We start from the raw sequence: 72,089 nt of genomic DNA, 5'->3' as shown, positions 1-72,089 counted from the left end.
ACATTGGAATCCTCCTAAATTTTCTTTTCTAAAAGTAAACTGTGATGCCTCATATGATTTAAGCTCTGGCCTAACTGGTATTGCTCTTGTTTTGCGTGACCATGCAGGTACATGGAGAGGAGGGCTCGTCAAATGCTATGCAGGAAAAGCAAGCTCAGAAGCAGCAAAATGCCTAGCTTTCAGTCATTCTGTTAGATGGTGCGTGGAGTTGCAGCTGCCAAGAATTATGCTGGAAATGGATCTTAAAGGGATTGACAGTTATATAAACAAGGCGTCTCATACAATATCATGGGAGAATGAAGTCATTCTGCTAGATGCAATAGAAACTTTAACAAAATTTCAAGCCTGGGAAGTTAGTTTCGTCCCAAGGAAGTGTAATAAAATTGTTGATACACTTGCAAAGTACATCAATAGGTTTAGAATTTCTAAAATTTGGTTAGATGATCCTCCTAGTAATGTTGAGGCTCAATTACTGTCAGAAAAACTTCAGATTCATGATTAATAAAATCCCATTATTTTGCATCAAAAAAAAAATTAGGGTTTTGGTCTAGCGGTCTACAGCACGTTTTCATACACAATGAGAATGTGAGCAAGTCGTGCAAGCAGTTAGAGGAGTTAGCAAGGTAGTGGGTAGAAAATCAACCGAGTCTCCGCACGATGAGCAACTGGTTTTAACACGATTTCCACTTCCCCACTCTTTGACTCCAGCAATTGTCACACTTCATGGGATCAAGGTGTCTACAATTTTTGCAATATAAATAAGTATCTGAATCATGATTGAAACAACAGAGAATCTCTGGTCGAATAGACAACAAGAGATTAAGAACTCAACATCTGAGCAATTACTCTCAACAGAGCAAAATTCAATCAATCATAACTTATATTATTTCTCCATGCAAAATAGACAACACACCTACAATCTATGATCACCATTGATCTCACATTTCTCAGCTTCCCTCCTACAGATCGACCCATTCTCTCTTGTGACTGAATTGACACTGGAACGGCCATTGTCTTGGTTTAGTCCGGAGTCCTACAGATTGATTTCTCGAGCTTAAATCACTCCCTTCTTGCAGTGCATCTGTGTAAGGTTAGACAGTTTGCTCGGTTCAAGGAGCTTCCTCCGCACGGTTGTCTCCTCAATTCCTTAAAAACCAGCAAATCATTTTGCACCATCGACAGATTGGCGACCACAGTGGGAGATCATTCTCTCGGTTGCAATCTCAATTCTCACAAAGATGGTTCGGTCTTAGGTCTGGTTCAGTTACCAATCTGGATTCAACACCCAAGTCTAACATTGCAAGTTCTAGTGGTATTGCCATTGAAAGTACTACTCCTCTCAATGTTGCATGCTCTAGTGGTACCGCTAACACCACTCCTCCGGCCAGCAATGTCACGCCACATGTTACTACTACTCCTCCGTGTGCTGGTGCTCCAGTGATCACTCCTATCAATCCTGGCATATCTCCTGAAGAAACCAGAGGAAATTATCCTACCATAGTTGTTCTCATGAAGGTTCAGACTGACATGGATCCAACATAGAAAAAGTTGTTTTCTTATCTCAAAACTCTCACAGACAAGCTTGTGTCTGAACGAACTCAGCCTCAGCGCGAGAAAGGAAAAAAAAACTAAAGAAACATCTTCAACTGCTGATCCTGAAATATCTCCAATTCATGTTTTAGATGATGGAGAAATCCCCAAAGCTACAAATGACTCGCCAGCAAAGGAACCTGCAGGTTTCATCACTCGTGAAGACCTGGAGCGCTTTTTGGAGGATCTAGGAAAAGACAAGATATCATATGTCCATCGTCACCAACCTCCATACCCCGCTACTACGCAAAGGATTCCTCTTCCAAAATATTATACCTCTCCAATATTCACTATTTATGATGGAACAAGCAATGCTAGAGAAAATGTTTCTCGGTTTCTAGAATCATTGGGCGAACACGAGCACAACCATGTCGTCCATCTGAAGGAATTTTCAAAGTCTATGACAAGCATAACATATACCTGGCACAACAACATCGCACCAGGAAGTATCACCAGTTTGGGAGAGATGATTAATGCTTTCCACAAAAAATACTTCTTCGTGTCATAGCAAGTCACTCTCTATGATCTACGAAGGATGTTTCAAATGAGCAATGAACATCCCAATGATTATGTGAAAAGGTTCAGAGTTCAAGCCTTGGAATGTCACGACCCAAACGTCACAGAACATCAACTTATAGACTTGTGAATATCCCGATCTACAAATATTTAATAGAAAATCTCTGGTTCCAGACTTTTTCAGAATTTCATGAAATAGATAAGCGATCAGCAACTACCGCGTCTGCTTTACTAGAAAGAGCAAAGTCTACAAAGATTGAGGAACCTTGTGGAACTTGCGACATCCGACACTCAGTCAACGAACAATAAAATATCCAACCTTCCACAAATGTTGTTGTAGAAGGAAGAAAAAGGAAATCCGAGGCACCACAGCACAAGCGCGCTCCTCCAATCTCTCAGGTTCCTCCGAAAGTGCAAAGAAAGGATAACCAATCCTGAAATGCACAAACCTCGACCTAACATCAACAAACGGGTAAATTATTAGACAGACTCAAACCTCCCTCTTCACATTGAAGAAGTGATCCAGTTACTGGAAGTCTAGATTCAAGATGGTGCAATCAAGTTGCAATTCAACATGAGGTAGCCAACTGAAGAAGAAATGGATAATCCCAATAGAGATTCAACTGGGGACTGAAGGAGTACACATGAACCTCTCCCAATCAATACCTCCACTCTCTGAACAACCTTTCAAACAAGCGTTTCAATCCTTGGTCAAACATATATGTGAATTGCTCCATCTGTCGAAGGCACAAAGGAAATACATGCTCACAACACTGAATCACATCGTGTCACGAAGACGTCTGTCCATTTCCGGAAATACTTCTTGAGCCTCCAGCCACAGACAAATAGATGCACGACTAGGGACTTCTTACAGTCAATTTCAAAGGAACGAATTTGGGAGAACGTTGATCGATGCTGGCACAACTATCAACATTATTCCACTGAAAATCCTCAGAGCCGTAGGCAATACTAGACAAGAATCTATTCATGCTCCCACCTCAACCAGAGATCATGAAGGAGCGCTCAGATATGCTTACGGCTACATCACTTTCAAAGTGAAAATAGATTCAACTTGGACATAAACCAAGTTTTTCACATAATCAGGAAGATTTATGACATGATACTCAGATGAGCGTGGATCTAGGCTGAAAATATGGCTACTGAAAAAGCGCATTTGGTTTCACATCTCTCTAACAAACAAAATTCTGACCGGCGGACATTCCATCAACAGAACACTTGGAGGAATTTCGAACTCTGGCAAGGTTGAAACAAGAACCTGCAAAAGATACATAGACATTCATCAAAAGGTTCCACACTCAGGAAAGTCTCGCTCCTCCCATGTCTACGTCATTTATTTCCTCATATGCTATCCTAGCATGGGGACTCGATTCTGCTAGAAACTATACAAGACGTTATGAATGAATAGCTTCACCACCTATCTGAATGGAGCATCTCACCGAGACATTCAAAAATGAAATGATGTCCAAGCATAGAAAAGAACACTTTCGGAGTTTCTCCATAGCCTTGCAGGAGTGTTTGTGTGTGCCACATAATCAGAAAGCTTTGATGTATGCACGAGTGTGGAATCCCACCACAAAAGGAATGCTGAATCAACAGAAGATACTCGGAGCCGAGACGATCAATCCTAAGACATTCGATGCTTAAGAAATGTGATGCTTCAACACTCAAGCATCCTTCAAATTGTACTCCCAATCAAAGAGTACAACTTGCGCCTCTAGCTTCAGCACAAATGTCTCGACGATGACACGCTGATTCAATGCCAAAACAGTCAAAGTTTGAACACCTCTTGGACGAACTTGGGGACTTGATCTTGTTGAAAAGATCAATTCAGATCATTCAATAAATGTGATCCATATAACAAGTCATTGCAACATGATGTGATGCCATGAAACTTCGTCAAGGTATCTCTACATCGCAAACCTTGCACGAACTTATTCTCCCGATCACATCCACAGTGGAGAATGCCGGTGCTATCTGCCGCAACAACATCAATTCCCTGACAGATACACTTTACAGTAAAGTCATACTGTTCAAGATAATTTGGTTTGAAGTCTCATTACACCTTCATCCTAGGAATGCTCAATTCACCAATTAGTTCGTGAATTTAAAGGCTCATCAGATGGAGGATAATCATGGTTCTAACTTTTCGGTCTCTTGAGCAACTTCAACCATGGTATCAACATCAAAAATGATCTATATAGGAACTCCATCCATGGTCTCAGCATCAACAAGGATCTCTGGAGCGTAATCATTCTGATCTCAGCATTTACAACGGTCTTACGAGCAACATTCCGCTCCATCAACTGTGCGTTCTCTACAACCTAAGTACGGAAGTGTTACTCGATGGATCATACTTCTCAAAGCACTAATGACTCATATAAAGTACTGTAGACATGAAAACATGTTAACATCAAAGTCTTCCCAAAGCTTGCACGACGGACGGGCACAAGCCAAAGTCTTCTACAAGATGTTCTCATCACCTCTACAAATGAGATACAACACACTTCAGGCCATGGGTTTATAAAAACGTACCAATGAGTGAGGAATGGGACAATACTTTCTTGACAAAAATGTTTGTATATGTCTCTACTACAACATACCAAAAGGGTGCATCAATCAGACATACGAGCAGAAAGATATGGCTTCCACACTCAGGTTTATGAAATCAGAATATTTGCACGGGATTACAAGTTATGAATGTGCACGCGTCGTTGAATGCTCTAGACATCTCCAAACTGAAGGATTCTTTTTGCATATGATTCCTCAGTCTCCTAGCTTAGAAAGCTGGGGTCAATCATCAAATTCCGACATCATATGAAGTTTCAATGGCTTTCAGAGCGGATGACATGCAAGGAGAAATTTCTAGACGAGATTCATAACACTCATAGTCGAGCGACGCCCCCCTAGGTATTTCCACAAAGTCTTGAAACCTCGATATCTCTACTTTTCTGTAAATAGGAAAGAATAAAGAGAAGGAATGAAGAGAAGATCCCACCAATGTTGGGGACTGACATCCTGCCACTTTAATACTGCACGTCCCTCCATGATGGCTTCATCAGTTTCGAAGACGCAAGCAAATGGATGTTTTTTGCAACAAGCTCGTCTATTGAAATTTTACATTGTCTTGCGCAAAGCAGCAGATTGGAGCAATTGATGAAGAATCTAAAGGCAGGTCATTCTCTCCATACGGATGTCCATTATAACATATCCAAAATTCACAATAATTGGATGAACCAGCTTAAATATTCTGAAGAAGAATCGTGATTTTCCACGCATATGGACGTTCGTCCACTTCATTCAATCAGAGTCAAAGACAAGAAAGGTTTCTGATATCCATGAAGCAAAAATTCTGAAATAATCAAGGGAATATCTACACTTACAAAAATCAAAAGGATGTTCAACTGCTACAGTAATTGATCGTCAGATTCGTCATCATCCTCGTGATCAGAATCTTCTTCAAGATCATCATATTCATAGTTTTCCTCAGAAATCTATTCGAGATGAAATTCAGGATCATCATAGACTGCATCCAAATAGTCATTTGCCTTACATTCTGGAAATCGATCTTGACTAAACGTTCAACCTCCATACCGGGTGGATACGGCTCAACTCTACAACTAATGGGTTCCTAGGCAGGTTCAACTTCATCTGAATAGGAGATGCACCATCGAATAATGATCATGGCTCGTCCTCAGCCTCTAGTCTTGATCTCTGAATCAGACGTTGTTTCTGTCGATAAACATCCAACTTTTTCATCTTCGGCTCTCTTCTTCCTCAGCCGATCGAGAGGCGTACCACGAATCAACTCCCTCGTATCAGGACGATTCACCTCGGCATGAACATCTGCAAAAGCGTCATCTTTGGTTTGGGGTTTCTAGATTGTTTCCCAGAAGAAGCAGTGACACGGCTATAATCAGGGACTACGATTATCTGTTACGAAAAGTGTGGAGTCAAACACATGGTAACAATACGCGCAAAAATGGTAGTTCTTAACTCTTACCTATTTACGATTCCACTAACAGTAGTGATTGTGATACAAGAGTTAACACTTCAAAACTCGCTCGTTTCTTTAAACCTACAAAATGAGCAAAACTTTAGTTTTCGAAAATCGAAACCTGATTTTTCATGAAATCATGAACATAATTTCCACTGTATAAACATTCACCATTGATTTATGAAAACTCACACCAAGACACTATTTTATCACAAATAATTGTCTACTTTTAAAGATTACTGAAAATCAATTTTTGATTTTAACAAAATAATAAAACGTGAATTACTCACATAAAATTTTCAAAAAAAAAATTAACGTGAGCAAACTCACGTAAATAAAAAATATATATATGATATATTTTTCGTGAATATTCACGTATAAAAAAAAATTCCCTCGTACGATCGTACGTCTTTGAAACGAGGGTTTATTTCAATTTTGTGAAAACTCACACTTTTAAGATAAAATTTTGGTTTTCAACAAAGCTCATAAAAAAAATTATCATTAGACACGGGTCTATAACAAGAAAAATCTCTCTCCTAAGTTGGGGATTATTGCTCGTCTCTTAAACTAACGAATGAACGAACGTCCAAAACCTAATTCCACAAGGATTCCATTTCTTGAGCCCGGACCCGTGTATCCTAAATCGACCAAGGTTCCATTACCAAATCAGCGGTGCTACACCAATTTATTCTCTTTAGACGATGCTCTATCGTGCCACTGGGATCTTCGTTCAAGCCATGGCTCGCTCGTGCAATCGAAAATCCGGTAACATTCTTTTTACGACTAAGTTTCATTACTTATTTTGTCTGTAACTAGAAAAATCACCAGTTAGTGCTGACTGAGGAACATGACTGTCCCTCACTAAGCAGGGGACTTAATGTTGATGGTGGATTTTCGACAAGGGCTAAAATCGTAAAACCATAATCTTACATATTCCTGATCCAACAATCAGATGAGTATTGAGGCTCATGTCTCTAATTGAAGCATGAAAACTCATGTTACAAGAGTCTCTGACTAGTATATTGTCTCTCAGAGCATACGAGAATATGCAGTCTCTCGACTGAGGCAACAACGTATCTCATGAATACTGAGCAATTTCAGTAATCACTTCTATATATAATCGAACGATTGGACGGCTCCTAGACAACTTGCTTGCTAGTATAGAGCGATAACGTCTTCAGGACGTAACAATGTTTTACCTGACTATATAAAAGAAGTGTGACGCTTCAACAAACTCATATCACTCAATTCTCAAATAATTAATGCTCCTAAACGATCGTGCTAGTATAGAGCCATTAATTAATTATTTCTAAATCATTAGATTCATTAACTGAATCCCTAGAGAACATTTTACGTTCTTCATAATATTTCATCACTTCAATTCATGGTTCTTCTCAGCAGAATTCCATGGGTTAGTGATAAATATTCAACGTATGGGCATCTGATCCACTATCGAATAAGCCCCGACCAAAATGGTACAAGTGTACTCAACAATAATACACTAACGAGCACTTGAATGCACGAATGTGCAGTCGAAAATACGAAGGAATGATGAACCTATGAAAAATAGAAAGAAAAATAAAATAAAATATTGGCTAAGGCGCTAGGGGACCGGGCCCACCGGCCGTCCGGTCATGTCGTGGCCGGTCCCGCCTCTTTCTTTACTTTATCATATTTTATTATTTTTTCTTGATCTCATGAAAATCCCTTCATTTGAACAAAATTCCTTCATCTCATGAAATTCCTTGATTTCATGATATTTCCTTCACACTAAGGAAATAATATAAAATTAGGAAAGGTGCCATGGGACCGGGTTTACTAGCCGACCGGTTATTCCTAGTTGTGGCCGGTCCCACACCTCACGATTCCTTACAATTTTGTTATTATTATTTCCTTCATCTCATGAAATTCCTTGATGTCATGATATTTCCCTCAAATCATGAAAATAATATGAAATTAGGGAAAAGCTCACGGGACCGGGCCCTAGACGGCCGACCATGCCCTATCCGTGGTCGGTACCACATGCCTCTTATTTCATTATTATTATTGTTTCCTTCATCTCATGGAAACTCTTTCAATTCAAGGAAACTCCTTCGTTTCAACAAACTCCTTGATTTCATGATATTTCCTTCAAATCATGGAAATAATATGAAATTAGGAAAAGCGTCGTGGGACCGGGCTCATTGGCCGGACACCATGCACTAGGCATAACCGCTCCCACACTTTATGATTCTTTATTTTATTATTATTTCCTTCATCTTATGAAGTTCCTCAGTCTCAGCAAAACCCCGATTTCTTCATATTTTCTCAAATGTTGCTCAAACGCGCATCAGAAAATATCAAAATCCTCAGGACTGAGACACGATCACTTTGGCGACATGGGCATATTACCTTGACCGACCAGGGTTGGCCTTTTGGCTTGCAAGAAGCTGGTCCCACATATTTTCATAATTTGACCTAATTTGTTCATACTAGGTTCAAACTCTTCCAAACAACTTGGAATTTCATAAAATAATCGCCAGTTGATCCCATGACCAACCAAGGACGGTTCCATAACCCCTTGGTCAGATCCTCACTCCGTCATAATTAGGTTTTATCACCTAGGGCTCAGACGATTATTATTTTAATAAATGATTAAACCGGCATTTAATCATCCTTTCACCAACTGGTCTTCAAGAGACTTTGGTATTTGCTCACTCGAGCATCTGGGAGCTACATGGCCGGTCCATCATCCCATGTAGCAGGTCCCTCATTCACTCCATGGTTGATTTTCAATAAATCATCAATCAGCAATTGATCAAAATTAGGGTTTTGAATCCAAGGCTCATAATTCTGAGCAGGTTCAAACACTGATAATTTGACGTTGATCCCGTGATCAGCATTTTTATCATTATACTCGCCCATTCGTCAGTATCTTAAATTAATATTTCGTTTGGTCCCGCTGCCAATAATTCATGAAACGAGCAACATTTGCTCAGACTAAGGAATATTGATTTAACTATCAATATTCAATAATTCAGCCAATCCTCAGATGAGCAATATTTTCTCAGACTAAGGAATATTGATTCAACTATTAATATTCAACAATTCATCAAATGAACAATATTTGTTCACCATAACTATCAACATTTATTCGATAATGATACCCCTGTCTCAACAGACACGTTCAATTCATGAGTCCCAGAACATTTGTTCGACTCAGCAATACAAACTCATCGTCTCATCAAGTTAGCAACTGACTAACTAAAATCACGAAACATCAATCGTGTCACATGGGGATATCAATTAGGGTTTTGGTCTAGCTGTCTACAACACGTTTTCATACACGATAAGAATTTGAGCAAGTCATGCAAGCAGTTAGAGGAGTTAGCAAGGTAGTGGGTAGAAAATCAACCGAGTCTCCGCATGATGAGTAACTGGTTTTAACACGATTTCTACTTCCCCACTCTTTGACTCCAGCAAATTTCACACTTCATGAGATCAAGGTGTCTACAATTATTGCAATATAAATAAGTCTCTGAATCATGATTGAAACAACAGACAATCTCTGGTCGAATAGACAATAAGAGATTAAGAATTCAACATCTGAGGAATTACTCTCAACAGAGCAAAATTCAATCAATCAGAACTTATCTTATTTCTCCGTGCAGAATACATAACACACCTACTATCTTTGATCACCATTGATCTCACACATTTCTCAGTTTCCATCCTACAGATCGACTCATCCTCTCTTGTGACCGAATTGACTCTGGAACGGCCATTGTCTTGGTTTAGGCTGGAGTCCTACAGATTGATCTCTCGAACTTAAATCACTCCCTTCTTGCAGTGCATCTTTGTGAGGTTAAACAGTTTGCTCGGTTCAAAGAGATTTCTTCGTACGGTCGTCTCCTCAATTCCTTAAAAACCATCAAATCGTTTTATCCCATTTACAGAAATTGAGAAGATAAACATCGGAAAATAACTAGACTCCTTAGGAATGATCAACAACACAACATATTCGGCCTTTAGAACATCTACAGTCCTTCAAAAATTGTTCGACCCTCTAAAAACCCACCAGAACGGACCGCAACACGCTTCTAAATATGCAGAAATTTGAGAAACTGTTAGAGCACTGCTCGGTCAAACTTGCAAGCGTTTGATATCTCAAGATTGTTTGTCAATGTTAGTGATAAAAACTATAATTATATATTTCTAGTCTACTTATAGCGATGTCTCGGACTAGGATAGATTGTGTAGTTGAGCATTAGACTTCACGACGTTCATCAATTGAAGACGAAAAACTATTAAGGAAAGCTTGTGTAACTTCATCAACAAAAGGTATGTAGATGTTGAAACTCATTTATCACTTGGAAAGTCTATTTATACTCTATCTCCTACATTGAGACAAAATTCGCATTGCTATATAGTTTTCGATTATGCACATTTGAGATTTCGAGCTGAGTTTAACTCACTTACATATTTCTCGAAATATGTGTTAATAATCTTTCGATTAAACCAAGTTCATCTTATATTCTTGGCGAAAGTCAACAGATGATCATGTGAAAATCACCGAGTAACATCTTACATGGTCCGTGTGATATAATCATTTGGTGTAGACTTGGAATGTTTCGTAATGATTATTTGAATAACTTGAAAATTTCTTTGATGCTAATAGTTCGTGAAAACAACTATTGTCATCCTCTAAGAATGTTTCAATTATTGAAATAGAGTTTAGAATACTTAACCATTATTGGATTATGAACATAGTATGCATTCTTGCATATATGTGATCCATGTACGGGAATCAACGTATGCATACCTGTTGGTTAGTGAAATTTTGGGAGCCTAAGTGCACATACGGTACGCGTACTGGCGTAAGGTTTGGGTCCGAGAATCTGCTAGATTTTGTGGTATGCGTACCCGTTCGCATACTGGCGAACCAAAACTCAGTCCGGATACTTAAGTATGCATACCCGTTTGCGTCTTGAGTGGTTAAAGTTCTAAAATTGGTTTGTTCATGAACTAATACATTTATATAATAAGGAATGCATTCTACGCAAACTGTGGCTATAATGTTCATGAATTGATGCGAGTGAATCAAACCGATTTTGGTTCAATTGTGTTCTTGTATACTTATATGAGAATATAGCAATTGAACAACTCTATAACTAGTTTCATTTGATTCATTTGAACTAGTTGTGGTTAAGATGAATAAGTTGATATGTGAGTGTTCATATATCTAACTTCGGTTAACTACTCTTGAGCCAACCTAGTTTACACGTTTAGGTACGATTACTCAAACCTAAATGAAGGTACATTTCATTTGTGTATAACAATCTAAGTTTTATCTAACGGTTGAAATACATTAGCTTGAATCTAATCAGGTTTTCATATAACGGTGAATATTGAATGCTTTATTACCAAGGTAACTTAGATTGAAAACCCTGATTTGAACAATATATAAGGGAGAACTCTAGCAATTGGGAAACCTAATTTCCACACCTTTTATGTGATATTAGTTGCGACTAGAGTCGATTCTCCTTTAACCTTAGGTTTTTCACGAAACCCTGTAGGTTAATGACTTGAAGACTTCATTGAGATTGTCAGGCCATACCCAACTATTTTATCTGTAGTTGTGTGTTCTGATCTTACTTCTACTATCGTGATTGAGTATTATCTTTGTTAAGATTTGCTTCTGATTTATCTCCGATAGGTAAGATTAAAAGTAGTCACAGACATCTTCGTCTCATCTTTTTTGATTCCACAATATCCTTTTTTACTTCCATACGATTAAGATTATTTTGAGGTGATTGATAATACTTGGTTGTTCTTCGGGAATATAAGTCCGGTTTATCAATTAGTTCCCGTGAACCTTGATTATCATAAGACGGAACAAAACTCATAGGTATTTCTATGGGAGACAGATTTATCTATTCCAATCGACTTTTTTGTGTGAGACAAATTTGTTTATCAAGTCTTCGACTTTGGGTCATAGCAACTCTTAGTTGTGGGTGAGATCAGCTAAGAGAATCAAGTGCGTAGAATCTTGCTGGGGTTCAGAGACGTAAGGAGCGCAACTGCATCTTGATCAGTGTGTAATTATTAGGGATCAACTATATTCCAGTCCGAAGTTCATTGGTAGTAGGCTAGTGTCTGTAGCGGCTTAATACAGTGTGGTATTCAAAGCTGGACTAGGTCCCAGGGTTTTTTTGCATTTGCCTCGTTAACAAAATTTCTTGTGTCTATGTTATTTCTTTTCCGCATTATATTTTGTTATATAATAGAAATATCACAGGTTGTGCATTAAGTTCAATCAGTTCTTGAATCCGACCTTTTGCTTGTTAATTAAATTGATTGACACTTGGATATTGGTTTTTGATACCGTCAAAGTTATTTCTCTTATTAAATCGGGATCGCAAATTCCTATTTGTTTGATTGAGGATTAAATTGAGATATAACTCTTTGATATACTTTTCTATAGATTGAGTCTGACTGTCTAGTTGATTCTATTAAAAGCATATTGGAGTTTGTCTATTCAGATTTTCGAACGAAATATTGGGTGTGGTTTTTAGACCCACGCTTTTTCAATTGGTATCAGAGCAGGAAAACACGTTTAGGACCTTATAAATCTGTCTTTGTAGCGATCTGAATATGGACAGAAGTGATATCTCTATAGACGTACCACCAGTCTTCGATGGATAAATTACTTATAGTAGAAAATTTCTATGCGTGCCTTTCTTCAAGCGTGTGATTTTCAATCATGCGCTTATGTGGTTAATGGCTATGATCCTCCGGAAGTTACAGAAGGCGGTGTAACAGTTCCAAGGGATATTGGTAAATATGGTGCTACCGAGATTCTTGCTTCGAAGTAAAATTCTGATGGATTAAATGTTATCATTCATGCCATTACCCAGAGCTCCAGCATCATGTGACTACTTGCAGAAAGTCTAAAGATGCTTGAGATATCTTAGAAACCGTATTTGAAGGGAATACCTGTGAAAATGAGGCTAGGCGTCAAAACCTGAATTCTGATTGGGAAAACTTTCGTATGGCAGATAAAGATTCATTTGGTGAGTTTAATCAGAAAGTGTCTGAAATTCATAATGCATCTTTTGCGTTGGGTAAGACTATTCCTGAAATAGACATTGTGATGAAAATTCTCAGATCGTTGCCATCCAAATACGATTCTGAGAAGCACATCGCTGAGGGAAATAACCTTGCAAATCTTTCCAAAAACACTCTGTTTGGGAAGTTAAAGATCTTTGATCATGAGCATACATCCAAATCTGGAAAAGATGTTGCTTTCAAAACACAAAAGAACACTAAATTACTTGACAAAAGTAAAAGTATTTGCGTCTCTGATGATGATCTATCTGAGTCTGATTCATCAGATGAAGATCTTGACAAGTTAGTTTTTTTGATCACAAGACAGTTTAGAGATCTTCTTTTAAAGAGAAGTAAACGGTTCACCAGAGATAAACCTAGGTCATCAGTTAAACCTCATAATCGTGTTCCTCCTAAAAACAGGGATACTGACGATATTGATGACGAAGATATGTCACAGTGCTTTAAGTGTAAAGGATTTGGTGAGTTTGCAAATGAGTGTCCAAATCACAGAAAATACACTGGGAAAAAAGGTCTTGCTACAACTCTTGATGAAATGTCTGATCACTATGATTCTAATGAAGAAGAAAAGTCAAATGTTACACTTCTTTGTAAAAAATATTGATTTTGATCATTGTAGCAATACATACATCAATCTTGATATTCTTTCAGAAGAAACCTCAACCATTCTGGAAGAAAAAATTGATTTATCTGTTTCTGCTGGAAACTCTCTGTCTGATTTTTTAGGTTCCACGGTGTGTCTAGCAGCTTACACATCTATGGCGTCTGAATCGTCCTCCATGTTGGCGTGTTCTTATTGTTCGCTCAAAGGTCATGAACTCTCAAATTGTTTCAAGTACAAACACAAAGTAAGATAGTCGACAAACTTCAACGAAGAGAAAATCGATGAGCAAACAAGCTCAAACTTGTTCAAAAATCCCCTGAGGTATGTAGACTCATCTCATCTTCGAAGAAGTTAGTTTCCGAAAAAAATACTAGACCTCTAGAGAGAAGGGTATGGTCTAAAGAGTCTGAGAAACAGGGTTCGATGAATTCCTTTCAAAAAGGTTATAATGGACAGATTATTGTTCACCGCAGCACAACTTGATTATGTTGTTTGGTGCATCTTGTCTCATGTGCCTGATTAAAAGAGACAAGATTGTGCACACCTCAGGATTTGGGAAAAGAAAAATGTTTTACTTTTTTTTTTCTTTCTTTTTTTAGTTTTGCTGTGTTTTGCAAGATTGGAATTCTTTCATCTTTCCATATCTAATTGACATTGGAAGGGACTTACTTGATTAATCAATAAAAGAGGGTTATTCTCGACAATTATATCCTCTTTAGGGTTGTGAGTTGTGCGTGCACGAACCTGTATGTTTAAAGGTTCTGTAACCCTACATTCCTTTTTCCTTCTCTTGAAACTCTTTTTATCATAAGACTGCTTGTTGAGATTAACTTGTGATTTTCTCTCACAATCCTGTATGTATATAGATACTCCAAGCATTATGTCTTCTGATGAAAAAGATGTTAATATGATTGTTAAGCCATCAATCATGAAGGAAAAAGATAAATCTCTGTTTCCTCCAACTTTGAAAAGAAAAAGAAGGAATGTGAGGAATCCAAGAGTTGTTCCTTCAAATTCACAGAAGTTTTCTGGTGTTCTTGAAGAGCTGAAGAAAACAAGGAAGGAGATTCAGAAAATAAAGGCTATTGTTTTGAGAACTCTTGAAATTCAGAAGGCCTTGGTTCGGCATCAGTCTAGAAGGTTTGTTGGAATTGACTCGTTTCTTCATGAACCTTATGTTCCCATGGTTGTTGACGATAAGGAGTTCGAGGACGATAAAAAAAATTTCAGAGGTCTCAATGTCTAGGAAACTTCTTATGAGAATTTATTCTTGTGTTTTTATGAAAGATAATTAGGGTTTGGAATAGCAATTATTGTGAGTACACATAGCTTTTGCAAACTTTTTCATCTTGCAATGTTTTTAGATTTATTTATTTAAATTCTAAAGTTGATTTGGAAGATGATTTTAGCAGTATTAATCTTTATGGTTTTATATATTGCAAATTGTTAAGGGATATGTTGTTTGCGTCCGTAAACCTTGATTGTCCCATATTTGTTCAAAAGTTATCTCTATTATATGTCGGTATGCAAATATTGATAAAAGATAGTGAACTTTTGACAACAAAAGTTAAGCATATCATGTCATTATACAAATATTGATGGAAGATAGGATGAACTTTTGTTTACAAATATTAAGTCTATTATATGTCATTGTGCAAATACTGCTGAAAAATAGAATAAATCTTTGTTTATTCTGCAGTATTGGCCTTCCCTGAACCACATCTGTGTGTATGTACTGTGTTGCTCTGTAAGTTTTCTTATGTTGAGCATGGCCAATTGAATTGATCATTTTCTTTGTGCTTAATCCAATTAAGATTTTTGGATACAAATTCATGTTTCATGTGATTTGTTAATGTTCAAAGAAATCCTTCTTTTCTTGTAAAAGTAAGGTTGCTCTTGTTGTTCTCTCGGAAATGACATTTTATGGAGGGGAGTTCTTATTTGAACTTGTGCTTAATTGCCAAATTTTTGTGGGGAGTGCGGCTGCGGAATATTGTAGGAGTTTTCTTGTATCTTTATAAACTCCTTGATGAATGCATTTAGTTTCGTCTATATGATTGCATAAGTTGATATGTTATTCTCATTTGGTCATGAAGTATCTCTATGAAAATTCCATTAGGGTCCCACTAGTTTTCGTACCTTTGCCAATTTATATTGAAAAAATGGGGGATAATTAATGTGTAGTTCACACTAAAAATGCATATGGTTTACGGATCATTATGTAAGGGGGATTGGTTCTCATTGTGAGATGAAGTATTGACTAAGGGAGTGTGATACATATCACCATAGTATTGTTGTAAAAGTTGTGGTACAATTGAACTTTTATGTTGTGTAATAATACTATACACTGTATAACAATGATTTAGAGCAACTGTTTTCTCATTGTTATTGCTACGGATCTTCAACAACTATGATGCTGAGTTTTACACGTTCAGAATCACTAGAGTACTTGGAAATGACAAAGATTTCGAGTAATATTGAAGAACCAAGGAGATCAAGCATTTGAATGAGAAGCTACAAAGTTTATTCATTTTGTAATCCATATATATTGATAGTTTTGTCACTAAAATTGACAAAGGGGGAGATTGTTAGACCAACGCTCGGTTAAACTCGCAAGCATTGCTATCTCAAGCTTGTTTGTCAATGTTAGTGATCAAAATTATAAGTCTTGATTTCTAGTCTACTTATAGCGATTTCTCGGACTATGATAGATTGTGTAGTTGAGCAGTAGACTTCACGGCATTCATCAATTGAAGATGAAGAACTACTAAGGAGAGCTTGTGGAACTTCACCAACAAAAGGTATGTGGAGACTGAAACTCATCTATCACTTGGAAAGTCTATTTCTACTTTAGCTCCTATATTGAGACAAAATTCGTATTGCTATATAGTTTTCGGTTATGCACATTTGAGATTTCGAGGTGAGTTTAACTCGCTTACATATTTCTCGAAATATATGTTAGTAGGATTTCGCTTCAAGCAAGTTCATATTATATTCTTGACGAAAGTCAAAAGATGATCATGTGAAAATCGCCGAGTAACATTTTACATGGTTTGTGTGATACAATCATTTGGTGTAGACTTGGAATGTTTCGTAATGATTATTTCAATAACTTGAAAATTTCTTTGATGTTAATAGTTTGTGAAAAAAACTATTGTCATCCTCTAAGAATGTTTCAATGATTGAAATGGAGTTTAAAACACTTCACCATTATTGGATTATGAACATAGTATGCGTTCTTGCATATATGTGATCCATGTCCGGGAACCGTAGTATGCATACCCGTATGCGTACATGTTGGGTAGTGAAATTCCGGGAGCCAAAGTACACATACGGTACGCGTACTGGCGTAAGGTTTGGGTCCGGGAATTTCTGTTGGGTTTTGTGGTATGCGTACCCGTTCATATACTGGCGAACCAAAAACTTAGTCCGGCTACTTAAGTATGCATACCCATTTGCGTACTTGAGTGGTTAAAGTTCTAAAATTTGTTTTTTCATGAACTAATACATTTATATAATAATGAATGCATTCTATGCAAACCGTGGCTATAATGTTCATGAACTGATTCGAGTGAATCAAACCGATTTTTCTTCAATTGTGTTCTTGTATACTTCTATGAGAATATAGCAATTGAACAACTCTATACCTAGTTTCATTTGAGTCATTTGAACTAGTTGGGGTTAAGATGAATAAGATTGATATGAGAGTGTTCATAGAGCTAACTTGATTTAACTACTGTTGAGACAACCTAGTGTACATGTTTAAATACAGTTACTCAAACCTAAATGAAGGTACATTTCATTTGTGTATAACAAGCTAAGTTTGATGTAACGGTTGAAAGATATTAGCTTGAGTCTAATCAGGTTTTCATCAAACGGTGAATATTGAATGCTTTGTTACCAAGGTAACTTAGATTGCAAACCCTGATTTGAAAACTATATAAGGGAGAACTCTAACAACTGGAAAACCTGATCCACACACCTTCTGTGTGATACCAGTTACAACTAGAGTCGATTCTCCTTTAACCTTAGGTTTTTCACGAAACCCTGTAGGTAGACCCATTGGGATTGTGAATATAGACCCAACTATTTTCTCTGTAGTTGCGTGTTCTAATCTTACTTCTACTATCGTGATTGAGTATTATATTTGCTAAGATTTGCTTGAGATTTATCTCCGATAGGTAAGATTAAAAGTAGTCACAAACATCTTCGTCTCATCGTTTGTGATTCCACAATATCTTTTTTTGCTTCCATATGATTAAGATTATTGTGAGGTGATTGATAATACTTGGCTGTTCTTCTGGAATATAAGTCTGGTTTATCAATTGGTTCCTATGCACTTTGATTTATCATAAGACGGAACAAAACTAATAGGTATTTTTGTGGGAGACAGATTTATCTATTCCAATAGACTTTTTTGTGTGAGACAGATTTTTTTATCAAGTCCTCGACTTTTGGTCGTAGCAACTCTTAGTTGTGGGTGAGATCAGTTAAGGGAATCAAGTGCGTAGAATCCTGCTGGGGTTCAGAGACGTAAGGAGCGCAATTGTACCTTGATCAGTGTGAGATTGATTAGGGCTCAACTACATTCCATTCCGAAGTTCATTGGTAGTATAGGCTAGTGTATGTAGCGGCTTAATACAGTGTGGTATTCAAAGCTGGACTAGGCCCCAGGGTTTTTCTGCATTTGCGGTTTCCTCGTTAACAAAATTTCTGGTGTCTATGTTATTTCTTTTCCGCATTATATTTTGTTATATAATAGAAATATCACAGGTTGTGCGTTAAGTTTAATCAGTTCTTGAATCCGACTACCGTTGAAGTTATTTCTCTTATTAAATCAGGCTCGCAAATTCCTATTTGTTTGATTGCGGATTGAATTGATAAATTGAGATATAACTCTTTGATATACTTTTCTATAGATTGAGTCTGACCGTCTAGTTGATTCTCTTGAAATATATTGAAGTTTGTTTATTCAAATTGCCGAACAAAATATTGGGTGTGGTTGTTAGACCCACGCTTTTTCAGAAACAATCCAAGGGGTATATTTAATTACCTTAGTACCTCTTTGTCGAACATGAGCTTGAGTAGTTTTATTGAAGTCATTTGAATTACTTGGACAGCTCCAGCTTTTAAATTGGAATTGCCATAATATGGTTTCAGGCCATTCTCCTCTATCAAACAACAAATGACCACAACTCAGAGAGACATGTGTTCCAGGTAGCTCGATGACAATCCATACAACACAATTTTCCATAAACTTGTTGAGCCTAATCTGAATTTCCACTTCAAATAGTTTCCCAAAAATACATCTTCATTGCTTGAACTACCATGAGTAAAGCCTTAGTTCTCACTGTTCTTGCCAGAAATTCTATCCATGAATAAGCCACATTCCCCTTTATATAACAAATTAAATATAGCCAGGAAGTAATGTCGATCCCCAAGAAAACTGTATATACTCGCCACCTGGTTGCAACCAATGTAGTCAATATCGGATACCGGTTTGTCTCGGCTGAGGACCGGTACACTGGTACAACATTGTATCGGGGAGATCTCGGTTTCAAATATCGGGGAGATATCGGTTCTAAATTTATATCTATAATTTATATTGTTTCACACAAAATTATACAACATTAAAATGCATCAATTTTAGAAAAACAAACAAGTTCATTCAAAACATAAGAGTCATCGTATGAAGTTCAAATTGGAAAAATGGGAGAATTCACAACTTTAAAGTTCACAATCTGGAAACATAATTAAACATGGACATTACAATTTTAATCAAAATCATTCGATTCATCATAGATATCATAATCTTCCGTAGCTCCATCATCTCCACCAAGTAGTCCATAATTAGAGTCCAACATCAAGTCATCAGTATCATATCCACTATATTCAGAGTCAGTTGGATAAGTAGATTTGCGTCGGGAGATACAAGCACTTTTACCAACAACTGGCATACCTTTTTCACCAACAATATCTTGCAAATCATCCAAAATAACATTATCTCCTTGTACAACCAAGTCATCCAAATTCTCTAAAGCCAACCATTCATCATTGTCATCACGCTCATCCAGAAAAATGGGATCATGAGCTTTCGGATCATCATTATATTGACTGATTTCTTTGTATCGACGTTCCAATTTCTTGTTGTATTGAATAAAGACGCTATCATTCAATTTTTGTTGCTTTATGCGATTTCGCTTCTTTGAATGCAACTGAAAGACGAAAGGATAATAAGTAAATGAAATGAAACACATCAAACAGATTGAATCTTGATGTTCATCATTATAAATTGAACCAAATAGAAAAGCCAAATATAAATCAAGTGTGTTGGAACATAACTTAGTATTGCCCTACTCTTGCTCATATAGTGGTATACAATGGTAACACATTACACATTCACTACAACTTGGTGTGTCGCGGCACCTCAGGAAACTGAATTACAGGCATACATATGGTCTAAATACCCTTACAGGAAAATGGTAATACATGAAAAATAATCAGTGCAAGTAAGACTCAACAAGATTAGAATACTTACATTCTGAAATGTGCTCCAGTTTCGCTCACACGGGGAACAAGTAAGACTCAATACCCTTATTGCAAATTTTTGTAGGTTTGGGGTATCGATTCCTCCATATGTAATCCACCAATCATCTGTCATAAACACGGACAAAATAATTATACAAATGCATAGGTAACACAGATGTAATCAAACCTTCAACTTACATAACAAAAAAACTTACGAGGTTGATCTTTATATCTTCTTTTTTTGCAAACCGGAGTTCCCAAGATCCCGTTAGCATCACTGTAGTCTCTCAATTCAGTTGTAGCTTTCTCAAGATCTTCTTCATTGGGAATAAGCCTTTGCATTGCTGTATGAAGTCCCCTTTTGATTTATATGTACTTAAGATCATTATCCATTAGATGAGCAGGGACTTTGTAGAATATGGAAGGATTTAAATAATATGCAGCACAATGTAGAGCATGATTGAAGTTATTCTTCCATCTTTTATCAAAGATAGCCTTAATTACAGCCCAAGTACTATCATCTTGACTGAAATTCTCCTCGAGTTTCTCCCTTGCTATCCTCATTGCTTCATAAAAACAAGGCATTGTAGGTTTGCGCTCGATATCCACTACCCTTACAACCTTAACCAAAGGCTTTAGCACTCTACAAGAATAATCAACATCTTCCCAAAATGTACCGCTTGTGACAATTTTAAGTACATTAATTCCCATAGTTTCTTTTGCAAACCTCATTTTCAACCACTTATCATTCACAAACATTATTTGCAAATGGGTTTTATACTTTGCAAGACTTTCTAGTGTGTAGTACTGAGTTGCAAATCTAGTCTTTGTAGACCTATGTAATTCACCACCGATCATTTCCCTCATTAAGCTTAATACTTGAAAATGAGCATAAATATATGTAACGAGTCTTTTACCTAGAATGACGGCTGTCTTGATTCGTGGAAGCTTGTAACCAAGTTCTTCTAGCATCAACTGAACACAATGAGCACCACAAGGAGTCCAAAACATATTTGGGTATTCAAGCATTAAATCTTTCCCTGCCTTTTTAAAATTTGAACCATTATCGGTAATGAACTGAACTATATTTTCTTCCCCAACATCGTTAATTACCTCCTTTACAAGCCCACGTATAAAATCAGCATCATTGGTTCTGTTTGACGCATCCACAGACTTCAAAAAAACTGTCCCTTTCGGACAATTCACCAAAAAGTCAATAAGATGTCGCTTTTTCCCATCTGTCCAGCCATCAGACATGATAGAACATCCAAACCTCTTCCAATGTTCCCTAAATGTATCAACAAATTTCTTCATTTCTACTAACCGGTCCTTGAAAAGATTCGTACGAATCTGGTGGTAAGATGGTGGGGGCATAGCTAACAAAAAAACAACATAAAAAGCAAAAGTAAACCAAATGAATATACGATAAGAAGAACAGATTAAAGCACGTATTATAGCTAAAATCAACTGAGCATATCACAACTGCTTACCTTTCCCATAGTCGCCTATTGCATATATCATTTCTTTGAAACTTGGGCAACGAACAGTGTTAAATGATACTGAATTCTCAGTCATCCAAGCTGAAATGCATTTCCATGCAGTCTTCATTAACTTCTCTTTCACAGCTGAGTCTCTTTCAAGAGTGGACTGTTGAGTTTTTTGGTGGTCTGTCTTCATATATAAATCAATTGGACCTCTACTATTACTTTGGCTTATCCTCTTTCTCTTTGTCTGATTCTGAGAAACAAGTTGACTAGCACCCACACCAGCACTAGCACCACGACTGCCCATATTGCCATCAATTTCAACTTCTTGTTCTTCAACATCGGTATCAGCATCAGAGCCTTCATTTGAGTTGTTTGCACGCCGATACGCCAAATCAATGTTATCCCTATGAGATTTTTTGGTCCTCTTTACAGAATACACCAGACTAACTTTGTTCATAATGTCAATGGACACATTTGGACATGAAGAAACATTCCCTTTAATATGTAAAAGATGCTCCTTAAGCCTAGTAATTCCACCACCACGAATTAATTTCTTACATAACAAACAAGTAATAATACTTTGATTTGCTAGGTCTTGGCGTTCACCCCATTCCCATGCTGGATCTTTAGTTTGAGTAGCCGAAGAAGAGGGCAATGAATCACAGGTAGTGTTTGTGGCATTTGAATTTGATGCATTAGAAGAATCCATAATCACAACCTACAACAGAAATAAAATATATAGGAGAGTGGTTTGAGCAAATCAAGGAACACAATTGTGTTCTGTTGCTGTTAAATAACAACAAAAGTAGTGGTTGAAATGAAATGGATTGTACGAATTAAATCCAACAATGAATTTACGAATTAAATCAATGGATTGTACTACAAAGTATGAGTTGAAATGAAACAGTAGCCTAGATTTAGACAAAATATTAAGAATATTTCATGAAACAGTTGCAGCAGTAGCCGTACCTTGATTTATTCTGCTCTTACGTTAATCATTGGAGAAGCTATACGCTGAATCTGTACAGTTGGTTTGATAGTTTCATACAGAAAGAACACACATAAATTGATTAGATCTAACAAGAATGGAACTATCAATTAAGATGGAGAAACTAATTTGTTAATGATGAAAACCATTTTATCAAGATGTATCAAGATTTAACAAATAATTCATCAAAGAATAATTAGATACAAATCACAGCAAAAGAAGAAATTAACTATCAAAACCCTAACCTCTTGTTAACAGATCGACCATGAATTGAATCTCGCCATTGACATTAAGAAGAAGAAAAAAACGGCTGCCAAGAAGGGTTTCTGAAGATTTTTCTGCCAAAAATTTCGATGAGATTTAGGGATTTTATCCTTCCCTTCACTTAAAATTCCTAAATTGACCTGACGTTCACAAAACAATTCCGAAACTGTCCCATATCGGGAAAACCGGACTGTATCGTTTCGTATATATCGGCCGATATTATCGGCTAAATATCGTATCGCGATATTTGTGTTTTCGTTTCGCTCTAACACCGGTACACGAAATTCCGCCGATATTTCGGCCGGTACAAGCGAAATTGACTACATTGGTTGCAACTTGAAGTAAGGTACTGAGTACAGCAAGGAAGGTGCCAATAACTCCAATAATGCACAACTCTCGTAATAACTTCTCGAACCATAAGACTACCACTGACCTTAGATATAAGCGATGGAAAATGCAAGACGAAACATATAATGAGAGATATAAATGACTGCTCCAGACTGTGGGAACTGGAAGAAAAAACACCGAGAGAAATTCATATTTTTTTCGTAAAAATCAGTAACACATGTTTATTTCTCATTGACGCTGCATACAACTTACTACTATCACCATTATATACACCTAACAATATTGACCCAAAGAGAACAGTCACCAAAGAAGTAATAGTATGAACACGAAATTCAGAAGCATCAGCAAAATAAAAATGACCCCTCACGATTTCATTGACAACTTTACATCTCCAACTCCAAATGGTATCACCATCCATTTCGACAGTTAACATTTGCGTTTTACTAACCTCGTGTATCCTTGCGAGATAAGTTAACAATTCAACCCAAGAACTATTTACTTGCAGCTGTCCTGTATCAAACACTTCTGCTGCCTTCTCCATTTCAACCACTTTACTACTTCCCTTGGGCCTCAAGAGCTTATTAAAATCACTTCCACCAATTAAAAGAAACAAAAAACCTTCATTGACATGAAAATTAAGTCTACCAGGATCAAACAATTTGCAAGTGTAACAGTCTTCACCCTCATTGGTCAGTAAATCCCAATCGAGTTTGCAAGCAACAAATCCAACTGGTACTCATCTTTAAGAAAAAACTCAAACAAATTTATCTCTCTTGCAGACGTTTTACCAAACCGGTTATCTATATCAGCAGTATCACCATTTCTAACTAATACAGATGCAATAGAATCCAGAAAAATCGAACTGAATCGATACCCATGCTTTAAAAATAACTCATATACAATTCTCTCGATGTAGTTAGGCATTACCGGTGATCCATCAAATGCCTTTCCACAATCAAATAGAGAATAAGCAGAATTGGTAATAATGGAAAAACACTTACTCAATCCGATTTGATTCTTCCGATCGAACTCATTCACATCCCTGGTTGGAATTGTGTTGGCTACAACACTAGTCGAATCGTCATTTTCTTCATAGAAGACAAAACCAAGGAATGAAATATTCTGCGACATTAGTGATTGGGTCCTCTTTTGCATCAAAGAAGAACGGAGGAATCAATTCTAGATCTAGAGAATCATCTTGTTCTTCATAGAAATAAGAAGGTATAATCAACTCGAAGTCAGTTTCTTTTTCCTTTCCAGCAACACCTTTAACTTCATCAACTAATTGTTCTTCTGATGGTTGCGGCTGAGTTTATGCAACAACTGTGATGAATGGTCCCAAGACTCCCAACTTTTTCTTTTAGACTGAAAGGAGATTTTCTAACTTGGTCTTTATGATTGAAATGAGATTTTCCGTTTTGAAAAGATTAAGCTCTCGATCTGGTGAGCTTTCAGTATACAACAACCCTAATTGCTTTCATTCAAGAGCACTTAATCTGTTCGTTACCTCTTGGTATAAACCGCCAGTTGAGTTGAGAACTCTTCAAGTGCAGAGGACAGACAAGAATACTTGGATGATACCATTTGTGATGGGCTTCCTTGTAATTCCACAACAAGATCCGGTAATAACTAAGAATTGATTGCTAAATATTCAAGTAACCAACTGCAGCCACACTAGACCCTAGTAACCAATTCGGAGAATAATTCCGAACCGATACGTTTCGCGAATCATACGCGTACAAACCTAACTCCGAACCTAATACGCGTGTAATATGAGCTAGCCGTATAATGCGTATCCGAATAGTTCGCCCGTTGGGGATCGAACTTGAGTCCCAATGCTCCTAGAGGAGCATGCCAGACCACCGTTCCAGCTGTTAGTTTTTGTTATATTTGTCATATATATTTCTTATAATATCATTAGTCCATATATATTTCATTCATCAACATTTTTTATATCTTTAAATCCCTAGACTTATATAAAAAGTAGTCTTTTATGATATAAATACTTATTAATATGTTACTTATGTGTGCCGAATTTTGTGTAGCGAATCAACAACTCTAAAACGAATTATACACGTGCGTATGCCGTTCCAATTTATTCCCGACTCACGAACCGTTGACCGGATTTTTGACCGAACTTGATTTTTACAAATCCGAATAATACACGTACGTATGCCGTTCTGTACGTATACCGAATTACGAATTGCTAACTAGGCACTAGACTGAGTTCCTCTTTTATTTTTTTATTCATAAGCTTTTTAATGCAAGAATTTCAGCTTATAAAGCTGCTTCTTCTAACCTAACATTTATGGCTAACAAGAGCCCAGATGGTCACATCCTAACCCCTCATTACAGATAATATAAACACCCATTGTCTAGTTAAAAGCTACCAACTATATTATGCTAAATACTGACATCCAAGTGATATGTGCACCCTCTCCCAGGCTTGGGACATGACCGATGATGATGAGAAACATGTCTGTGTCCATGGCTGCTTGCGTAGCTACGGAATTACAACCTTGCTTAAGCGCGATTACATCACCAGCTCCTCCAACTGCACTATGTTATACCAAGCTGAAGCAACAACAATCTTGCCTTTGACAGTATGTCAAGGGCCCTAACCTTGTCAAATATATTAACAGTCCAACGCTAATAAGATGGCACTGAAATGTGGTGTTGCAATTCCAAAATGTTAGTCTTTGTTACACCTACAAGAGTCGTGATGGTTATTAGGGTTCTGTACTGTACTAGTAAAACCTAATGTCGCTCAAATAAAATGTTATTAATGATGTTCATTAATTGACAAAGATTTGGAGAAAATAAAATTTAATCTTCTTTTGTCGCGATGATCTGTTCGTCTAGTCACTCCGTTGATCTGATTATTGCATTATCTGATTTACCGCAAGATACAAGAAATGGTCCATCCTTCTGCTTTTACCCTGTTCTCCATAACCATATGCTAATGTTAGCTTATGGCTTATCATATCTACTCATGAATATTAAAAAACAACAAAATTTTCAATCTGATCAGAGGCACACAGAAAGAAAAGAGATACCATGCAGACCGCAAATAGAAAAACAGTTTTGACACGTAACAAATATACCCTTATACAACACTAAATATATTCCTACCATTTAAAAACCTTATTCATTAAAAAATAGATTACTTAATACCCTTACTTATAAGATAATTTTTTTTATTTAAAAACCTTATCTCTCAACAAATTTCTTTCTCTATCACTTCACGACTACCACCACCAGCACCGCCGCCGCCGCCAACACCACCACCACTTACTAACTACAACCACCACTAATATTCCACCACCGCCACTAGTATTCTGTCACCACCACCATCATTGTCGATGTTGTCACCGGTGCCGTCGCCGCCTCCACCACCACCACCGTCGTTCAAATTTGGTGTCAACAACCGAAGTTGATCCAAAAGTTAAAAGTTCAAAAATAACTTTACTAATACATATTCCAATTCTTTTATTGTGTCAACTATCTAAGATAATCCCAGTGAATGGAGTCAACAACCAAAGTTGATTCAAATAAATAGAAAATAGTCCAGTTCATTTGTGTCAACAATGGAAGTTGATCCCAATAAATGGGGTCAACAATCAAAGTTGGTTCAATAACTGAAAAAATACTCCATTTTTTTGTTTCAACAATGGAAGTGGGATCAACAATGGAAATTGACCCAAAAAAGTGGAACCCAAGAACAATGTTTCCAGATTATAGTGTCAACAACCAAAATTGATTCATTTAAGTGGGATCAACAATTGAAGTTGATCCCATTAAGTGGGATCAACTATTGGAGTCGCCATTTATATAAGTATGTTTCATGTAAAAACCAATAAACCTGAAACCTACAAACTGACAAATTCTTAAAAAACACAAAAATAACATTCATAAAAATATATCAGAATGTATGTCATTACAAACATAACAACTCCAAATCGTCATTTATAAATCAGTATAACCAAACAGTATGAGATCTTCGGGAACATAAGGCTAATTTTGTTTGACCATACTTATCATCTCGCTGATAGTAGTTGATTTCGAAATAGGATGCGAGACGCTCAGATTGCAAAATCTAAACTCTACAACAACCATCTTTGGCCTGCAACAATCGAAGTTTGATAATAAGAAAATGACACATACGAATGAGTGAACTTGGCGTGAGTCGAACACGCATCATCTGATGTGGATTCAGTCATGCTACCATTTCACCATTAATTCATACTAACAAATCACCAAATAAATTGGATGCAAACTAAATTATTAAAGTGACAAGCAAGATGAGAAAAGGTTAAGATCCAGGAATCCGTCATAGGCTAGGTTTTATTTATGATCTTTCACAAGAGTCTCTATTTTTCTTATGTAAAGTTGCAACACTTGGCTACTTAAACATGGAACATACGTCGCTACGAATTCTTGATAATCGACTAAGGATTGTTTGATCTCGACCTAAAAGTAGAACCCTTAATCACCATTTATACATGTCATACAAAGTAGAAGAGTATTCATAAATCTAATATCAATCAGGTCACAATGGGATTGTCTATAACTTACCTATGTAGCATACTTGGCATAAAACATGAAAAGATTAATAAGAACAATCAACCAAAATGAGATGCTCAAACACAAATAATCTAGTATACAAGTTCATCCAAGAGTGGTTTAGAAAATCATAGCAAAATGAAAACAATAACAACAAACTCTTGTTTTCTCCTCTGTAGACGGCGTGCCCTTCTCTTCTCCTAATTGTTGGCTTATAAAGCAGTCAGTTCCTCCTCTTGCAACGGACTCCGATAAACAACAAAGCCCAGTCCAGGCCAGTCCAACACCATCTCTAATTTTCAAATCCAGCTGCTTCATAAATCCAACCAACACACCCATTTTCAAGTTCGGGCCATTATCAAACTCCGACCACGGTACCCAAATACATATTCAATCTAGACACCACAGTCCATACATCTCAGTCGATTTTCTCTGTAACTTGCATTTGCAATTGAACCCATTCACGGTCCACACTAACCCCAAAATTTGTTGTTCCGGGAATCACTAGAATCATCACCACTTTGCCAACATCAGACCACCTTAGGACCCAAATTTATATTTCATGGCAGACTTCACAAATCAGGCCTCATTACTTCCTTGAATCTCACAATTAACCACTGCCAACAAAACCCATTGTAGGTGATAGATGAATACACCATTGTAGTCACTTTGATAGCTGACCATCGACGAATGCACCAGTTCATATACTTCACTGAATCGAACCATACAAAACCCATTATTCATACAGCTCTTGTTGTTCATATCGTGTTGATCTTGAGCACATACCCTGTCTTTCATAATCGCAATATTTATTGCAGCAACCTTCTATTCACCCTGAGTTTCAATTCAAACTCAACCAAATGCCGACCTATCTCAACATACATTTCTTACCCATTTCGTACCTGATGCTGCAGATGTTGTTTCAACCGAGAAACGTCAATCGACACCAAATTCCCCAAATTCAATTTTTTTTGTTACTGTCATCCACTAATTGATACAAGTCTCACCATCTCAGTAATCACCATTCCTACTCACTGCACCTATCGAACCCAAAACAGATTCATATGGTTCATCTTGTTCCATGTAATCTCCTCAACCATCGACTGCAACAGATCAACCACGACCAACGACTGAACCCAAATCGATACTGAAAAAGCAGGGGTACAATAATGACACCCAATATTTCTTTTAGGAAACCTGTATGGACTAACTCCAATACAATTCCAAGAGAATCAACTAGACAGTCAGACTCAATCAAGGAAAATATATCCAAGAGCTATAGCCAATTTCTCAAATCAATCTGCAATCGAACAGATAGGAATCTGTGAGCCAGATTAATATGAGAAGTAACTTGGATGGTACCAAAGACCAGTATCCAAGCGCCAATCAATTTCAATCAACAACCAAAGGTTGTATTTACCAATCGATTGAAATACGCACCACCTGTGATATTTCAATTATATAGAAAATATAATGCGGAAAAGAAAACACGGACACCAGAAGTTTTGTTAACGAGGAAACCGCAAATGCAGAAAACCCCCGGGACCTAGTCCAGATTTGAACACCACACTGTATTAAGCCGCTACAGACTCTAGCCTACTACAAGTTAACTTCGGACTGGAATGTAGTTGAGCCCTAACCAATCTCACACTAATTAAGGTACAATCGCGTTCCTTACGCCTCTGAATCCCAGCAGGACTCTACGCACTTGATTCCTTAGCTGATCTCACCCACAACTAAGAGTTTCTACGACTCAAAGTCGAAGACTTGATAAACAAATCTGTCTCACACAGAAAAGTCTATTAGAATAGATAAATCTGTCCCCATAGAAATACCTATGAAGTTTTTGTTCTGTGTTTTGATAAAACAAGGTGAAGAAGAACCAATTGATATACCAGAATTATATTCCTGAAGAACATCCTAGAAATATCAATCACCTCACAATAACTCAACTATATGGTAGTAAAACAAGTTATTGTGGAATCACAAAGAATGAAACGAAGAGCTTTGTGATTACTTTTTATATCTTAACTATCAGAGATAAATCTCGATAAAATATTACAGAAGATAGTACTCAATACGATAGAACAAAGTAAGATCAGAACACGCAACTACATAGAAAATAATTGGGTCTGGCTTCAGAATCCCATAGCAGTCTTTAAGTCGTTAACCTATAATGGTTTTAGGAAAAACCTAGGTTAAAGCAGAATCGACTCTAGTCGCAACTAATATCACACATGAGGTGTGGTATTAGGTTTCCCAGTTGCTAGAGTTCTCCCTTATATAGCCTTCAAATCAGGGTTTGCAATCAATGTTACCTTGGTAACAAAGCATTCAATATTCACCGTTAGATGAAACCTGATTTAAGATTCAAGCTAATATTTTCCACCATTAGATGGTCTTTAGCTTGTTACACACAAATGAAATATACCTTCATTAAGATATGAAATATACCTAAACGTGTATATTGAGTTTGAGTTTCGAAGTTAGCCATATGAACACTTTTCTCTTAACCTTGTTCATCTTAACACTTGTAGATCAATTGAAAATCAAATGAATCTAATTGTGTTAGTCATAGAGTTGTTCAATTATTTATATTCTCATAGAAGTATACAAGACACAATTGAAGCAAAATCGAATTGATTCAAAAGAATCAGTTCATTAAATTTTACCCACGGTTTGCAAAGATTGCATTCCTTAATTTATAAATGTATTTGTTCATGAGTATTAAATCATATATAACTGATTTAAGAACTTGAACCGCTTAAGTTTGCAAACGGGTACGCGAAATTAAGTTCCAGACATTGGTCACAAGCCGACAGTTTGCAAACGGGTACGCAAAATTTAGCTCCTGACCGAATTCAGTTAAAACTGTTTACGAACGGGTACACAAACTTGGTTCCCGGACTTCAACAGTTAAATCAGTTTGCGAACGGGTATACAAACTTAAGTACCCTAACTTAAACAGATAATTAAGTTTGCGAACAGGTATGCAAACTTCCGGTCCTGAATTCCGTCAAAACAGTTCGTACACAAAGTACACAAACCCGTAATGTATCCAGACATGGGTTTTAGCTCTTAATTACCATTTCAATCATTGAAACATTCTTAGAAGACGACAATAGCAGTCTCATACAAACTATTAGCTTATAAGCTATTTTCAAGTGATTGAATGATCAATATAAAATATTCTGAGCCTAAATCAAATGACTGTCTCACACAAATCATGTAAGATGTTACCAGGTGATTTTCACATGATTATATTTTGACTTTCGTCAAGAATAATGATGAACGTGGTTAAAGAAAAAATCTTAACAACACATATTTCAAGAAAGATATAAGCGAGTTAAACTCAGACCGAACTATCAAATGTGTATAATGTGAAGTCTATATAGCTATACGGCTTTTGTCTCAATAGAAGATAGAATAAAATAGACTTCTAAGTGATAGATGAGTTCAAGTCTCCATATAACTTTTGTTGATGAAGTTCCACAAGCTCCCCTTAGTAGTTCTTCGTCTTCAATTGATGAACGTCGTGAAGTCTAAAGCTCAACTACACATTTTATCCTAATCCGAGACATAACTATAAGTAGAATAGAAATCAAGACTTATAGTTTTGACAACTAAACTTGATAAACAAGCTTGAGATAGTAACGCTTGCGAGTTCGACCGAGAAGTGCTCTAAAAAATACCAAGAATAGATCCAATTTCGTTTAACTTCAAAATCCCCAAATGTGCTTCTGTATCAAACCTTGAATCCAGCTCATACACTTCGACAAATCGAACTCCCGAATCCGTTGCTGCTGCGTGTATTTCTCAGTTATGAACCTACGATCTCATACCACAACAAGCCCCCAAAATCGATCCATTAAAATACCACCATGGCAATCAATCGATTGCTGAACTGCGAGCTGCTAATTAACTCAGTTTCATAACACATCCATAAATCCCCAAGCTCAGTTATGTTGACAAACCCAAATATGTTATTGGGTCACTTATCCATAAGAATAAATAGACATTTATTTTGTGTTGAGTAAAGAAATAAGATGCTAATGATGCTCTAGGTTACACCACGAAGAACTGGAGGAAAAATTGACACGTCTCCTTTTCTCTTCAGCCACTCGTTGGACGGGCTTGTTTGAATAAGCACAGATAATTCTTGTCCTCCATAGTATGCGTGAGTGGTGCTGATATATAGCAATACCAGGCCATCCACATTCAAGGTTCTCTTGATCTCAGAAAAGATGAGTATTTTTGTCGCATACACTGTTTAATCTCCTACTTTAACCATTTATCTTCAGGGTGAACGGATTCACTTAGATTTCCTGTAAAAGGATTAAAACAATATTATTATCAACTAACGAGACCTATCCAATGTAAATATGAGTATAAAAATGTAGCACTTACATGCTTATTACAATCTTTTAATTTCAACCTATAAATCTGATACCAAGTGTGATCGTCTATGGACAATAGTCGAGACATTGCGACAACTTGATATTCACTTGACAATAGTTACGGTACAAAACCGATTTACTATAGGATAAAAGTCAAGTGATTAGGATTAACGTACAAGTATAATTTAGTAAAGTAAATGACATGACAAGATTTTGTTAACGAGGAAACCGCAAATGCAGAAAAACCTCAGGACCTGGTCCAGCTTTGAATACTCTCATAATTAATCCGCTATAGAAAGAACAAAATCCAACTTCATATAGTTGAGACCAAGTAAAATATCCCTAGTTACCTAGTTCCCTCAGTATCCATGCGTCTTCGACCTTTTGGTCACGCACGTGAATCTCATGACAGGAATCACTATCTCGAGTTGCCTTACTTCTTTTGATCGTATTCCAAGTAGCAAAGAAATGAACCTGTTTGGTAACCACTCTTTTCAATCTTTAAGAAAATATGTTTTGAGTTGTTTACAAAGGCTCTTATGTTCAATCTAATAAACTCCTTTGTCGGGTAAGATTAATCGAAATTGGTAACTTAGATTCAGATTCACTACTATCATATTGAAGAATACCACCAAATGATAGTTGTCAATCTATACGAGTTTCTGATCAGATAAATATAATCTAAGTTGGATCCCAAACGATTAAGATGTGTGCACAAAATTCAAAAGATACGAAAACTAATTAGATAAATCTTCTTCGTTTTAAATCTTCGATTATCTTTAAAGTACCTGCACACAAAAACTTGAATCCTCTTGTAATCAATCACGCACAGAATATAGTTTATTAACAATGGATTATCATAAGTTGTCTTTAGATCTAACAACAGAGATCTCGTCGATACTTTGATCTAGTTTGAATGACCCTTATGTCAGGAGAGAAGGTTCTCAAGAAAATATCAAACTAGGTGCAATCAAAGTTTCAATAATCGTTAGAAAATCAAATCAATAATCGAAAAATAAAATAACAATGCAATTATCTAGTTTCCCACCAACGGGTACTCGTTAAGCTTCTTGATCTAACAGAAGTCTTTAAACGAGCGGTCGTAAGAGATTTCTCCTAATTAGGTTACTTTCCTCTCCAGATTGACGGATTCGCCAGAAACAACATGAATGAAGTTTGAGAAGAAATAGAGATACAAACTTCGTATACATATAGTCAAGGATCATTAAGTTGGTTTGCTTGAAACTGTATTGAGTTTTGTCCATACAGATTGATGAATGAAAAAGTTGGTGGTGTACTTTGTACCCTCTCCTTTTCAGTGACAAAGTAGACCATATACCCATTCAAACTTAAAGGGTATATACTAGTCCAGATTCATGGTCAAACCCCGACTATCTTAAAAAGTATAAGGAACCTGACTGTTTATCAGTTCAGATTCACGATTAAACCATAATTATCATAAAAGGTGGATAAACACGGTCATCATTCAGTCCATGTACATTGATACATTCTTGGTAACTAATATTAATTAGATTATCCCTAAGATAAGGATAAATCCGGAGAGTATTTGGTCCAGGTCCGTAATCAAGATAAATTTAGACAATTACTTGACTGGGTACGTGCATATCCTCTATAACCTATAAATAAAAGCGAAATTCCAAATGGAAAGGTAAAAATTTTCTAATACTTACCCCTCCAGAAAACCTACAGTGAAATCTTACTCACTTAAGCATCGGAGTGTCCTTGCAGCTATCCCTCCCCACCCACTTTCATTTCTCAACAACTCTTGAGGAGCTAAAGCTAGTGGAGAGCAAATTCATCAAGTACTTGAAAATCTCCCCATCCATCGTGAACGTATCTGGGGGAATACTATTAAATCATCTAACTGTTCAAATTTCATCTTCAGGTAGAAATCTCGAGGAATATTATTGAGCAATCTAATGGTTCAAATTTCATCATCAGGTACAAGGGATATTGTTGAATCATCCAAAGGCAAGAATTCCACCATCAAGTACAAATTTCGAGGAGTGTTGTAGGAATGTATATTTTACAGCAAAAATCTTATTGGCATCTTACATGTATGAATGGAAAAGAAAGTGACTTATAATCGATATCAATTAACTTGGCGCTTCAGGATAATTACCTAATTTGACCTTCAATTCTTCACTGCAAATTATAACTTGATGACAACAATTTTAGAAGACGAATCTTTCATCACATAAGACTATTTATCATACTTGATAAATTGTTGGCATCCAACTCAAAACCTATTGCAAATGAATGAAGTATCCCTTATAAGTATAAAGTGTGCATATGATAGAGGTTTGAGCAGTTTGAGACTATTATCTTCAACATGCCCCCTCTACTTGTAGGGCGGGAGTTTGGGGCTTTAGAACGTGGACCCTTTGTACAGGTAGCTCTTGCTATGGTTGAGAGAATGTTGGAGCTTCTACTTCCTATACGGGTAGCTCCCGACGCGAAGTTAGGGCCTCTTACATCGTGGATAAGCAGGTCAAGATTTTAAGACCTCTACATCAGTGGTGAATGTGTATGGGTAGTCGTTGGGCTTACACTCATACTCGCCTAGCTTTAATACCATGATAATGATAGAATGTGTGATCCAAATCAATATCAACCGGCAATGAGTAGAGTCGCTTTCTGGTTATATTGTGTGTATCGGCTAAGGTTTTGGTATATATATGTGGGACTATTATCCTCAACAATGGTGAGTAACATGAAGATACAGATCCAAAGTAATGAATGACTTTCCGTTTGGTCCGATAATAATTTGAGACCAACAAATCACTTGTGGTTGCATCGTCTAATTGTTCAATTAAAAAGTCATTGGAGATTTTACTATTTTGACATAAAAGGCAAGTGATTCAGAATATTTACATACTAGTGAAGCACATTAAAAGTTATTTTCATCTTAATTAAGTTGAAAAAATATAAAATAAATTGGGAATCAAATTTTAAAGAAAGTTAATTTGCTATGAAGGATTTTTAATTCTTTTTGTTTCTGGCTTCCGAGATGGATTTATGATTTTGATATCCAAACATCATTAGAAAAATTTGGATGTTTGGATACACCTTAAGAAATAATTTTTTGATTCAATTAACTTAAATAGTTCGAGTTAGGTCAGGAACAAAATTTTAGAAGCAAAAACAGAATACTAGAAAAGAAAAAACAAAAAAGTTATGTTTTTTTTTTAATCTCCCGTCTTCTGGTTATGGCTGCCAAATAGGCATTTGACGCTCCATTCTTCACTCCAAAATCCAAATTACTAAGGGCTGATACCATCTCTTAAGATCTTGACCGTTGGATCGGTTAAATGATATCAGCCCTCAATAATACTGGTATCAGTCTTTTATAAATCATGCAAATCCTATACGAGATTGTGCGTGCCTTCCATGGATATACATGGGTACCTAAATAAATTTCCGGACCCCTTGAACACTTATTATCAGGTAAGATACAGGACAGAGACTTTTCCCGTCTCGATTTTTCCTTCACGACGAAGAAAAAAAACACCCAAATTCCATATCAAATCATCAAAAAAAAAATTCAGCTGAGTTGATTCAAAATCGAGCAAAAACATGGCAGCATCATCTGCAATAAATGTGATGTTAACAATCCACGAGAAGAAAACAGTCTCAGTAGAATTATACAGACCATTACGGAATTACATCTGCACTCATTATTCAGAACGCGAAGCTCAAAACCTAGAAGATGATTTACAGATAGTGAAACAATATAGATCAGATATTGAGAAATCATCAACAGATACGCCTGAAATTCGTCGTGATCTATACCAATCATATTTCAAAACCCTAGTTGTATTAGAATCAAGATTTCCAATATCACCAGATAAAGATCATGTGAATTCAATCAGTTTTATATGGTATGATGCTTTTAAGACTAAATTAAAAGCATCACAACAGAATATACATCTTGAGAAAGCTGCTGTGTTGTTTAATTTAGGTGCTGTTTATAGTCAAATTGCTCTGAATGCTGATAGATCATCAGCTAATGGTTTGAAAGTTGCTTGTAATATGTTTATGGCATCTGCTGGTGTTTTTTCCTATCTTAGAGATAATGAATCAATGAAAGCTACGACTGGGTCGTCTTCAATTACATTGGATGTTTCTGTTGATTGTGCTGGTATGTTAGAGAGACTTATGCTTGCTCAAGCACAGGAATGCTTCTTTGAGAAAGTTACTTCTGAAGGTAGAGGTCCTGGTCTTTGTTCTAAGGTCTCAAGGCAGGTCAGTTCTTACATTACATTTCTCTCTAAATTAGTATAATTTATTGCATCGCAGTTGGCCATAAAACAACTATAACTGTCTAAAATTGTATGAGGCACTTAAGCTTTACTATCTGGGTTTGCAGTCTTGGAATAGTCACATCTTTTTGGTATTTAGATAGATTCTGGATCATATGAATCTCGTGGTAGTGGTTGTTGAGTTGTACTCATTAAGACTTCAGGGGTTTGAGTATGCACCATAGTTAGTCGAGGAAAACAAATTATATACTCTTTATTATGATCATATGTGAACTTAGCCTAGTGATATAGTCTACAATTCATTTATATACTCTTTGTGTGAGTTTAAGCTAAATGCACTGGATATATGTGGATTTGGTACAGGTTGCTATTTTCTACGAAGAAGCTTTTTCAGCGTTGAATCTTGCTCCTCTCAACCAGCATTTCGACCGGTCATGGGTATATCATGTACAGCTAAAGGCAGCTGTGTTTCATGCGGAGGCTTGCTACAGGTCAGGTTTGGAACTGCATGCTAAAGAGGAGATTGCGGAAGAAATCGCACGATTGAAGAGTGGAATTAGTACCTTGACGGAGGCAAAAAAATACACAAAAGGGGTTGCCCAACAGGTTGTTGATTCAATTAATAGATTAGAAGTTATGATGAATCGCAATCTAGAGACAGCTGTTAAAGAGAATAACAGAGTTTATCTCATGAGGGTTCCTGCACCTGATTCGTTACCCCCTCTCCCAGCACATTCGCTGGTCAAGCCGACGCCTATGGGTGAAGTTTTGGATGCAAGCAAAGAGAAGATGTTTGCAAGTCTTGTCCCTGACAGTTCCTTTAAGGCCCTTTCTAGGTACACTGAAATGGTTGATGATATCATCAGGACACAAGCCGAGAAGCTGCAGCAAGGGAGCGAGTTAACCCGAGTGAGGCTTAAAGAAATGGAACTCCCTGAATCAATTCTTGCTTTAGAAGGGAATAGTTGTCTTCCAGTGGACATTAAAGAAGATGTGGAGGCAGTTCAGATTAGTGGTGGTCCATCTGGTTTTGAAGCTGAATTACAACAACTTAAGGATTTGAGCAGGGTGAACCACGAATTGTTGGTTCAGACCGAGGAGCTTTTGCAGAAAGAAGCGAGAGAAGATGCTCAATTTCGTACCCAATTTGGGACACGATGGACTAGACCTCAGTCCAGCACTCTTACGAAGAACTTGCAAGAGAGATTGGGTAGATTCGCCGGGAACCTTAAACAAGCTGCAGACAGTGACGGACGAATTGAGCGTTCTATAAGAGATCATGCTGCTCTCATGGAGATCCTTGACAGACAGCCGGTACGTTCTTTTGTTTTGTGTTCATTGTGATGCTTGGTACAAAATTAGCTTTAAACTGTAACTTTATGATCTACTGGACCATAATAAGAGAAGAAAGCTGATGCACTATTAGATGCAACTTTGATAAGTAATGATTTGGGGTTTCCATTATTATTCCAAACGCTGGCTTAACGATCTATTGGCCTTATAAGTTCAGCTTACGGTGTTGGCATCGTGCTAGTTTTATCGATTCCTATAGTATCTTCTGGATTTGCCAACAGTTCCATGAATAAGTTTCAGCTTCAGCCATCAGATATGCATGTGATCTTGAATTTTGAATTGTTTTATATATGTTAGTACCATTAGTTTTTCAGTTCAGAGTACGGTAAATGATAAAATCCTAACCCATCTTATATGACTTTGATCTGGATCAGATAGAATCTGCACTTCCTACTCTTGCAAGGCCAATAATGTCACTGGACGCCGGTGAAGATGCAGTTGTGGGAGCTTTGAAACATAGCTTGGTAATATTACTTCTCTTTATGGTAGTCTTTATAGGCAGTGCCATGTTCTATGAATTAGTTATTTGATCTAGTCAGTTGGCTATTCTTCTTTAGTCGTGTTCGCAAAACCTACCAACTGATGCTTTCATCTGTTGCAGAGACATTTGGAGACTCTTGGTGCTCAACGTGCGGGTCTCGAGGACATGCTCAAAGAGATGAAAAGGAAGGTAAAATTTCAAATCCTGAAGTTTCTTTGTTCATTCTTGGTAGAGGGAACTTCTTTGTAATGCACTCAAAAATGGTCTTAAATGATATTGCTGCTTATCATTTGCTCTTTGTTGCAGGATGATATATTACCCAAGTTGATGACGTCTCCTGGATCATATGATGATCTCTTCAGGAAGGAGGTTGCCAAATATGACCATGTCTGTGAAGAAATTGCACAAAATATCGATGCACAAGAACACTTATTAGTAAAGATTCAGGTTATCTCTTTGCACTCTTGTAGATACATTTCTGTAAATTGGTTTCAACTCTCTTGCACTCTTCTTTGAACTAGAAGTATCCACTCAATCCTTATTCATCTTCTAAGGATTCAGTGAAAGTTTACCAAACCCATCTCTTGTAGATACATATTCAATTGTACTTTTTTCTTCCTACAGGCTCAGAATGATGAATTTGCTGCTTTATTTAATCTTGAAGACTACAAAGGTGAGCGAACTATTTTTTTTTTCCTGGTAATTCTTTAAGAAACAGGAGAGACTCTGTTGAGCTCATTGACTATTGAACAAGCAATTTATTGTTGTTTTTTGGAACCTTTCCAGCATCTCGTGAGAAGAGCTATAAACAAATTCAAGCCGCCATAGCTAAGTTCCGAGAAATCAAGGAGAATACTAATGAAGGATTGAAATTTTATGTTACTCTTCAGGTAAAAAAGATTTTTTTCATCTATTTTCTTCTTCTTTTTTTTACCACTTAAGAGTTCTCTTTTTGTGTTAGGTATCTGATAAACGTACATAGTAATATGCTTAAGTATAACTTGCTTTCATTGATAAAAGCCTCTAATTTGATTAAAAGTTGAGGTTATATATAACAAGTTTAGATCATGCAAGATTGGAAATCTATAATCTTACAGTTCTCATCTCAAGACCCTCTACTTCATGTATGATGGCTGTGCAAATCCGAAGCTTAGCAAAGGTTCTAATAAGATTTAAGCTATCTCTTTAAACTGCATAATATATATATATATATATATCACAAAAACTCGCATGGTTGATGTTTTGTACTGGACCAGGCCCAGTTTTAGTTGATTTGATACACCTAAGGAGAAAGATACTGTAGCCATTTTTACATTATAAGTTTTTTTTTTCGTTCTTCTTTTGTATACAGCAGATATATAGTTTTTTGTTAGGCATTTTGTTTGTTTTTTTTCCGTTGAATCAGTTTATGTTTTTCAACTTTCTAGTGTTAAGAAATTTGAATAATTGTTTTGGGGTGGTATTGAGCAGGATGCAATAACCAATGTAAAGCAGCAGTGCAGCGATTTTGTCATGACAAGAAACATCCAATGTAGGGAAATGATGGAAGAGGTACAAAGACAAGTAGCAGGTCTTAGCTTTCAGGATGGTAAGAACCACTCCTACCCTCCTGTTGGGAACCAGCAGCCGCAGGCTCCCAGAACATCATCTATGCCACCAGGTCCTCAAATTCCACCGAATTCTCACCCCCAAGCACCTTATTATCATCAGTCCATGGAGCAACCAGGGGCGCATGGATATGCTCGTCCTCCACCCTCATATGGCAACCCACAGCAACCCCCGTACGGTAACACACAGCAACCACCACCTCCCTACCATTTACAGGCCACTGGTAGCCCGTATCCACCACCTTCTCAACCCCAACAACAACAACCTGAATATGGGCAACCAGCTTATCCTGGTTGGCGGGGTCCCTACTATAATGCCCATACACAGCAACCTGCATCGCATCCTTCACCACCATATGGTGTTCCTCCTGGTCCTTGCCCTCCTCATCAGCAAGGACCTGGTGGCTACTACAAACAATAGTTTGGACCATTCCTCATTTGTCTGTATAACATTCTGTTTGTTTGGTTGGTGAATTTATACTAGGTGACAGATGATTCAGAACTTGATCTTCCTTTTGTATTGATCTGAATGAGGAAATGAAAACTTTTATACTTCGTACTATTAGTGTGGTAATGTTTAATAAAACGGTCATATAATGAATGCCAGTTTGTTGCTGGTAAAGGAGTTGTTTTCTTTAGTAAGATTTCAACATTTTCATTCACTCTTTTGTAATCTCTTGAAAGGCCGAAAGAACCCCAAGTACAATGCAAAGAGATTCTTACATAGAATTATCACTGAGATTCTCAGTAATAGCAGACGGCCAGGGGGGTTGCGGAAGAGAAATTGCTCCGGTCCCCATCATGACGGAGTTGAGCAAATAATCTGGCGAGATTATGAGCTGCTGAGCTGGTTCAACTTCTTAGAACTCGCCAGTGGATGCAATCAGTTTTACCTTCTTTAAGATAAGGGAAACCACCTCTAATAATGCTAGAGGCTGCACCTGAGCTTCACAGCTAATTGACAACAAGCTTAAAGAATGCCATTTTACCTCAGCCACCAGTTTCATCTCAAAAACCATTTGATTTTGATGGCTCATTAAATGTATGTCTAACAACAAACTAGCTTTGTAATCATGTGAAATGGACCAATAAGCAAGGGCAGGAGACTTGTAATGTGACATATGCGTGTTTTGTCTATGTACGACACTCTATCCAATTTGAGTGTCTCCGTGTTTATGAAGGAAAATAGTTAAACGTGTGCTTGTTAGGATACAGGAAATGCAAAACCACTATGTCTTTATTATCTCTACGTCATGCCTGTCTTCGACCGTTCTCCACTTGTTTAATACCCTTGTAGCAGTAACGATGCAAATGGTACTGGTGCACAATTTGACCTGACGTCAAGATTAAGGGTGTCATCCCATCTGATTCTGCTGCGTAAGTTCAAAGTAGCCAGGCGCAAAGCTTGCTTGATAATGCGGTAAATTCGCTCTCGAACGCGACAACAGCTTCCTTCGAAGAGATATAGATGTGACAAGAGTTGTTTCTCAAACTCTGCTTAACAATTTAGACTCGATCTCAGAAAAAGACTTATCCGAGACTAGTTCTCGGATCCCGAAAGTCAAATCGATAGCTTTGGTTTTTCACTCTATGTAAAGAGGCTGTCGCCGTGTCGGTGTTTATGAAGCGTAAGCTTGAAAGCTAAAGGTGTAAACTTAGAGAAAAAAAACCCGGAAGAATGTTCGTCGGGATCAGTTATCTGATTGCTTTTACGCCACAAATGTCAAGCATATGGACATATCTTATGTTGCTTTTACGGTACAAATGTCAAGCCTAGTGCGAAACTCATCCTCTCCACCCCTTCCTTGAATGTGGACTCAATTGTGTTAGGAAAAGTCTGATTTCTGTTTTTTTATTCCTTCTTTGTAGAGTTCTAAATTTTATTTTGCAGAGTAAAATATGTGGGGTCTTTTTGAGAAAAATCAAAAAACCCTTTGGCTTTGCGATGGTGATAAGGGGCAATGAGCTGCACCCCACCACCGTGGCTGGATCATTAACGGCCGACCTTATCGCTGTATGATTACGCGATTAATAAATAATAAAATTTCAAACATTTTCTTGGTCTTGGACTCTAATCAAGTTGTTTACGCGAGCTGATTAAATTGTTTAGTGCAGTATTATTCTCCTAATTATTCATTATTATCCTTAATTTTTTTTTTGGTATATATTCTTAGTTCTCTGAAATGCAAATGAAATTCAGTTTGGTTGAGGGGTATAAACCCTCTAACATGTGAGTGAATAATGTTGTGATCTTATGTTATAATCCTTGGAAGTGGGATATATCATTCTCTTGATTGCTTATGAGTTGTTGCTGGTTTCCTAGAAATAGGAGTACATGCGTTTGTTCATTCTTTGATTAGATTAGATAATTTGCAAACGATGATGATGCAAGCTATGAATTAGTAAAAGTGAAAAATTAGATTTTGAGATGACCAAATCAAGCTTAATAAATTATTATTATGGTTAACAAAGTTTGTGGTTCACGCATTTAGAAGCATTCCATGGATTGGACAGAGTTGGAGTCAATGGTGTCAAATGTGTATTCATTCTGGCAGTATAATCTCGTGTACTATCATCCTTTATTATTTGCAGGAAAATCTATTAATCAGTCTTAGTTTATAGAAACAAAACCAAATTATTCCATCTCCCACAAGGTACATACAACCAATGATATAAACTACTTGCCATGTGGCCTATAGTACACTACTAGGTCGTATAATGAACAATTCCAATATTTGATTTAATAAATTATTTTGAAGAAAGAAAATTTTCAAGAATTTAAATGCAAATAACTCTAAATTTTAAGAAAAAAATCCAGAAATGTATAGTGAAGAAAAAACATTTTTCTAATTTTAGATAACTAAAGTCGGAACGAGCGATTGAGGGTTATCAAAACTAATTGGGGATATCAACTACTTCCCCCAACTAAAGATGTCTGCTAAGGGGTGTTTTTGGCGTAATAATAATAAAATACCCTTCCCTCAAAATAAAAATTAAAAAACTTAAAATCAAAAAACAAAAACATATCCCCCATTTCCATCTTCACCTCTTATTAATCTTTTTTAGGGTTAGGGCTTTAAAACCTAAATATTCTCCGCTCCCTTTCAAATTCTAGATTTTCCCCACTCCCTTTCAAATTCTCTTCTCCTTCTCTGCCGGCTCCTCACTTTGAAAACGATTTTTTTTTAACATTCGGAAGTGATGAAGACCATGCCGGAAGTGATGAAGACCATGCCGGTATAGATGAAGACCATGCCAGTACTGATGAAGACCATGCCGGAAGTGATGAAGACCATGCCGGTAGTGATGAATACCATGTCTGAAATAAATTATTTTTACATCGCCGGAAGTGATGAATAGCATGTCGGAATTGATGAAGACCATGCCGGAATAAGGTGCCGGCATGCTTGGTAACTAACATTCAATGACGTTACTAAGTGCCGGCGTACTCGATAGAAATTTATCTGTGCCGGCAGTCAAGTGGAAAAAAAAATCAAGTTTCTGGTTACTTTACATCATGTGCCGGCAAAGAAATTCAAGCAACATACCATGCCGGTAGCAGTACCGGCATGCTCGATAATTATGAAACTGTGCCGGCAGTGGACTCAAAACCAGGAAAAAAAATAATTCAAAAAGGAATAGGTTTTGTATTTCAAAACCAGAAAAATATTCTGCTAGGGGGCGTTGCCCCCTAGACCCCCGCGACCTGACCGGTCAGGTCGATCACCGAAAACTCTGCGTACTGGTAAACATTTATGAAAATTTCCAACAAATTCCGACATGGTTTTTTGGTTGAATACTATGCCGGCACCGAGCTTTTTCAGCTGCAAAAATGGTGGATTCAAAGAAAAAAAATCAATTTTTCAACCTCTTAGCAACAATTCTCTCTTCGCAATCATCCTTCATTTTCACCAAAAAAAAGTTCCCTTTCAAATATTTTTTTCCCTCCTTCTACTCTCACCTCACTCACCCAAATTCAAATAAAAATACACACTAATCATTTAAATACTTGAGATTTTTATTAATTTTAATTAATCACTAAACCTGATTAGTGAGGAGTAGATTAGGATTTGAAAAAATATTTGGATAAGGGATGATCCTGATTGGATATTTGGATCCAATTTTTGTCCTTTTCCTCTATCCCCCAATTAGTTTTGATGTCCCCAATATATCCATCTAAAGTTGTTGATTTGATTATTCTTGTGCTATCTTTTAATTTTAACATTAACATTTTCAATTAAACACGAATGAAAATAAAATTGAAATTGTTATTTTAGTAATACGTTTTTACAGTGTTTTTAGATTTACGCCATAAATTACTGAATTCCAATTTGCCAAACCTCGTTTATATATCCATTTTAATTTCTATCGTTGTACTATTATTCTTAACAAAACTTAATATGATTAAGGCATCTAAAAGCATTCAGCGGAGAGTCAGAGTCAATAAAGAAAAAAGGGTATTCAATCTGACAATATTATCCAGTCTACTATCCTTATTATCTTCTGCAAAAAAATAAATAAAGAGTTGATTTGATCAATCTAATTTAAAGAAACAAAACCTCATAATTCTATCATCCACAAGGCACAACTAATCACATAAATAATTTTCCATGTGACCTATATAGTACACTAAGTAGGTCATGTAATATTGATGTTTTTTAATAAATGATACCTAGATTATTATTTTCATTTTTATTTGATGAAGCCAAATATCATAATATGAAAATTCGCTTGCAATAACAATCACTACAAAATTCTATTTAATTTGAAAAAAAAGAATAATGAAAAAAGTATTTTTATACTTATAAACTGATAAGGATGTTGATGTCCTTTAAATGGTTTCAAATTGTCGTAGCTATTAGATCATTGTTTGGTTCAATCGACAGATGTTGGTATGTCAAGTCTGTTGGTCATGGTTATATGCCATAACTTAAGCTTGAATTATTTTCTAAAGTCAAGGTTAGATTTAGGTTGTAGAGATGTGGGATGAAATGCTTCAAGTTACCCCGAAATAATTGAAGACGCATAATGAAGTTTACACGAAGACATCATTTGTCATGATGATAAGTATTTGAATATTTGATTTCCTTTCCCTGGTTATCAAATCCTCCATCTATCTATCTGCAAAAGAAAGGAAGCATCAAAGTAAATTTATGACTTTAGTATGATAGATTTGATCATTGAATTTGATCAAAGTGTCGAAGGAATTGAATGAAAGATTAGTATTCTACTAAATCACTCTATATTTTTCGAACATAGGTTTGTGTAACTTTCGATTAACCCATGGCCGAACGACATGGAGTGTTTTAGTCCTCACTTCTAAAGTTTCGGAAATTAAAAAATGTAACTTTTGGAAATGACATAGCTTTCAAAAGATGATTCCGAAATCTAAGGAACTTGCTCGCTGCCATATTTTTTGAAATTAAACTATTTATCTTTCGGAAGTTAGCCATCGACCATGTTTTATTCTCAGCCAAGGTTCAGGAAACTGTATTACATAGATTTTGAATTTTGACTACTCTGGAATAACTTTTAAATTTATAAGGAAAACAATTTCCATATCTCCAAAGCCGTAAATCGTGACTTAGTCTTTAAGTTCACATTTCAACGAGGTTATGTTAGTAATATTAGAACCAAATCTCATTTCTACCTAAGAGATGATCATCTTGATTGTGTCAAGATGTGTAGTGACAATTAATGAGGACAAAATATTAGTCAAGTATAAGTTGTCGATAAAATTATATGGGAAAATATTGTTCAAGGATTGTTGTTGCTATTTATAGCATAAATATTTATGAGCTTGCATGCTATAACTCAGGGTTTGTCATAATTTCTAGTGTCCTTAGTTAGTGAAATGCATTATATGCACGTAACTGTAAATAAGAATAAATTTATAAAATACCTTAATCATTATGAAGTCTTCGATTTTCTGGTATACCATATTGGAAACAATATTCTCGCATTTATTGCATTGATTTATTTATTGTTTATATCCTAAAAAATCAAGCTAAATGTATTAATACAAAAGTAAACATAAAAATAGTATGGTTATCTTCGAACTTTACTTAGTTTAAACACAAAACAATCTTTTCTTGAATTATAAGCTAATTAATACCTTATGTTGATAACTACAAATATGGACTCCCTGCAAGCATCACAACTCATAACATCACTCGATTATGTGTTGATTAAATTGAGGAATTGCGGAGCATATTACCCTTCGAACCTTTAGGTTTATGGTATAAATTCAAAATCCTATTCGGGATCAAGAAACCTAGAAGTTCTACCTCAGTAGATAAGAAGCTGATTTTTATGTTTTTCAGTTACTTTTACTTTCTTATAGTTGTAACTTTTTTGACATATGTAGTTATTGTTTATTGTAAGACCCTTCTATCTTGATATAAAACCACTCAATAACTGTGAATAAAAGTTACCAGATTCTGTAAACACCTGTCGGAATCTGAGAATATAACTCGCATTGTCTTATTAGCATATTTAGATTTGCGAAACCATTATATGGTAACGACAAGATGTTTGGATGGTTTATCACCTATGATTATAGTGAGGGAATCAAGGGGTTACTACTTAAACGGAAAACTTTGTATTAGAAGTTTCACCTATCTTGTGATCCACACTGAATTTTATGATCATACAGTTTTCCCTGAATATACTGATTTGATAACCTACAGAAAATCTAGTCGTCCATTTAGATGCTAGGTAATGGCCTTATCGATAGATTTATGAATAACTCCTAAAGAGAACGAATGTTCCGCTAAGAAATCTATAAGAACATCTTCTAAAGAGAATGAACGTTCTACTAGAAAATCCACAGGCATAAGAATATTATTGATTGGTCTCAGCTACAATAGACCGAAGTCTAATAATAGGAAAGAGCATAACAATTGAATTATGCTAGTATTCGATCGAGACTATGTCTTAGAAATATTCTGGTATTTTTTCTTTGCTTTGCTTTTTTTATTTATATGTTTTAAGTTTCAAGATTTATATTTAATGTATAAGATAGAGTGCATTAATCCCCATTGTCGATGTTGAGGTCTTCCCTATCTCCGCAAGACCATTCAAAAAGTGCCTGATCATCGATCGTTTCACTAAGAGAGTTATAAGAGCATTTTTTAAAGAGAATGAACGTTCTACTATAAAATCCACATGCATAAGAATACTACCAAAATGGGACAACTATTTTTAGTCTCAGCTAAGCTAGACCAAAGTCTGATAGTAGGCAAGAGCATTAGCAATTTAATTATATTAGTATTCGATCTGGATCGCGTCCTAGAAATTTTCTTGTATTTTTTTTTTAATTTTCTTTCTATGTTATAAGTTTCAAGATTTATATTTAAAGTATAATCAAAAGTGTGTTAATCCTCCTTGTCTAGTTTGAGGTCTTCCCTTTCTCGGTAAGACCATATAAAAAGTGTCTGATATAGGTTAAACCGAAAGATTTGGCAGGCCTCGTACTCTTGTCTTTTCAGTAGCCGATGATCATCGTACAAACTAAACACTCAAACATTATGATGAAATAATGTGCATGAGTTATTTTTTAATTATTAATTTTTAGTTTTGTCCTTCCCGCGAATTATTTTGGATATGCTTCCAAATAAAATATCGTAATATGCGAAGGATTTCGTTTGAATGTGATTAGATTCATGTAATTTTATGTATAACCAATAAGTTCATGATTTCTTGGAAAATTCATGTACATTGGGAAGTTTGTATATCTTTTATGAAAGCAGTACAATTCAAATTCCTCACATTTATCAGGAAGGTAATGTTGTAGCTGACAAGTTAGCAAAACGGGAAGCTAATAGTGATACTACACACTGTGGGCCGATCCTTCAGATTCTATCAGAGAGATAGGAATTGATAGTTCGCGTCTTCCTACCTTTTGATTTCATTGATTTGTAAAAAAATTTACATTTCACTTTTCTCTTCCTTGCTGAAGGTAAGGTCTTTCGCCCCTTTTCTTTTCTGTTTTGATTTTATTTTTCAATATTCCTTCGGATATTTGCCAAAAAAATAGGAAAAAAATAAGAAAAAGGAAGTTGTTTCGTAAGATTTCAATTTGTCTATAAATCATGGAAGGTATAAACCTTTTGTTATTTTGAGCGAACCTGCGTGATATATCCATGATCAGGATGAAGCTTGGGTAAAACTAAGTGGAAGTTTGAACCGACTCACATTGAAGAATCAGCGAAGAGTCGTGGTAGGGGTGAAATTCCACTCGAACCCAGATCTAGCTAATTCTCTCCATAATGCATTCGACTAGACATATAGGGATAAAACACTATTTCAATGTAGGTCGTGAGAGCGATACCAAATTGAGGCTAAAAAGTGGGTGTATATTTTGTCCGCCCTTCCCTTTCTTGGCTCGAGGGGCATGGTCGAAAGCTCGATGATGATGGTGTGTTAGGAAAATATAATGGTTTTGATAACGTGCCCGGTAATGGTTTAACACTACCAAAATAAGTTATTAAGCTTATTATAAATGGGTGGAAAAGTGTATAGGTATTTAGAACAATGCTAGCTTGTCATTCAGTATTAATTTATTAAAGCATTTAAGAAACCTAAACTACCATTTCGGGATCATAAAAAAAATTATGAACGAGAAAAAAATTATTATTTTTATAAGGGTTTACCAAATCGCATAGGGACTATTGCTACCTAGCAAAAATAATGTAATCATATGGAATTCGGTAATTCCTGTTGAATTTTGGTAACCTTTCGAGAGTACAAAATTAAATTGTAATAAGAATACATATATTAATATTTGAAGTAATGAAAAAAGAAAGATAGAATATAAGATTAATGCAACCATGATATATGTTTAGTATGTTTTTCTGGTACACACATGCATGTAATAAGAAGTAGATTTCCTACTATCCTAATCTCCAATGCAATTGGAATCTCTTTATAGAACTCTTATACATGTTGAGGAGATGGGTCTTATCAATGGAATCTAGATTTGCAAATCTGCACCCTCCATCAATCACCTCCTATTTACTGATGACTGTATGATCTTCTGCAAAGACAATATGACTGAAGCTCAAAACATTATGGATACTTTAAAGATATTTGGAAGTACTTCTGGTCAGCTTATCAACTTCAACAAATCCAGAGTTCTTTTCAGTAAAAACACAAACCTAAGCCTTATCCCCACCATCAACAAAACTATGGGTGTTCAAGTTCTCCAGTTGGAAGATAAATATTTAGGTTCACCTCTTTTCACTCACAGAAGCAAAATCAACTCCTTCAAACCTGGTGTTTAAAAATTAAAATTGAGATTATCCAGCTGGAAAAATGTGCCTCTGAACCCTGCTGGGAGGGAAGTGCTCATCAAATCTGTCACTTCATCTGCTTGTATTTACCAGATGAAATGATTCAAGATCCCAAAGCAAACCTGTAAAGACATCAACAAACTTCAAAGGGACTCTTCTGGGGAAAAAACTTGGAAAATCCCACTGGTTATTACTGTTGGGTACAATAATCAAAAACAAGGAAAAATCAAATAAGCAAAAGTTATTGATACTTAGCTCCTTTATAATGGAAGTGATCGATTTGATGAAACGGACGAGCTCCCCATATATCCGCAACAGCAACAAGGCAAAACTTTGGAAAAACAGAGTGAGTCACGTGTTCAACACGTTGCCCTTAAGACATTAGCGCCCGGCTACACTCAAGAGTGATGTTATAGCCCTCACAGGACGGATATCTCCAGGATAAAACACCCTACTACACCTACTAATAGCATATGTAGTAGATGCTCAACTTGAGATTGGCAACTCCGGAAAAACCATAAAGGAAAATCTCGAACACTTGAGAAAAAAATATAAAATGTTTTTTCCCTTAGGGGTCCCTCTAAATATAGAGCAACCCTTTTCCCATAGATTTTACAAAAGTAGTGAATTTGTTTATATAATTGACAAATACAACTTAAGAAGAAAAACTCCCCGATGTGGGACTAAAAGGTTTATATAGTTTCTTAAAACTACTAAAAATTGGAAACTCCACAATGTGGGACTAATAAGTTTCATTCACAAAAGAAAACAATAAATTATAATTTTTATTAAAACTTTAAAAAATTATTTTTTATTAATCGTTTCCAACAATCCCCCACATGAATGAAAACTCAATAAAACATGAAAACACAGATAGATCTTGGTAAATCAACATCCCAATCTCACGATCCAAACATACTGATCGTGCAAGTGTTGAAATCATACTAGTCATTTCTACGTCCTCTCCCTCACAAAAAAGTGTGTTGACCCCAGGGTCATACTATGGATTGCACAAATCATAATAGTATTGAGAGCTTTCATCTTTAGTTCTCACATGGTGAGACTATAGGTATCTTTCACCAAAGTGAAAAAGCATGAACTAGTGAACTCTTAGTGACCTTTAGGTACTAAGTTCCAGTAATACCAAAACCATCAAAACGAAAATCACATAAAAAGCGCAGGAAATACCATTTTAGGCAGAGGTGTCCATGAGGTCTTGAACCTTTGCTTAGTGAGATATTACCAGAATTACTTGATAGAGACAATGAACTATGTCTTGAACTGCTAGCATTTGATGTAATTCGCGATAACAACCACGGGTGATATCTCCAAGGTTGCTTCCAAGCTCGTGCCTTTTTGTCCAATTTGGCCCTGGACATATCCTGTTTCTCAGAATGCTCTAAAGAATCAAATCTCGTATTCTCATAGGAAGCGGACCACTTCCTCATTCAAATAGGTGAGTTTCCATAAAGAGTGTTACTGCTACACCCCACTTCAATCTTGAATTCAAACTATAGAACTCATTAAGACTTCTTAGAAGTCATCATTCACATGCAATCACACTATCAGTCTACACATAGGGAAGGGACAGAGAATAAAATTCTCCGATAGTGTTTACCTTTACCCACCAAATATTAGTTGTCTCATTCGAAACCTTGATCTTGGGATCTACAGTCAGCAAGGTTGAGTATCCTTCATGGCAAGTTTAATTTATGAGATTAAGCCCCTTCCCCTTGATGCATTTCTAACTATCTCTTGGGATAAACCTTTCATCAAAGGTTGCGCGATATTCTCCTTGTACTTTATCCAATCAATGGAAATAACGCCGATTGAGATTAGTTATTTTCATCTTTAGCTATTATAGCTTGGCTAACACAATGTATAGATATAGATGGCACAGGCCCATGCTATAGAGGAATCTCTTCTAAAAAGCATCTTAGGCACTCGGGACCCTCTCGTGCTTTATCTAACTCAATACTCTCAGATTCCATAATGAATTGAGCAATATATGTTTGTTTGTAAATCTTCCAAAAACAAACCCTCATGCTAGAGTGAAACATATCCACTCGTAGACTTAGACTCCTCTGATTCAACAATCCAGTTTACATCACAAAGCCCCTCAAGGACAACAAGATACCTTTCATAAATCAAATAAAAGGTAATAGATTATTTTAGGTACCATAATACTCTACTCAGTGCATCTGAATGCTATTGCTCTGGACTACAATTATATCTGCTTAACTTACTCACAATATGGGCAATGTCTGGACTCTTACAGTTCATTAAATTCATCAGACATCCTATAACTCTTGAGTATTCAAGTTAAGATACTCCATTACCCTTTTTTTCTTGAGTCTACAAGAATAATCGTACAGAGTACAAGAAGGCTAACAATCACACTGATTGTATCTTTTAAGCACAAATTCAACATAATGAGAATGACTAAGACTACATATGTTAGATGATTTTCTAATCCTCATCCCTAAGATTACATCAACAGGGCCTAAGTCTTTCAAGTCAATGTTCTCATTCCGCGCATGTTTTTAGTGGAATTAATCACATCTATGTTTGTATCAAGTATAAGCATATCATCAACATACAAGCATACAATCACACAAGCATCCTTAACAAGTTACTTGTAAATATACTTATCAGATTCATTAACTTAAATCCACTACACATTATCACATGATCAAATTTTCCATGTCACTGTTTACGTGCTTATTTTTTAAACCATACAAAATTTTGTTCAACTTACAAACTTTGTCATCATAACCTTTCACTACAAAGTCCTCGGATTGGTTTATGTAAATTTCTTTATCTAATTCATAATTTTAGAAAAGCTGTCTTAACATCCATCTGATGTATCTCTAATTTGTTTATGACATCAATAACAATTAGCATCTCAACGGAAGTAAATCTCGTCACATATGAATAAGAATCAAGGAAATATACACCTTATTTTAGTTTATAGCCTTTAGCTACCAACTTAGCCTAATATTTTTCTACAGTTCCATATACCTAATGTTTCCTCTTAAAGACTCATTTACATCTCATGGTCTTACTCTCTGGAGGAAAACTAGAAACCTCCCAAGTCAGGTTCCGACGGATTGAGTCCATTTCACTAAATGAAGCTTCTTACCAGAATGGGGTTTCAGTAGATATCAAGGATTCTTTACAAGTCCAAGGATTAGTCTAAGCTAGGCATGTTATGAAGTCGGATTCATAAGAAGTCTCAAGTCTAATTGTTTTACTTCTCTTAGGTTCAACCTTAACTTCATCTTCCTTTAAGATAAGTTCTGACTATTTGAAAATAAATCTAGGGGATCAACAACACATCTCTAATGAGGTACAGGTTTAAGAATAAACATGTTCAAAGAACTCAGCATCCCTAGATTATGTAATAGTATTCACAACAAATTCAGAAAAATCACACCAAAGTATGAAAAATCAGAACACACAACCAAAAATCTATATGTAGAAGTATACTCAGCATACCCTATATGAAGACATAATCAACATTTTTGGTTTCTATCTAGTTCTTGTAGGAAGAGGAATGACAATCTTAGTCAAACACCCCCACACTTTGACGCATTCATAAAAAGGTCATCTACCTTTCCATAAATCATATGGAGTTTCATCTGATCCTGAAGGGTACTATATTCAGGATATACTAGTTAAGAGGACTGCCTCTGATGTAATTTTATAGTGGTAAATAAAGTTCATTCAACCCGGACTTGTGTAGGCTCGATTTCAGACTTAATGATAAAGAAAATATATACACACAAAAAAAGTTGTCACAATAACGAGAGGTACTGAGACTCGGGATTTCACCAATTTTCATACTCATGTGGTTCAAAAATCAATTCTACACAATTATAGCTCATATGATAAATATTGTTGACTCTTATTCTTTGCTAATGTAGATTCCGAAAGTAATGACTGTAAATCTAAAGCATGGGACATCAAAACACTTAAGCTAAGCATGACCCATCAATTGAAACCACAACCATTCAAGAGAAATCATAAATCAATTCAATTTTAGTGCAAAAAAGTCATATAAAGAATTAATAGAATTACCACAATGATGAAAAAAGGGCTTCCTCCGTCGTCCCAGTGTTGGGTTTAGCTCCTCATATCAAAAACATGCTCAAAATATTTATTCATGGTCCAAAGTGTTTGAAGATAGTGAAAATACAAGAAAAAGATAAAACAGATCAATTGCAACGCTAATATGCGAGGCAGATCGACTGTTACTAACGATACAGAAGATGTAAGACTGCTGGGAACGATACTATGTGTGTCGTGGATAAACCACACTTTTCTGCGACTGACTTGGGTCATCTAATGTTCTTTAGCTTCGTCTTCTTCCTTCTACTGCTGCAACTTTCTCTGCAGCGTGATTTCTTCGTACCAGAGATTCCCCTAAACTACGTAAAGGCCCCAAACTACTCGACTAGGTCTCGATCCCCTTCTTAGACTCCCAACACTTGTATTTATACCTCACATCAACCTCCAAGGCAATAAATATTCGAAAATAGTTTTCCTTTCACCCTCCAGCAAGTCACGAAAATAACTACCTGCCAGCTCGTCTACGCGTTTGTAGTCTTTCCTTCTTCAACAACAACTTCCTTTGATAGATTCAAAACAAATTAGATAATATATCCTCCCAAATATTCACTCAAAATTCCCGTAAATAATTCTTCTCCCTGTTTGTAAAGAAAGTCCGGTGAACTTCCCTTTTCTTCGATCTCAAACCAACTACCAAACCTGATTTACGTTAACAGGCCAATATCAGTCCATACCCATGATAATCTCCGATTAAATCTCGTTCAAAACTCTCCCCAAAATCCAAGAAGACCCGATATAGTTAACTCCCCTGTCTTAGGAAAGATACGTGAAGAACCCTTCTCCTTCGAATTAGGGCCCGTTACCAAGCCTGTTTCGATGTGATAAGACATTCCAGGTAAAACTCTAACAAAGACTCCGACCAAATCTCCTTAAAACCCAATCCATCAGTTACGCAGATGTGAAGCAAATCTTCCCGCCAAATTTAGTTTTTTGAATTTGTGAAGAAAGGTGGTCTCCCCCTAACCACTGATGGGGTGCAAATAGTAGTTACCCTGAGGTGGCCCTTATCAACTGAGTACCCCTTATCCATTTGAAGGATGTAAATAATACATTTCCTGGGGTGTCTCCAACATACTTCTGGCGTCCCTTCAGTAATTCCTTCCGAGGGTGCAAATACCACTTTTCGAGCCAATTTCTACGCACATGTTTATTTCTCCAAAAATACCTACAAAGACATAAAATAATAAAATAAATACAAAAATGGGTACTAACAATATAGAAAATCGAGATGAAAACAGACACATAAATGTGTCTATCAGCCTCCCCCCACAAGCCCGCAGGTAATCCTGAACTAATCAACATGGCAATTATCATCTTCTTAAGGATACAGTTGTTATGTTCAAGGCTTCTAATTGGTTTTGAACTTCAAGTTTATACATCTTAAGGCTTCTAAGGCATCATCCTTATCCCTAAGAAAGTACAATCATCCATGAAAGTTATAAACCATCTTTTACCATAGTGGTATTGGGTTGAACTCATGTCAACTAGGCCTAACTGAATTAATTCTAAGGGCTTAGAATTACTCTGAACATTTATGCTAAAAGATTTTATAGCATATTCATTTCACTTTTGTGTTCAAGATCCAAACTAAATTTGGGTACGTAGCCTATGCTAGGCAGTTTATGCATTGACTTATAATTTTATGGTTCCAAGTCTACCATGCAAAACATTCAAAGACACACACAAAAAAAACATAAGAATCAACTATGTTCACTTCATCAGATTTTTCTTTAAACTTATATAGACCCTAAGTCCTATAAATTTTTCCTAAAAAATCAATGCCCTTAGTTATAACAAGTTTTCCACATTTAACTAAGATCTTCAATCTTTTACCATCTTCAAGAGAACAAGATACAAGATTCTTTCATATGTTCGGAACATGAAAACTTCATTCAGTGTGAGAATATTACAGATATGAGCTTATGCTCGACCTTTCCCTTTTATGCAACCTCTGTCGCAGATGAGTTACTCATATAGAGTTCCTCGACATCTCTTATCCTCTGATAAGAGGTGAACATGTCTCTGTTTCAACAAACATACTTAGTGGCTCCAGAGTCCACCCACCAGTCTCTCACATTGGTTATTAAAATAACTTCCGACATCATGTCAATGAACTCATTCTAATTTGTTTCAACTAAATTAACATTAACTTTCTACTTATTAAGGTTTTATGTTGTCTACACTTTACTGCCATATGGCCAGGAATTTTACAAACATAACAATCACCCTTAGTTAAAGTAATGTCGGATTCAGTTTTACGAAACATACCTTTCTTATGAAGACTACGCTTAGAGTTGTATTTGATGTTCTCTCCTTTGTCAGCTTTGGAAGACTTGTATTCATACACATGCGCCTGGTAGCCATGTTCCTTTTCAATTTCATGTCACAAACTTTGTTTATACTCTGACCACAGACACGGTAATTTCCCAATCACCTAATACACCACATCTCACAAACCTTAGTTCAGATAAAATATTAGTTTTGAAGAAAATATCTATATTTATAAACTTCGTTTGAACCACCATATCAAAAAAACTCATGGTTACCCCATAAAAACTACTTTAGTTAACAAAAAATTTCTGCCCGTCAGAATTTTTTAGGAACGTTTCTCTATTTTGTAAAATATCAAACAAATACTTTTACAACTCCAAAAATTCTGAAACTTTACGTGGGTAACTATCAAGATGTCTACTACGTTGTGTCAAAAGGGTTCATCGAAATTCCTTCTAGGTTAAGAGATAAACTCAAAACTCTACAGCTGACCAAATATTCGTTTTTGTTTTTCACTCCACAATTAACATCCATGATTCACAAACCAACCAACCATTTTCGATTATTACAAATTTTAATGTCTTAAGATTTTTGGGTGCAATAATCAAAAACAAGGAAAAATCAAATAAGCAAAAGTTATTGATACTTAGCTCCTTTATAATGGAAGTGATAGATTTGATGAAACGGACGAGCTCCCCATATCTCCGCAACAGCAACAAGACAAAACTTTGGAAAAACAGAGTGAGTGAGTCACGTGTTCAACACGTTGCCCTTAAGACATTAGCGCCCGGATACACTCAAGAGTGATGTTATAGCCCTCACAGGACGGATATCTCCAGGATAAAACACCCTACTACACCTACTACTAGCATATGTAGTAGATGCTCAACTTGAGCTTGGAAACTCCGAAAAAACCATAAAGGAAAATCTCGAACACTTGAGAAAACAATATAAAATCTTTTTTCCCTTAGGGGTCCCTCTAAGTATAGAGCAACCCTTTTCCCATAGATTTTACAAAAGTACTGAATTTGTTTATATAATTGACAAATACAACTTAAGAAGAAAAACTCTCCGATGTGGGACTAAAAGGTTTATATAGTTTCTTAAAACTACTAAAAATTGGAAACTCCTCAATGTGGGACTAATAAGTTTCATTCTCAAAAGAAAACAATAAATTATAATTTTTATTAAAACTTTAAAAAATTATTTTTTATTAATCGTTTTCCAACAATTACCCAAAAGCTTGGACTGCAGTCTGCAAACCAAAAGAGCTGGGATGATTAGGTTTCATGAATATGGATCTCTTCAACAGCTCTATGATCACCAAAATTGGGTGGAGACTGGAGCAAGATAAATATTCTCTCTGGTACAAACTTATGGATGCAAAATATCTAATTGGCAGGAATGTCCTCAACATGGACATAAAGCCAAAAGATGGTGACTCCTGGATATGGAAAGGAATCCTAAAAGGCATTAGAAACATCCAACAACATTGTGTCTGGAGGATTGGCAATAGGAGTAGAATCAAAATTTGGGATGATCCCTGGGTTCCAAACATTACTACAAGACTCAATAAACCTTCAAACTGTCCCCACCATATTGAAACAGTTGAATCTCTACTTTTTCCTAATGGGAACTGGGATGAAAATCTTGTTCAATCTTACTCGAGTAACAATATTGCTCAATCCATTATTGCTCTTCCTACTCATCCAAAATAAGAACAAAAGATGATCTATAACCTAAATGACACAGGAAAATTCTGTGTCAAGTCTCTATACAAGGCAAAGATTGATAATCTTTACAGAAATGATACAACAACAGGAAATTGGGAGGCAATTTGGAACATGGATGTTGCTTCAGCTATTAAGATCTTTATCTGGAAATGTGATCATGGTATTCTCCCCACTAATGCTAAAACATCTAGTATTCTGCATTACATTGATCATATATGCACCATATGCAACAGTGGGGAAGAAGAAACCATGACACACACATGTCCTTAAACTGTCCTGTTGCCACTTTAGTTTGGCAGGAAATCATTGTCCCTCATTATACTCAGTTCGATAACACCACTATCTTCATGGACTGGTTAAATTCCTGGTTTCAGATTGGGATGGCCAGCCATGAATGTAATATTTATGCCACTACATGCTGGTACATCTGGAAAGCTAGATGTGATCTAGTTTTCAGACAAATCCAGCCAAATGCAGCAAAAACCTCTAACTGCATTAAACAACATTTATGCAATCACAATAGAATTCACAACATGCCAGAGCATATTATGAATGGTTTCTCATTATTGCCTAAGGAAATTGATTCATTTATGGACGACAATACTATACTATATAATCTGAATCAGTATCCTTCAACGGATTATGGAAAAATCATCAAAATATGTACTCTGCAGGATCCTGAAACTTTGATATACTATTCTGCACTGACTATACTGGATTTTGCAGGAAACATCAATGGTACCAGAGGACATCCTGGATACCCTGGAGCTTGGGGAGAAACATGAGGCGCATACCTAGCTTTTCAATGGGCCAAAGAAATGCAGCACAGTAATATAGAGGTACAAGATGAATCCATGGAAATTTTAGTTTATTTCAAGTTGCTCTCCCACAAAGCTGTCAAAGGAATATTTCATCTAAGTTACCATGAAAGAACAAATAGTGAAGAGGAGGACATTAATACCGATATCAACCCAGTAACTTTTATTTTATTAAGACTAAAAATCATCCATCGTCCCCAAAATATGGATATTTTTAATACGGCTCTATCTTATAAGAACAATGCTAGCAGGACGAGTGGTCCAACCAATACCAATATTTTGTATCATTCTTAGGCCTATTCATATGCACATGCCAACAAAATGATATTTGGCATACCAGGTGGCATGGCAAACCGATTGCGCCATTATGGGAAAACCGATAAGCGATAGACATTCTAGCGAGCGATAGACATTCTAGCGAGCGATATTCGTAGTATCTCCAGCGATTATGACTTTATCGCTGACATTAATCTCTCTCCCGCGCGATTTAAATAATAACGCTGGCGATACTATGATTATCGACTAGTAGTTATTCTGCAACGGCCATCTCCCCCCTATGGTTCCTATGTATACGCCCTTTTACTTCTCCAGGTAACTCACACCTACTTCTACATATATTTCACCTATATTCTCAATTTTAAATTTCATAATCATCAATGTCGAGATCCAATGAAGAAAGGGATATTATTATAAATCGGTTCAGATTACAACAAGAAAGGTATCGTATGAGGTTGCAAGAAATTGACGAAAAGGAAGTTGAAGATAATAAACTAATCGAAATTTTGATGCTTGTACATACGAGCCAAATACCAAGAGTTCTAGAGCCCAAATAAGTATTATAAAGAAGATATACGTATCGAGGGAGGGAATTTTACCACCAAAAGCTGATGCACGATTATTTTCTTCCAAATTGTGTGTACTCTGATCAAAATTTTCAAGGTCGATTCCGCATGCCTTGGCATCTGGTGAAAAAGATTATTGAAGAGCTTTGTCGAGTAGAACCTCAATTCAATTATCAGATTGATGCACTGAATATTAGAGGTCATCGTCCTGAACAAAAAGTTACTTCGGATTTAAGGATTCTAGGTTATGGCACTCCAGCGGATGCGAACGATGAGTACCTTCGTATGGGTAAAAAAACTTCTTACACTTACCTTTCATTGTTCTGTGAAGTAATGATTAATCATTTTGGTCCAACATATTTACGAAAACCAACCGACGAAGATGTTAGACAAATAGTGATTGAAAATGAGGACAGTGGATTCCAAGGAATGCTAGGTAGTCTCGATTGTATGCATTGGGTATGGCAAGGATGCCCTGTATATTGGGTCGGTCAATATAAGGGTCATTATGCAAAACTAACAGTTATTCTTGAAGCTGCTGCTTCTTATGATTGTTGGATATGGCATGCTTTTTTTGGTCTTCCAGGTTCACAAAATGATATCAATGTTTTGCACAAGTCGCCTCTGTTTGAATATTTGAAGTATAAAATTTCTCCATCAGTCCGTTTCATGATCAACGACCATCAGTACACTCATGGATATTATCTTGCGGATGGGATCTACCCAAAATGGTCCACCTTGGTTCAATGCTACCGTCATCCTCTTGCTGGTGCATTGGGCCGTTCATACCGGCATTTTAACGATGCTCAAATGGCACTCAGGAAGGATGTGGAACGCGCTTTTGGAATTTTGAAGAGGAAGTTCGCTATCATTTGTGGCCCATATCGTGGGTTATGTCCTCGTGAAATGCATAAGACTATGCTCACTTGCATAATTCTTCATAACATGGTAATTCATGCAACCCGTCGTGATTCAGATTTGATTAACTATGAAGATGAAGATTTGAGGCCGGAGATTCGACCAGAAAGAGGCCGCCCTACAAGGGATTATTGTCAAATGACTAACTACATTCAGAACCGAATTTTGTATGACCAATTAAGAGATGATCTGAGATTGAATCTTTGGGAAGAGCATGGAAGACAACGATTTTTTTCTTTTTAGGTTATTTATATTTCTTAAATATTTAAGTTATGTTATTTATTTTTCTTAAGTTATGTATTGTTATTTATTTAAAGTTATTATTAAATGGCATGCAAAACTTAATATGTTATCCCACATGGTGTTACCATGTTGTTGTGCACCATCGATACAATTTTGGGTAAAAAAACATAATTACGACAAATACATTCATCTTCTATCATGGTGTATTTTGCACCACGGACTCGGGTTTTTTTTACCTTTGCCTTGACTTTGAGATTGTGAATCCATTTGACAAGAAAATATAGATAGTTTTAGATTTGAAAAAGATTGAGAAATTGAGAAATTCTATAGAGATTTAGAAATTCTAGTGTGAGTTAAAATGAGTTTGAAATTAGGTATTTATAGAGGGGGAAAATTGCGGCCGTTAGATGAGGAACTGATAAGCGTTAATCATACCATCGAGCGACAACTTGACTAACGCTAGCGATTGACTGACCAGCGAACGCAAGATAGACCATCGAGCGATTGAATTTCTATCACTGGATGAAAACTCAGTCATGTATACCTATATACCAGGACTCGCATATAAAACATATGAATTTGGCAATTTGACATATTTATAATGGATGTGTATATGCCAAATATCATGTTTTGACATGTACATAGGAATAATAGGCCTTAGGTGCTGTCCTGGTCTAAGTTTTTCTCCATCTCCCATGCAATGGATGTGGAATCCGTTCAGATAAAAATGAATCCCACCCGAAAGACACTCCTAAAATTAGGACGAAAAAAGAAACCACGTTATTAAGCGTGAAGCCTAACACGAAAGTAACCATTTTAGACGTTCATACCCTCACCCGACATGTGAAAAGAGTTGCAGATCACTTGCATTGGAGTTAAAGTTAGTGAACAAAGTTAAAGATGGACCATCAAGACAATTATTGACATTGCTCGTGGCACACTCCTAAATTTTGTTTACATCTTAAGTAAGTTACTAAGTAAAGATTAGTAGTACTAGTATATGTAACAAATAGGATAAAACCAAAACGTAATGATTGGTTTGTGCCTACTCTTCCTTTTTTTTCTAGATGGCTCCAAGTGACTCACAACACAACACTTGCATCTTTCTTTCTTTCCAGTGAATTGCTTAAAACGTTGACACATACCAAAACTTGCATCTTAAAGATCAAATTCACCTTACCAACAGCGTAATCCTACACCTAGCATAAATTTCAGGTACAAAAGGAAGGAATGTCTGGTGTGATGCCTGTATCTTATTCGGGAAACTGTCCCTATAACTATATCAAAGTTGTACGAGTATCCCTCCATCCATAAGTTGTTTAATGAAACACCTAACACCTTAACTAGTAGTAATGATAACCAGATTAGTCTGAATCCCCCACCTTAATTAATTGAGAATTCAGACTTGCAAAGATGCGTTTGATTAAAGAGCAAAGAATGATATGACACCGGAGCGAGCATCATCATTAAAGAATTGCTTCAAGAAAATCATTAAAGAAGTCAGGGTCATTTCTCGCCAAAAGCCTCTTTAACCTAGAACAAAAACAAATGACGTTAACTACTTGGGTCCCACACGGATAAACAGCGCAGACAGCGGATATTTACAGTTAAACTTCAACTAACTTCATCAAAATCTTTCTTTTTTTTCTGTTTTCTTCAAAAATTGATATAACATGCACCTCAGCCGAACCCAATTCCTCTGACCACGCAATTTTGTTTAGCTAGTTCAATTGTTTACATTTTCAGATTACGAGTGGAGTTTTGTAACCCTGCCAGAGTCGGTATACCCAGATTAATTGGGTATACCCATTTTATTCGCATCCAAACTAGTGTGTTAAGAGGTTCTAAAAGGCGCTAAGAGCATCCACAGTGGGCGAGTATAACCAAAAATTTGGGATGAGATCGTAACGCAGTGGGACAGAGTAAAGATTAAATCCCAGCCAAAGATCAAATCCCAGATCATATTTGGTCGCGACCAAATACCAAATCCTAATATAGTCGGGCGTAAATTTAAAGTACGCTTGTTGCTGGGCGGACACCCAACCATCCGCCCGTTCACTTACTCATCAGGCGGGCACCAAACCATCCGCCCCATTCAAAATGAAATTCATCAGGCGGACACCCAATCATCCGTCCGTTCACATTTCGTCAGGCGGACACCAAACCATCCGCCCCATTCAAAATGAAATTCATCAGGCGGACACCCAACCATCCGCCCGTTCACTTACTCATCAGGCGGACACCAAACCATCCGCCCCATTCAAATTTCGGGCGTAAACCAATTTTACGCCCCATTCAAGCGTACACCAAATTTACGCCCGTTTTCGTGCGGTGATTAATTTTACGCGCGACCAAATTTGGTCTTCTCCCCATAACGTCACAGTACAGATTAAACTCATATTTAGTCTTTTTTTTTGGTCTTTGATCTTTGAGTTTAGTCGTACCATTGCAGTCGCTCTAAAAGACTAAATTGCCTATACTGAAAACCATGCCGACTAAAATATATTCAAAAAAACTTCAAAATCTTTCTTCAAAACTCTGACTATACATGATGATCAAAAAAAATAAAATAACGAAGAATCAAAACGGATCGAAAATCGGTAAGGTTTTTTTTGTCGACCTTGCCGACTAAAATAGAGTCGGCAGGGTATAAGGTTGAATATCGTGCCAACTTTTCATCTCTGAAATCATCAGTTACAGGGTCGACACAGTATTCAACCTTATACTCTGCCGACTATATTTTAGTCGGCACGATATTCATCCTTATACCTTACCGACTATAGTTTAGTCGGCAGGTTATGAAATTAATACCTTGCCGACTAATCATGCATTTGTAACACTTTTTCTCTGTATGTCAAAATCCTATAGTCGGCAGGGTATTTCTTGTCGACCTTGCCGACTTTTCGTATTTACAGAACTGAAAATGTTGATCCTTCTACAATTTTGAGTATGAAATCTCCCACCAGCTCTACAATCTCATATTTATAAGTGTTTGGGTAGTACGATTTCATTTCCGTTGCAAGTAGGATTCTCAAAAAAAAAAGAAAAAAATTCTCAAAAATCTACCCATATCCATGAGTTCAATCTAAAATAAAACCTAATTCCAAAATTTCAATCAACTAATTAACTAATTAAATTAATCATTCTAATCATATTTATTAATGTTAATTAATCAAAGTTAGATTATTCATTTTTATAAATATGTGGTTAAGGTTGTGTTTTACTTCAAGATGATCTTATTTTGTCTCATTTGGTATATTTCAATTAATTTGGGTATACCCGAGCCAGGTAATATAAAATTAAGATCTTTCTCATTTAAAACTCATCCCCATCAAGTTAAAAAATTAATGACAATTTAGTATAGAAAATCACCATTAAACAATAAAAAGTAAGAAATACCGACTACCAAAGATACCTTTTTTCAAAAGAAATTTTTTAAAGGAAGATATTTCAGATCGGCAGGGTAAATGTAGCGCAACGGTAGAGTGATTTTCTAGATATTTCAAATGGGTAGGGTAAAATTCTGTATAAGTAGGGTAAAATTCTTATATAATTCATACTGGTAGGGTAAAATTTTATGTTAATCATTAAACCAAATGATTCATTTCACTTTGTGTATTTCAGTAGGGTAAATTTCTTTTTCAGATATTTGAGATTGTCATGTCAATAGGCTCAATAGTACATAACCACCAGTCAGTCCATGTGGTCTTGTCATTTGCCAAGGAGATATCAGACTAGCAGTGTATGTACAAACATTCGTCCGGCTTAGTACCAAAAAAAAACATTACTTTCCCATTGAATACTCAATTCCACCAGTATGCCTGCGCCTGCCACCTCCTAACGCGGATTCAGCTGAATAATGTCAAACTAAAAACAACTGGCAGCAACATCCTCTCAGCCCCTGGTATATATACTCCACATTCCATCCACCAAATCTATAACTTCATCTTCATTCATTCTGAGCACACTTCTTCTTCTATCTCTTCTTCCTCTGTAAACCAATTTCTAGAACCACTTCTCTAATGGGGAACCACGTATCATGTACACTAACAGTCCAGACAGGAGGAAAACACAGCATACCAAGTAACGAAGCAACAGTCATACTACCAAAGGGAGTAATCAGAAAAATTGAAGGACCCTTTTTGACAAAAGCGGCAGAAATCATGTTTGAGATACCAAATCATTTCTTAGTGAATTCGAAATCGTTGCGTATTGGTTCAAGATTTTCAGCTCTTAATGCTGACGAAGATTTGGAAATGGGTAATGTTTATGTTTTGTTTCCGATGAAAAGAGTTAATTCTGTTGTTACAGCTTCAGATATGGGTTCATTACTATTGCTTGCTACTACTACTGCTGCTGCTGGGAATAAGGGTAGAACATCAGCATCCGGTGGTGGGAACAATAAAGTTAGAGTTTCTCCTGAGTCAATAATAGTACCACCTTCTGTTGCTGATGATGATGATGATAAAGATGAAGAATTTATTGAAGATCAGGATTCATGGGTTGTTATGATTAGGAATATTAAAAGGGATAATTCTAAGAAACAGAGTGATCATGATCAAATACCAAGATTGAGTTTAGAAGATATTGATGATATTATTCTTGCTGATCTTCAACATAGAAGATCAGTTGGTAGATCAAGAAAACCATCACTTAGCACAATCACTGAAGAACCTGTTTTTTCAAGATGACAATTTATGATGATGATCAAGAAGAAAAAAACAGAGGAATTTGTTACTTGATACTATTCTTTTTTTTGATTTCTCTGTTTTTTTTTTATAATTCTTTCTCTCATTGATCTATTAAATTTTTGAAAAGATTGAGAGAAATTCAATGGATTATTATCATTATTATGATTGTAATATTTTTTGGGTAGCGATTGAATAATTTGTTATGGTGTGGTGGTGAAGTAATTTATCACTTAAGAAGAATTTGTTATTATAAATAAATAAAGAATGAAAAAACAAGAAATGAAATGCGTTTTTTTTCTAATTTTCTTTGTGACTTTTGACAAAAATGGTGCATATGGGGGGAGAAAAGAAAAATCATCAAATCATTTCCATTATACCCGCAACAGAGAGAGGAGGGAAAATTATTAAAGAAAAGGAAAAACCATGTTCAAGGAAACTTCGGCGCTCCTTACATTTCAGTAATGATTGATCATTGGTCTTTAAGTATAGCACCTGCACAACTCAGGATAATGTTTTCATCTAGAATATAAAAGGACAAGGGTGTTATTTGGTTTAACCAAAATGTTGGTGGTCGTTCTTTTATGACCAAAATACTCCTACGTGTTTTTAAGTTTTTGCCCGAGTCTTGACGGGATTTTGGTGAATTTCATCAACAGAGGGGCAGTTATTACATTAAAACTTCCATGGCAATTCACATTTTTAAAGCTCATTTTCACGATCTTCAAAAACATTGGTAAGAACTACTTCCACATGGGTCAATTCCACACCCTAATTGAAATCTGAATTAGCTTTAGTAGTCTGAGGATTTGTTTAAGGTTCTAAACATTGGTTGTTTGTATAAATGCCTGACAGAATTTTATTTTTAATAGTAAGATGAAGTAGTAGTGAAGATTTAGTCAGGTTTAACAGAATGTAAGTAAGATGAAGTAGTGCATTGTCAGATTGGCACAATGTGATAATGCAATCTGTGACTCTATGAAATGAATGCCAGTGTAGGGATCAAAAATGATTACTGTCAATGGTTTTAATCCTAAGTTTGCCTTTGCACCAGTTTACCATTTTTTATTGGAAGCATATTTCTTTCGGATTTTGGTGCTAGCTTTAGATATTTTTGGTCCAACCATGTACTTGAAATACCAATTTTGAGTATTGGTATCTGTTTAACTAATTAAGGAATTTGCTGCGCAGTGATTTGTGGCCTGACAAACTTCTATGGTGTAGGTACTGGGTAGGATCATTGATTGAAGGAGCCTAGTTGTTGAACGGATGAACAAAATGTTCAGAGACAATTTATGATTGCTATGGAGTTCTATTGTTCAATCAGATCTCAAGCCTGTAACAAATCTGTTGACTTCAGAAAGATGGTGGTCTAAAATTGGCAGCTTTTGGACGGGATCAACATACTCTTGCCAATGTAAATACATGATCGACATAAGATAAATCATACTATGGTCTGATGGTGTTGTTCGGAGTGTCTATGCGCCTACATTCAGAACACTGCAAGTGAAAACAGCTTTAATGGTGTGATTCCATTTTGTTCTCCAGTTGTATCCGATTTGCGAGACGAATGACGCTCGCAAAGTAGTTTTGATGGTTTTCTATGACAAATACACTAGAGCCTACACTACAAGTAAGTTCAATAGAAGAAAAAAAACTTGCAATCCCTTACTCGACGGTTACGTGAGTTTCCCTTTGTTTTTCTCATGAACATACACATAACATGCATAATCTATTTAGGTGTTGTACTTCTGTATGTTCATAGTTTTGCTTCAGTCACGTCAATTTTTTCTCTGTGCAAGGGTCACTTAAACACTTGATGTGGCCACCCTGGAGAGGTGCAACTCCATGTCCATTTGGAGCATTGAACCACTTCCCCTCCATGGAAGCTTTGGTCAAGAATGGGCAGAGTCGAACATTGCAAAGGCATTGAGTTGGCAATCTGTATTGGTAGCCAATGGCATCTCTGGAATGGACTTTTTTTTAACATTCAGTCTCCCACACCCAAATACGAGTCCAACTAAACTTTTGCATAAATCAATATAAACATCACGTCCAATAGAGGGCATGAAGTTGATGTTGGAACCACTCACCAGTGCCAGCACTGCCGCCGCCACCACCACCACTAGCACCAGCATCAGGGCCACCACCACCAGCATCATGTTGGTGCCGCAACCACCGTTTTCCATGTGTACGACGTTGATGTCGGAACCATACCAAATTGAATTTGCCAGCCAGCATTAAAAAAACCTGTTCGGGTTATCCACTAGTGTTATATAAACTAGGGAGTTGAATTCAGGATAATGTTTTCATGTTATATTTTTTGAACTTTTATGTCAACTTGTGTGGATACCTAAGAAACGAAAAAACATAACCACCACTCATTTTGAACTCATCTTTCTCTATCTGATTTTTTTTCTCTTTTTTGCTCTAAAATAGTATGCACATTTCTGCATCTTTTCTTCTCCTACATCTCTCTCTACTACTTCACATTCCATGGCAGACCATCCACCAATACCTTAAGGTCCGTATTACCACTCTTCATCTTCTACTTTCTCCCTCTAGCTTTCTACTACCCCCTCTTTCTTCCATCAAGACATGAGTACTTCTTCTTATTGTTTTTCTTCTTCGGCAAATCCTGGAGGAGGAAGAAGATGTTCTCAACTTCAAAGTTCTTATGTTTCTCTACATAAAAACAATGTATGCTCATATTTTCATGATACCTATTTCTCCAGAAGAGATTCTAATTCCCTTTTACCGCTCAAGTCTCCAAATGTACCCATTGAGTTATCCTCTCTTAGTCTGAATTCCAAGTTCATTATACCTTGTGCAAGTCTATCATCTTTTGCTGACGGCGAAAGTGGAGATCAACAAGAACAAGTTAAAGATGCGGTACCGAATGAGGGCAAACTTGATCAGGAGGTGAAATCTGATGAATCACCTGGAATGGCTCAGGCTTTTAATATCTCATCAAGAACGGCTTCTGCAATATCTATTTGTATTGCTATTGCTGCTCTTAGTCTTCCATTTTTTATGAAGTCATTGGGACAAGGCTTGAGTTTGAAGACTAAGGTGCTTTCTTATATAACTTTGTTGTTTGGGTTATATATGGCTTGGAATATTGGTGCCAATGATGTTGCCAATGCAATGGGTACTTCGGTAGGCTCGGGTGCTTTGACTTTGCGACAGGCTGTGCTGACTGCGGCTGTGTTGGAATTCTCGGGGGCTTTATTGATGGGGAAACATGTGACAAACACAATGCAGAATGGGATTCTAGTTGCTAATGTGTTCCAAGGGAAGCAATCTTTGCTATTTGCTGGTTTGCTCTCTTCTCTTGGTGCTGCTGGTACTTGGTTGCAGGTGCATTATCTTGATGACTAATTTATTTATTATGAAAATGCAGATTTACTCTCCAAAGAGCTACATTATGTTGAATGTTAAATATAATCTAGGCATTTACAAGTAGGTCATCAACTTCAAATGTCTTACCTAGAAATTGCCTTTGGAGGTGGACATATGCAAACTCAGAACATACATATGCACACTTAAATGTTAAGATGCTCTGCACAATATCCCACAAAATCACCATTGATCAACTTTCCATGATAAAGAGTGACACTAGGAGATACTGACCATCTAACTTGACCTGATCAAGTGTCTGCTAGATTATACAAATAACTAAATAAGCAAATTCCTCATAGCTTTTGAGACCATTAAGGTCAATTCATAGAGTTGATTCTTTGGTGCATGTTGGGTATCATCGACAATTGGACAAGCAATCTCTCTTGTTGCGTTTGATTCGTATTTCTTGTCATTGTTGCATGAATTTTCAGATTGCATCTTACTTTGGTTGGCCAGTTTCCACCACGCACTGCATAGTAGGTTCTATGGTGGGATTTGGTCTAGTTTATGGTGGAGTGGGAGCTGTGTTCTGGAGTTCATTGGCTAGAGTGACTTCATCATGGGTCATTTCCCCTGTTGTTGGAGCAGCTGTCTCATTTCTCGTCTACAAATGTATACGTCGGGTATGTACAAATTCCTCGAGGGACTTAAAACCTAAAATCAGGAACCCTGCGAAAGCATCTTAAACCAACCAACCTCATATTGATTAAACTGATAGAATTATAAATCACCCTCTAATTCATCCCAATTTGCCTTTTCTTTTCTTTCTCTTCTAGTTTGTGTACTCTGCTCCAAATCCGGGGCAAGCTGCTGCTACCGCTGCACCAGTTGCTGTCTTTGCTGGTGTGACGGCTATATCGTTTGTTGCTTTCCCTCTAAGCAAGAACCCTATTGTGGTTCTAGCCCAGGCCTTGACATGTGGATTTGCGGGCGCATTTCTAGTTAGCCGAGCTATCAACAACAAGCTTGGACACCTCCTCTCTAAGACGAAATCTGCAGAAGGAGAGACAGAAGAGGATGCGTCACAGCAGAAAAATATAGGATTCCTCTCTGACATTGCTGGCCCTACTGGGACCCAACTGGAAATTGTATATGGAGTCTTTGGATACATGCAAGTTTTATCAGCCTGCTTTATGTCATTTGCTCATGGAGGTAATGATGTATCAAATGCCATAGGCCCATTAGTTGGTGCACTGTCGATCCTTCAGGGAGGTGCAGGTGGAGCTGAGCTTGTTATTCCAATTGATGTTCTTGCATGGGGAGGATTCGGTATAGTAGCTGGGTTGATGATGTGGGGTTATAGGGTTATAGCAACAATTGGGAAGAAAATAACAGAACTGACCCCAACTCGAGGATTTGCGGCCGAGTTTGCAGCAGCTTCAGTAGTTCTTTTTGCGTCAAAGTTTGGACTACCTATCTCTGCAACCCATACACTTGTGGGAGCTGTCATGGGAGTGGGATTTGCAAGAGGACTAAACAGCGTGAGCGCAGAGACTGTCAAGGGTATTGTGACTTCATGGGTCATCACAATCCCAGTTGGCGCATTTCTTTCGATCGTCTACACATGGATTCTAACAAAGCTCTTGCCAAATCTATTTTGAGTTTTGAGGCTTATAACTTCAGACATTGAAAAACGCAGTTTGATATTTTTTAAGAAGACACCTCTTTGTGAATTAAAACAGTATGAGGCTTGTTTGTCAGTGGTTGCCTGGTTGGGTTTTTGCACCTAAAATTTAAAACAGTACGAGGATTGAGGCTTGTTTGTTTTGCTATAAAATTGAGCGATCTTTTTGTTCTCCTAGTTTGATGCACAAGAATGCCAAACTTTCTCAGTAACACTTCTATTGGATGAATGAATTCTTAATGTAATAATAATGTTGAACTCCTTCTACAACGTCAGTCACATTGTATTGAAAAGCCAGGCATTATCCTTCAAAAGAAAGAAAAGCCAGATAACCAAATTGTTGAAACACTTATAGTTCGGCAAGACTTAGCCAATCAGGCATATGAGGACTGGAATTTTGATTTTTATTCAGAGAAGCAGGTGAGGATATTGAGACGGGAATGTAACTTAAATGGCACGGACGTACAATATTTGGTTTGCATGAGAGAGAGGTACAAGAAGGGGGTGTAGCTCTCTCTATAAGACCGGGTCTAGTAGTGAATCCCAACCACTTTCCAAACACCTTTACACATCAGCCTGGGGAGGGCATGGTTCTTGCAGTTTTTCTCAGAGAAATCCAGGGACGACTAACCGTTAGCCGTTTTAAGCAAAAAAAAAAACGGACAACAATCAACCGTTCTTCAAATAACGGTCACTGATCCCCCGTTTTTGTGAAAACGGTTATCCATTAACCTTTATCCGTATCTTGACCAGTCAAACCCCGTTGAACCGGCTAACCATTAACCGTTCTACAATTTCACCTAAAGTTACAGAAACTCGACAGAGTTTTGTTCTTCACCCTATTTCTTTTTTTCCCCCTTCAGTTCATCTTCTCCCACTTAGTAAAAAATCAAACACCATTGTTTTCTCCATTTTTTTGTTTGGGTTTGTTGAAGGAAGGGTGAATTCGAATTTGCCTATGATTCGAAGGGATTTTAACCACTAAATCCCTAAAGGTAAACCATTTTAACCTTAAACCCTAGTTTTCATTTTTGTTTTCAATTAGGATTAATTTTGTAAAATTGATAGGTTATTAACACAAATTGAATTCCACAAGTATTAGTTACTGCTTTGTATTTGTTAAAATGAATTTAACATGATAAGTTTTTGTTAGTTATTGATGAATATGATTGATTGTGTAGTTATTGATGAACATGGTTGATTTGTAGTGACATTTGATTTTAAATTATCCTAATGATGTTGCATGTCTTGTAATTTGTATAATACACAATTGATAGAAACGTCAGAATGAAAAATTGTTAGTAAGATATGCTTTTGAGTATATAGTTAAGTTTTTCCTCCAATAGGTTTACATTTGTTAGTTGATTTTCAATAATTAATTTAGAGACGTTTCTATTTGTTTGTTTGGTGCATTTAGATAATGATATGGAGTACCCGACGGACCAAAAATTGTCTGTAAAAGGTAGGGAAGGCCATATATCCGGTAAATATGCACCGAAGATGAAAATGAGGACTAATTGGGGAAGGATTAAGGATTATTATGATATCGTTGTATGGAATAATCCCACGCACGTCAGGTACTAGATAATTGTGGGTTTTCCTCCATATTTTCGTTTAATTTTAAGAATTCAGATGTGCAACTCACAAATGCTCTAGTATAGATGGTGGCATACAACCAAGACTTTTAATTTCCGGGCTTTGAAATAGGATTGACACCTTTAGAATTTGTAATGTTAACTGGACATCTGCAAATACTGAACATGATGCCCAACGCCCCCACCCCCCCCCCCCCCCCCCCCCCCGAGCCACGACTTCTAAAAAACCCTGGGATAGTAAATCCTCAGTTGTATGTTTCTCTCTCCTTTCATCTTATATAAACAGTAGGAAACTCATGGACAACACTGAGAACTGGGAGGAATTGACTAGGATTTTTCTTCTTTGGGTTATTGGTCAAGTATTCACCGGAACGACTTCCTCTAACGCTTCAAAAGAATG

General features: G+C 36.5%; 6 protein-coding genes across 7 annotated transcripts in view; 4 read left to right on the top strand and 2 right to left on the bottom strand.

Annotated features, from left to right (window-relative positions):
• Nucleotides 1-502, top strand: part of LOC113272495 — a 552-nt gene extending 50 nt beyond the window's left edge. Inside the window, exon 1 of the mRNA XM_026522320.1 lies at nucleotides 1-502. This exon is cut by the window's left edge and continues 50 nt beyond it. Coding sequence (XP_026378105.1) covers nucleotides 1-502 — 502 coding nt within the window.
• Nucleotides 503-19,523: 19,021 nt separating this feature from the next.
• Nucleotides 19,524-21,670, bottom strand: LOC113273858. 2 transcript variants are annotated; one of them, XM_026523448.1, is made up of 3 exons: nucleotides 20,576-21,670; nucleotides 20,371-20,486; nucleotides 19,524-20,047 (listed from the first exon to the last, which is right to left on the bottom strand). In XM_026523448.1, the coding sequence occupies exons 1-3, from the start codon at nucleotides 20,700-20,702 to the stop codon at nucleotides 19,607-19,609; spliced, it is 684 nt and encodes a 227-aa protein (XP_026379233.1). In that variant the 5' UTR covers nucleotides 20,703-21,670; the 3' UTR covers nucleotides 19,524-19,606. Both variants share the same exon structure in this region; 1 of them encodes a protein (XP_026379233.1).
• A 326-nt stretch (nucleotides 21,671-21,996) lies between these two features.
• LOC113272493 lies at nucleotides 21,997-22,875 on the bottom strand. The gene is made up of 3 exons (XM_026522319.1): nucleotides 22,817-22,875; nucleotides 22,055-22,565; nucleotides 21,997-22,007 (listed from the first exon to the last, which is right to left on the bottom strand). Exons 2-3 carry the CDS (start codon nucleotides 22,554-22,556, stop codon nucleotides 21,997-21,999), a joined length of 513 nt encoding a protein of 170 aa, XP_026378104.1. The 5' UTR covers nucleotides 22,557-22,565; nucleotides 22,817-22,875.
• Nucleotides 22,876-36,004: 13,129 nt separating this feature from the next.
• On the top strand, nucleotides 36,005-40,793 carry LOC113275422 (vacuolar-sorting protein BRO1-like). The gene is made up of 8 exons (XM_026524915.1): nucleotides 36,005-36,673; nucleotides 37,054-38,004; nucleotides 38,418-38,507; nucleotides 38,645-38,713; nucleotides 38,831-38,971; nucleotides 39,149-39,197; nucleotides 39,311-39,414; nucleotides 39,995-40,793. Exons 1-8 carry the CDS (start codon nucleotides 36,005-36,007, stop codon nucleotides 40,550-40,552), a joined length of 2,631 nt encoding a protein of 876 aa, XP_026380700.1. The 3' UTR covers nucleotides 40,553-40,793.
• A 23,442-nt stretch (nucleotides 40,794-64,235) lies between these two features.
• On the top strand, nucleotides 64,236-65,372 carry LOC113275421. The gene has a single exon (XM_026524914.1). It carries the CDS (start codon nucleotides 64,403-64,405, stop codon nucleotides 65,069-65,071), a length of 669 nt encoding a protein of 222 aa, XP_026380699.1. The 5' UTR covers nucleotides 64,236-64,402; the 3' UTR covers nucleotides 65,072-65,372.
• Nucleotides 65,373-67,437: 2,065 nt separating this feature from the next.
• On the top strand, nucleotides 67,438-70,366 carry LOC113275420 (inorganic phosphate transporter 2-1, chloroplastic-like). The gene is made up of 3 exons (XM_026524913.1): nucleotides 67,438-68,428; nucleotides 68,902-69,093; nucleotides 69,247-70,366. The coding sequence occupies exons 1-3, from the start codon at nucleotides 67,667-67,669 to the stop codon at nucleotides 70,069-70,071; spliced, it is 1,779 nt and encodes a 592-aa protein (XP_026380698.1). The 5' UTR covers nucleotides 67,438-67,666; the 3' UTR covers nucleotides 70,072-70,366.
• The last annotated feature ends 1,723 nt before the right edge of the window (nucleotides 70,367-72,089 follow it).

This window comes from Papaver somniferum, chromosome 4, assembly GCF_003573695.1.
Source record: "Papaver somniferum cultivar HN1 chromosome 4, ASM357369v1, whole genome shotgun sequence".
Taxonomy (NCBI): domain Eukaryota; kingdom Viridiplantae; phylum Streptophyta; class Magnoliopsida; order Ranunculales; family Papaveraceae; genus Papaver; species Papaver somniferum.
The sequence above is the reverse complement of the archived record's forward strand: the minus strand, read 5'-3'. Positions and strand labels throughout refer to the sequence as shown.

What these genes read in the sequence shown, in the direction of transcription:
- LOC113275421 (XM_026524914.1), top strand. Translation starts at nt 64,403, where the DNA reads ATGGGGAACCACGTATCATGTACACTAACAGTCCAGACAGGAGGAAAA.
- LOC113275422 (XM_026524915.1), top strand. Translation starts at nt 36,005, where the DNA reads ATGGCAGCATCATCTGCAATAAATGTGATGTTAACAATCCACGAGAAG. An exon ending in AGATCCTTGACAGACAGCCG is followed by an intron (nt 38,005 to 38,417) that starts GTACGTTCTTTT and finishes GATCTGGATCAG; the next exon opens with ATAGAATCTGCACTTCCTAC. An exon ending in GAGCTTTGAAACATAGCTTG is followed by an intron (nt 38,508 to 38,644) that starts GTAATATTACTT and finishes CATCTGTTGCAG; the next exon opens with AGACATTTGGAGACTCTTGG.
- LOC113273858 (XM_026523448.1), bottom strand. Translation starts at nt 20,702, where the DNA reads ATGCAAAGGCTTATTCCCAATGAAGAAGATCTTGAGAAAGCTACAACT. An exon ending in AAGATATAAAGATCAACCTC is followed by an intron (nt 20,487 to 20,575) that starts GTAAGTTTTTTT and finishes TGTTTATGACAG; the next exon opens with ATGATTGGTGGATTACATAT. An exon ending in ACTGGAGCACATTTCAGAAT is followed by an intron (nt 20,048 to 20,370) that starts GTAAGTATTCTA and finishes TTCGTCTTTCAG; the next exon opens with TTGCATTCAAAGAAGCGAAA.
- LOC113275420 (XM_026524913.1), top strand. Translation starts at nt 67,667, where the DNA reads ATGAGTACTTCTTCTTATTGTTTTTCTTCTTCGGCAAATCCTGGAGGA. An exon ending in CTGCTGGTACTTGGTTGCAG is followed by an intron (nt 68,429 to 68,901) that starts GTGCATTATCTT and finishes ATGAATTTTCAG; the next exon opens with ATTGCATCTTACTTTGGTTG. An exon ending in TCTACAAATGTATACGTCGG is followed by an intron (nt 69,094 to 69,246) that starts GTATGTACAAAT and finishes TTTCTCTTCTAG; the next exon opens with TTTGTGTACTCTGCTCCAAA.
- LOC113272493 (XM_026522319.1), bottom strand. Translation starts at nt 22,556, where the DNA reads ATGGATTCTTCTAATGCATCAAATTCAAATGCCACAAACACTACCTGT.